Consider the following 70,845-nt stretch of genomic DNA (forward strand, 5'->3'; position numbering starts at 1 on the left):
AAAGGGCTTAGCAAAGGTTGTACACCTGTTCATTGGGTTTCTAATGATGTCTACATTGTGGCTTGCCATTTCTGGTACATAAACACGCAGACGCACACAGTCTATCTTGTTAATTGTTGATAGAAACCTCAAGAGAGTGACGGGCGCAAGCAGACCACACAGCTACGCATGCACGCACGCAAACACAAACTTTAACAGTAACAAAGTGTCAGGTTTCCTTCCAGCAATCCGGCTTCCAGTTTAAAAATAGGGAGGCAGATTTGACCTTTACCCTGTGGAGCATGCCCAAGTGGCAAGTGTCCAAGAACGCCTCGGTAGGATCCGTGTCAGTATACAGTCAAATTGTGTTTTACTTGACTACTTCTGCTTTGAGATTATGAGAAAGAAAAAGGGGAAGGATGCATTAGCAGAAAAAAAAAAAAAATCTATGTTAAGAAGTTGCTTAAAAACGTCCTGAAACATGTAAAAGAAGCAGCCACCACAACCAACACATCAAAGCGAGGCAAAGTTAAGAATGAAGACATGTTTCAAGCAAGCTGCGCAATATTTGCGGGAGCTTGCAATTTTTTATAATTCCCGTGCTTGTTCTGCAAAAAAATGTCATCAGCAGAAGCTGTGCTGAAAGTATTAATGGCATAAAGTAAGTCTTTTCAAACAAAACTCGCTTTATTAACACAAATAACTCCTCATTTACAATTGGCAGCGTACTCCTCCTCTCATCTCCTCACCAAAACAAACTATGTGCGCCGGAGGAAACCGTATCAAGCAGGAAAACCTGAAGTGGCTGGATTCGTGGAAAATGTGGCCTTCACAATAACATTTCCTAACGAAATGCTCATTATCAATATGATTACATATTACTGTATGCTACAGAAAATGTATACACATCAAGTTGTAAGAGACTGCAATTTGTTTTTGTGACTAAAGTAGGCCTGTGTTGAATTAGCATGAAGTAAACAGCATCCAAAGCTTTTATTTTGAAACTAAGGTGGTAGTATTGTATATTACAGTCAGAGACTGAGTGCATTCGACTTAATGACTTAAACTGATGCATACTGGACTAACAACGTTGCATGATGGTTAGAAATTTTGTCCCGACTTTAACTAGGGCTGCAAAACGTCCCAATGTCACATGATATTAAAACCTTGCAGGAGCATTGGCTGCAATTTTCTGAGTCAGGCGCAGCAGCTGCTGTTCTGCGGCTGCACCAGGTCAGAAACTCCTCTGTGACGACACTCCTCTGTCCTGACAGGTTTAAAGTTTCACGAGCATGCGTAACTTTTGTTTTTATTCTAAGATCTTCAGAGCAGTTATCTCATGTATTCATCTTTCCTAATTTATTGGTCTGCTCCTTCTGGAGCTCAGGTTTTACATCTGGACACAGACACAATGTAGTTTTACATCCAGCAAGAAAGCTGTAAAAGAGGTTGTTTCTATTAAACAGCCATCCATCCATTTTCTATACCCGCTTTATCCTGAACAGGGTCACGGGGCTGGAGCCTATCCCAGACCACTTTGGGCGAAGGCAGGGTTCACCCTTGGACAGGTCGCCAGTCCATCACAGTCTATTAAACATACTTAGATTTAATTGTATGTGTCCAACACTGATGTAAACTGTGTCTGGTCTGTACATTTTAGAGAGCAAAATATTTGGGTGTATAAACCGAGTGTCAGCTCATCAGTCTGAAATATTGAGGTTTGCGCTTATACGCTTAAAATGCAAACCACAGAGAAGCTGCCGGTGTTCCACACAGAGATATATGAACAAGCTGCTGCTGGGACACAGCTGGAGAGATTTGTATGTGTTGGCATGTTGCTTATCGATGATGAATTGTTTCATGGTACAAACCTGAACATGACAGGCAGATTAGAATAGACCAATCAGACCGCAGGACAGAATGGACCAATCAGAAAGCAGTGTAGAATAGATCAATGGGAAATCAGGATAGAATAGACCAATCAGATGGAAGGATAGAAAAGACCAATAAGAAAGCAGGATATAACAGACCAATCAGAGGTTCTCCGCCGTTGCAGGAGGCGAGTGGGTCCTCTTCCACGGAGCCACCATGTCACATGCCATGTTTCTACAACAGCTTAGAAGGGACAAACCAAACTCTGACTCTAAAAAGGGTCTTTCAAGATTTTTGTAAGGGGAGTGAGGCGAGGTGGGTTCAGAGTGTTGCAATGTGCAACCTCACCACTAGATGGCACTAAATCTCAGGTGAGCAACATTTCATCCCCAGGGGTTATCCTGACTTGCATAAAGTAAGCCACGGACTAAACATTGGACAACTGAACATGAAACTCATAGTGGTGAATTATACTTGTATTTGGACCCAACTGATTGCTTTTAACCTATTAACCGGCACAGAAGGCCCAAGTCCTTTTTTCAAAAAACAAGATATTCCCTTTAGAAAATATTGACTTTTTTTTTTTTATAGCTGTATGTGTCGATCTAAAATTTTTGAAAAAAGATGACTTGCATAAAACAATCCACTTAGATGCAGTATCAACTTTTAAGTTAGCATACATCTTGCCAGTTTTCTGATATACACAGCTGTTTAAGTCACTGATGAAACATATTGCATTATGTTATAGATGGGGACTCAAGGCAGACTGGATTAGAGTTATACAAATTTAATTTAGCCCAGTTCAGACCGAAGATTTGTGACAAAGTGAAACAGTTTTAGAACATTGCAGTGAAAGGTTGCAGCAGTGTAAACTGGCCCGTTTCAGCTCCACTCAAGCCAGCTGACCGTGTCGCCTGCGTCTCGGCTCCATCCCACCCTGGACACCCTCTGTTCCAGCTCCTCCCCTCTGGTAGGCGCTACAGAGCACTGTGCACCAAGACCACCACAAACAAGAACAGTTTTTATACACGGGCCGTCACTCCGCCAACAACGTAACATCTTCAACATCACTGGACGTTTTGCACCACACCCAACCGCATCAGCACCATTCGCACTAGTTGCAATTGCACCATTGTTTAGGTGTATATATGTATATATTTGTTTCTTAGCTGTATATATGTCTATTTAAGTTTAATACGTCTATTTATGTCCGTCTGTTTTTTTTGTGTTTTTTTTTTTTACACCCTGAGAGAGAAGCTACAACCGGAGTCAAATTCCTTGTATGTGGAAACATACCTGGCCGATACAGCCGATTCTGATTCTGATGAGGCGTCAAAGAGCTGCCGGGGTAGCTATGGAGCTACACGGCAAAGACACACGTGAGCATGAACTCCACGGCCATATTAAAGACCAAATCTTGAATATTACTGTACGGTTTTGAATGGCTTCTTTGTTCCTTGGCTTCCACTGAAAAGACGCAAGAGATCAAAGAGCCAAGTCTTGTTGTTTAAAGGCTTCAGTGTTGTAAAAGAAGCGCTGCTGTGTACAGGACTAACAGGAACAAGAGGGACTGATGATGTTTCGATTTGAGTTTAGGCAAAGAGTACAAAAAGAGCATAATGATTAGAGAACAGACCACACTGATATGGATTATACATGATCAAATCCTACATTAATCAATAATGTCATCTTTGATATAAAGAGAAATAGAAACTGGTCAGTGGCATTGAAAATCTATAGTAGCTAATTCTTTTTCACTGTTGTTAAGAGTTCAGTAATGACGATACTCAAGTAAAGAGGTGAGGAGGCAAGTAGAGAAGCTGTAGTCAGATGATCATAAAAAAAATAAAAATTAAAAAAAAACAGTTCCACCTTTCCACCTTCACCACTCCATTGAGACACAACAGAAGTAGGAGCCAACATGACGAACTCTATTTGGTAACAATAGTGAACTTACTATGCAGTATCAAACAAAACAAACATGTCAAAATGTACCTCAGCAAAAGCTTATAAAATATAATATGAATAAAATAATATAATAATATTCCTTGGTCCATAAAAACTATGTTACCTTTACAAATTTTTCCCTTCCTCTTAACAGTTAAATCGACAGGTTTCTCAGTACAAATATGACCTTGGTAGTAAGAAAGTACAGTGAAAGTAGCTTCCGAACACAGGTGTATAAAAACAAAATGGTTATTTTACAAAATCACGCTGTTGTGAGAGTTAGACGGCACAGTCACCTTCTTTCAGCTGGAAGATCTTGGATATCAAGGTCCTTATGATGTGTCCACAATTATCCACAAAAGGGTGCTAAAGGAAGGCTTCAGTTATCACCGGTATTCCTCGTGATTTCACAGGTGCTCTCTGATAAAGAGCTTCTGAGCTGCTTTGCAGTTCTTCACAGGTCCACGAGCCTCTTTGGAGTACATGCCCACATTTTCCCGCTCAGTCATTCCCAGCACACGCGCTATACAGGTAGTACTATGACAGCACCGACATGGTTGACGCCCCAGACGAAATGCCAGAGTCGCTGCTGCTGTAAGCGCCATGGCCATCCCCGAGCCCGCCCAACGAAGACGACGGGGAAGATGAAGATGCTGGTGATGATGAGGAGGTGCTATGTGACCGCAGAATGGCCCCAGCAGCACTGCAGTGGGGTCGGGGACCCGGTTCCGGGGTGTAGGTGAAGGTTAGGGTGGTGGAGTAGATGATCCCATCGTTGCGGACCAGCGTGACGGGGACCTGAACCGGCTGCCTCACCCAGCGCCACCCCTCCCTGAAGGCCGAGATATCCGGCACCACGCACAGCACGCTCTCCCCACATCTGACAAGAGCAAGTGGGTGAGACGAAACTTGGTACATTTGTGTCGTTACACCGAAACTGCCCACACTTAACACACACACACACACACACACACACACACACACACACACACTCGTACCTGTACATGGTGTCCGCCTCCACGTCTCCGAACCACACTCTGAGGTTGGGGGTGAAGTTCTGTCCCGTCAGCTCCAACATGGCCACATCTCCCCCACCATTTAACTTGACACAAGACACACAAAGGAGGCAGATGGATTTAAAGTTGCTGTAAAGCAAGTTCCCAAGATTTGCTTCTCAGACCATTATATATGTGTGAAAATGAGTCGCTGAAAGCTTGTGCGAAGTTTGAAAACTTTGTCGCACTGAAATGTGGCGTTAGACCGTTTGAACAGTTTCTCATCCGTCTCCAGCGCAGGTTTTCTTAGGCGGGGCTAAAAGCTAGCCGATCTACGTCACAGGGCTACCGCGCACACGGTTTACGTAACCTCCTGCGTGGCTCCTCCTCTCACACGGTGAAACGCTATAAAAGCCTGCGGCTCATTTGCACGAGAGGTCGTCCCACTCGAATTCAGTTGCGACTCCTGCCGTAGTCAAGATTGTTATCGTACGTCAGCTGGCTGCTACAGGACGCCCCCCTCCACCCGCAAGAACCTCCAAAGCAGCGCTGCAGCGCTATTTAAATGTCCTACTGATGAAGAAAGGGAAAAAAAGAGGTGGATTGACTTCGTGAAGAGCCTCGCTGGTGGGAGACTTTAGGATTAACGCCAACAGCCGCCTCTGCAGGGACCATTTCGGGGCGGATTGTTTCACCAACTTCCACCGGAGGCGGGCGGGAGTTCACGGACGCACCGCTCCTCCTGCAGCGCCGAGCCGAACCGAGCGTCGCCCTCCACTCTCTCCGGTCGCACCGGCACCGTCCGCCGCCAGCAGTTCACCACTCAGCGCAAGTTCTGTGTCCTTGTTATAATTATACGAGATAACTTTTCCACAGTAACTCTGTTATATTTAGTCCGCGATGCAAATCACCGACGTGATTTGATTTATTTTGGTGAAATGGTAGCTGGTGTGCTAATTAGCTTCTATTGAGCTCACAGCCGAGCGGAGTTCAGAGGAAAATGCTCCGATAACCACAGATTTTTGCATGCGTCTCAATAGAGCTACGATAAGGAACTATAACGCATGTAACTCTGTATTTTACATGTCGGGGTGATGGTAAACATGGACCAGAGGATATCTTGTCCTCCCGATTAATGAGCGTTGTTGTTTTTGCGCTCCGGTGTAACGTCACAATCACCGACCCTCGGTTACATGTACCGGTACCGGTCCGGATAAACGAGCCCGACTACATGTGCAGGAGGCTGCAGAGAGCAGGTGGAGGAGGAGGAGGAGGAGTTGGACATGGAGGGACATCAGTGGAAGAGAAAGACTTTCAGCTCGACCTGAGCAGGTTCAAAGTTTGAAGTGTTGTGATGTAATGAATAGACATGTGATGTAATGAATAGACATGTGATGTAATGAATAGACGTGTGATGCAATGAATAGACATGTGATGTAATGAATAGACATGTGATGTAATGAATAGACGTGTGATGCAATGAATAGACGTGTGATGTAATGAATAGACGTGTGATGCAATGAATAGACGTGTGATGTAATGAATAGACGTGTGATGCAATGAATAGACGTGTGATGCAATGAATAGACGTGTGATGTAATGAATAGACGTGTGATGCAATGAATAGACGTGTGATGCAATGAATAGACATGTGATGTAATGAATAGACATGTGATGTAATGAATAGACGTGTGATGCAATGAATAGACGTGTGATGTAATGAATAGACGTGTGATGCAATGAATAGACGTGTGATGTAATGAATAGACGTGTGATGTAATGAATAGACGTGTGATGCAATGAATAGACGTGTGATGCAATGAATAGACGTGTGATGTAATGAATAGACGTGTGATGCAATGAATAGACATGTGATGCAATGAATAGACGTGTGATGCAATGAATAGACGTGTGATGTAATGAATAGACGTGTGATGCAATGAATAGACATGTGATGTAATGAATAGACGTGTGATGTAATGAATAGACGTGTGATGCAATGAATAGACATGTGATGCAATGAATAGACGTGTGATGTAATGAATAGACGTGTGATGCAATGAATAGACATGTGATGCAATGAATAGACGTGTGATGTAATGAATAGACGTGTGATGCAATGAATAGACATGTGATGCAATGACATCCATCCTCACCCGAGAGGATGGATGTCAGACGGACCGCTTAGTGGGGAAAAGAACTGCAGCCACAGCTTCAGGCGTCACGCCCCCCCCCCCCCACCAGTCTCAGAGCAGAGAAAACTGCTGATTTTCTCACGATTTCAGACCCTAATTTATCAAACTTGTCAGTGTTTTTTTTTTTTCATTCAACTTTGGATGGGTAGTTAACAACCCATACTTCTGCGGTGTGATGAACTTAAAACTCATTTTAATTTCTGCTTTACAGCATCTTTAAAGATCCTTTACGTCTACGGAAAAACACACTGAAAAACAAATTAAAATGCAGAAACTTATAACTTATTTAGAATAATAGCATCATCATAATAATAATAATAATAATAATAATATAATGATAACAAAATTAAGCTGTTCATTCATTTTTCTGCATTCAAACTGAAAGGTTTACCGGCTGAATTGACAACACATCAGGCACACACCGTCTCCAAGCCAATCAAGTACAGTAACATAGGCATGTCATGCAAAGTTATTAAGTGCACTTGCAAAGTTGCAATGTGAAACCAAAACAAACCAGATCAGATGTTCAGAATATAACAAAAACGTGAGCCTTGGCCTGGACATTCAGGTGTGAAAATGCCTTTAAAGTAGTTGGTAAATAGAATTCTAAGCACATTTTCAACAGAAAAGACAGTACAAGGACTGTATTGTTTGTGTACCTGCAGACTTTCCACCACAGGGACTGGTGTGACTGGTGTGGGGACGGGGCCCATGCCCTCATAAAAGGTGTACTCTGCCTTGTCAGTGCTAATAATAGTCCAGGAAGCACCATCGTTAATGATCTCCTTGTTAGTCTCTTTGGAGCAAGCGGAGGCCTGAAAATAAAAAATAAAAAAAGACATAAAAAACTATTTACAGATTATTTTCACTTCCCACTTTTATGTCTAACTAAGCGGAAAAAAAACCCACACATTTGGGAAAGTTTCCACAGCGTCTGTTAGAAACATGCCAATGACTGGACTCTTTTCTTTTTCCCAGGAATGCTCATTAAAACACATTTTTTTTAGTTTTCTGGTGTGGGGACTAATTTCACAACACACTACTGCAGTAAGAGTACTCTCACCAGATGGCTTCATATTCTGCTGGGACTGACACAGCAACAGTGTTTCAAGTGAATACATTAAGCCACATGTATGTCTTTACTAAAATCTATATTACAAATTCTTACTTCCTTTTTTCAAATGCAAAATAAAAGGTAAGCAAAAATCATAGAACGTATGGACACTTTCATGGTTATTCTATTTAGAACCACCCTTAATGAAAAAAAAAAAAAATCAACAGACAAAATATCACAGAAAGTTGAAACAACAGTTAAAAACAGTTAACAGTTGGCCACAACATAAATCCATAGCAACATAACATCGTCTGGACGAGTCTCATCATGTTTCCGCGGTAAATGGCATAGAGATAACCTTTAAAATATCTCTGAGATGCAAATACAGAGCAGATAACACGAGGACAAGTCGGAACAAAAACACTTCTACAGAAAAAAGCCATAGTTAAGAATTATTGAATGTTTCTTTTAGAGACTGGAACAAAGATTAAAAAAACAACAACAACAAAAAACGGTTCAAAAAGCAGAATTAAAATCACTCCAAATCAACTACTCAAACCTGTGTATATGTGTGTGTGTGTGTGTGTGTGTGTGTGTGTGTGTGTGCGTGTGTGTGGGCTCCCACCTGGTACTGAATAATCCTCTCCTGTGACAGACAGAGATACATCCTGTCTGTATCTTTCAGGTAGAAGGCACACTTGTGAAGCTGGGACACCGGGTCATCTGCATCCATTAAGGCTGTTTGCTTGTCCACTTTGCGAATGACCTGTGAAAAAAGGACAAACACACCCGCCATAAATACACGGAAACAAAAACTGAAAATGAGTGCAAATTAAACACATGGCGAAACGTTGCTACATCTCTACATGTTCATTTGACAAAGTACTTTCTCACAAAACAAACAAAAAAAATGGCTGACACAAGAACCCACACATACCAGTCTGGGCAGGGCCATGCCAGTAACAGAGCAGACCAATTTCACCGTCTGGCCATAGTGAATGTAGCCATCTCTTACAGCAAACTCCTCCCCTTCGGACTCCTCGTCGTCCACTACACAAAGCGACAGAACACAAATATTTCAAGTGTCTACCTTTTAAGAAAAAAAAAAAAGGAAAAATGAAACGGATAAGAAAACATAGTGTGACTCACAGAGGTGGATGTAGAAAGCGCCCCACTGTTGGGAGCTGGCATGAAAGTTTCCCCCCTCCACATGAAGATACCTGGTACTAACTGTCTGGGACCGCAGACGGTTAAACAAGGCCACTTTGGTCCCTGATGCTATACACACTGGGGAAAGAAAAAGAGGAAAGTAAAACCAAAACTCTTTTCAAATCAAAGTTAAACATCAGGGTGTGGTGAAACCATGCAGCTGAGTTTACTTCGTGTGTGTGTGTGTGTGTGTGTGTGTGTGTGTGTGTGTGTGTGTGTGTGTGTGTGTGTGTGTGTGTGTGTGTGTGTGTGTGTGCGCAACATCCTGGTACTCACAATCAGCATTTTTCAAGGACTGTTTCTTCTTGGAGGGCTTGGAGATGACTTTGATCCGCTTGCTGAGGAAGACTCCTATGTTGGAGCTGTTTCCATATAACATCTTCACGGACAGCATGAAGTGCTTCCTTTTATCCGAGTCACTGATATACAGTGTCTTTGCCGTGCAGAAGTGCTAAGACAGAAAAAAAACCCATTACGATTAGGGGAGTTTACGTGAGGCTTTGTGTTTTTGTCCGTCTCCCTTTCACTTCCCTATTTTCATCTTTTTAATTGGGGTACCTGTGCAAAAATAAAACAGAAGGATATGCAAGAATAATAGTTACAGACCGAATACAGATAACAAGATGTTGTTGCAGCTGCAAACAGAGGATATGGGTCAAACTGCAAGCAAAGCAGCTCTGTATTTCACTGCTGTGGTTACTTTTGCATGGTTTGTCAGTGGCGGAGCGCAGCAAAAAAATAAAAGCTCAATATGATGAGTAAATAATTGGAAGCGTATCGTGAACAGATAAGACTTTATTAATCCACAGTGAGAGTTACCCATACCATCACATTGCAATATGTTTAACTCTCAGCACACTTTGTAATTAGAAATTACCACCCACCTTCCCCTCTAGATTGAGTTGCTGCATCTCCTGCTCACTGTTGCCAATCCCAATGAAAGCACATGGCTGGGCCTCCTGCTCTGTGCAGCCCTCCTTCTCCATTTTCTCCAGCTTCTTCTGCCAGCCAGTGCCCATAAGATACACACACGGAGGCGGACAGAAAAACCTATTAGGCATAAGGAGAAGTTTAAAAAACAAACAAAAAAAAAACAAAAAAAAACACACATAAGAGTTCAATTGCATCTATTTTAAACAGAAGATACAGCTTTTAAAAAGTCCAAAACAAACCTTTTTTCATTGCCATATGACTTTTGTGCAACTTTGGCATGTAGTATGAGCACTGTCTGATCATCTTTGTCTTTTAAGTAATTCCTCATAGCCTCTCTGAAACAAAGGGGAAACATGTTAACGCGTTCGCAGCACTCTCCTAAATGTACCACGCATCCACTTTAAATGAAGCTTGCTCCGTTTGTCTCTCTTTACCTTGTCAAACGCTGGGGCTGAGGTTGCTCACCAAACTTCCTGCAAAACAAAAACATCGGGGTGCAAGGTGTTTACACGTGATTATAGTGGAATAGAAATGAAAACAAGCCTGGCTTGAAAGTGAGAAAATGCATATTGTGAGTGACATTTGTAAATGCCAGTGTCAGTGACAGGTGTGCTTCTATTACACTGTTAAGAAGCCAGATAAGCGCAGAAGACCGAAAATCCTCACAAAGAAAAGAGTATGCCACTTTCCTAGGTTATTTTCAACTTTGAACGGAGCTACTGTACAGTATACTATATTTACACGAGGTAAAAGTTTTAACAGAGCAATTAAAAACATATTTGATCTTTTTGAGTAACTTTCTGATAAAAAAAAAAAAAAAAAAGGGGAAATAAATTAAACCAATACGTGTATGTTGAAGAAGGGAACTAATACGTCATATTGTTGCATTTAAAGTAGTTTATGAGTTTATTACATTGTTACTGTTAAAACAGAAACTAAACGGACGTAAAACAAGCGGATAAGCCAAAATGGAAAACTGTTGACTGACAAAAAGTTTCGGAAATAGTTTGAAACTTACTTAATTTCGTGCGACATCTAAAACAGACGGCAGAGAAACCAAGCGATACTACGAAGAATAGTTTTGCACAACTGACCCCGCATCGAGCCACAAGGTAGCACTTCGTGTCGGGGGATCTTACTGAGACCGAGGCGGCGGGGACTAAACACCCAGAACATCACCCGAACACACGGACAGACTGGCAGCGCTTTACCACCAAGAAAACTTAAACCATTTTTAACATTACGCTTTAAATTTCAGCACTTACCCCCTGACTACGGGCGCCATCTTCCGAATAACTCCCCCCCCCCTTCCCTCCCTCCCCCGAAAAGAAAAGTCCAACAATCGCGAGATCCCTCCCCGGGCCCCCCCCCCCCCCCTCAGCAAAGCCAACGACACAACAGAAGAACCAGACTGGAAGCAAAAGAAGGGAGAGAAAAGAGGAGGGAGGGGGAGGTGTGACGGGGCAAAGGGGTGAGAGAGAAGTGGAGGAGGGAGGGAGGGAGGGAGGGGCGACGGGCAGAGGGCAGACGCCAAAACAACAGGCGTGGGAAAGTTACCAAGTCGCGCGAGAACGGAAAAACTCTCACAATAGACATTAATAAGGACGGACCGGTGAAATCGCGAGATGATGAAGCACTCTCACAACTTGCTTTTTTTTTTTTTCTTCCACGGGGCACTCACTGTAACTCGATTCCCACGCCTTATTGAGCAATAAAGCGGCAGACTACACCTTTCTGCACAAAGGAGCTGGAAACACTGCTATAAGATAAATGACATGAACTGCAGCTCTGGAAATTTGTTCTATAAATCCTTCACATGGCCTTAAAAAGATTGGTAATTATCATTATTCTCAAAGAAAATAATAATAATTACAGTTTCCTTGTTTTCACAAGGCTTTAAGTGTGATCAGAAAGATGTGACCATATTAGAGCAAATCACCCTCAAACAACAGCAAAAATATTTTTCAGACAAGTTTTATTAAATAAACTTGTTTTCAAATGGTGAATATATAAAAAAGTTAAATGTACAAAAGTTCGACAAAATCAATGTAATCAAATCACAATCAAATCAATGTAATCAAATTGTGCGAGGCTTGTGTGTGAATGTCCATTACATTCCATCAAATCAAAGGAGCAGTTATTTCAAAATCTCTCGGCGTTTGGATATTCTACAGACTGAAGACATCACTTTTCAAAATATAAAAGGGGGCACATTCATACAATAATGTAGTGGTAATGGCAGCAGATTTGAATGGGGAGAGATGACACCATCAAATTCATACTGTACTTTAAAATCTCAATGAAAATACTGCTTATGTTCAATAAACCCTCCTACTGCTATTTTATTGCTTTCTATTATTCTATTATTATCTTATTGCTTCCTGTATGCTGATGTAGTGAAAAAAAATTCCCCTCGGGGATTAATAAAGTAACTACCTAACCTAACCTAACCTAAACAGTAAAATTGCATTCTGTGAATTTGTGACACATTTCAAACAATTGTGCGAGACTTGTGTGTGAATGTCCATTGCATTCCAGCTCTTTCCAAATTAGCTCACACAAAGGCTGATTAAACTTATCACCACCAGTGAAAATATATCTGTATTTCACAGTATACAGTTTTTAAATCTGGTGACTGGTTACACATTATTGCAATGCATGCTCAATGGGCAGAGCTTTCGCACCAGAGACTTGCACCTGCCACGTGATTTTCGGTTTAAAACACATGCTAACTTGAATAGGGATAAAATAATTGAATACCGCAGCTCTTCTACACTTTCCTAATGTTATCAGGCCAAGTGGATTAAATTCTGATAATAAAATGATTCATTTCAGGGGAGTTGTGACACTCAAAATATTTCACCACTGTTTTACAGTACATAGAACAAAGCATATGGCAAGCATCTGACAATATGGTTGTTGTAAATATGCAATGTCATTGGCATAAGGGGGAAACCAGAAGTTCCACAGAGCAGTTTAACAAACTTTTGTGCTTTAAAAGCCCTATGTACTGTGTAACACTGCATTCTTTATAACCTTTTCGTTTGAGTATACATCATTTACTTTGTCCTCTTGCTCAAGAGTCACAGAAACCCGACTTAAACTTTCAGACTGACACAACAGAACGTGAGATGGCAACAGGGATTCTCCCAAGGGGAAGTCCACAAGGGCTTGTTAAATCACCACCGCAACACGCTGCTGCAGTAGTCGGTCATCTAAGATGAGGAATAAAAACAAGGTGAAAACAAGGGGCACATGACACTAACAATGTCAGTCTTCATAGTTATTAAATGTGCTATTCTTCCTGAGTCAGTGAGGTGTTTTGGCAGGGTTCAGCTGCTTCATAACTGAATAGCTTTGGAATAAGTGTTGAAAATGTTTATGATAATGTTTAGACAGTGAGTGGTGGCAAAAACAAAATAAAAATAAAAAAAAGGTGCTATTTTAAAAAAGAAACCCTTACAAGTTCTGAGACAGAGAATCATTACAGTTTTGACTAAACATATCAGTTTCCTGTTTCCCTGCTCTAAAATGTTTTCAGATATATCTCCAGCAATTATGATGTAAACAATGCCCCTGCTTTTGTCATACCAGGAGCTCCCCTTCTAAATCTTCCAGAAAATCTTCTTTCTGTAAAGCAAGTAAGAGATGAAGACCCAACAGGAAGTGGCCACAAGGTTCTGGATGAGGTGCTCAGTATGGGATTGGCTGTTGGCCATGCGCCAACAGAAGGGAAAATAGTCTTCAAACACTTCGTGGCCCACGTACACAAGGATGGAGTTCATACCTAAAATCAACCACACAAGTGTAAGTATAGCAAACTTTACAATGATTAGACAGAAATTCAAAAATATATTAAAATTGGTAAAGTTCAGAGTCCACAAACCCGGACTTCTGCGCTCACATCACACTCAATTAAAAACAAATCTGGGCAATCAACAGTTGTATTGGTCCAGAATGTCAAAAATTCACTCTTAAAATGGTCGACTAATCCAGCTCCTTCTGTCTGATAATATTGCTCACCAGGGTAGTAGAAAGGAGCCCCAGACCACCACCTCTTCACGTCTACTGTGTAGTAGACCAGCACGAGCAGCACAAAGGCAAAACAGGCCAGTGTTGTCACATAGGACAGAGACCTGCAGGTAAAATAAAAAGACACGCGGCAGCCAATTGAAGCAAATGTCAAGTGACGTGTGACAGTGAAGTCACCCATCGGTTTGTAAATTGGCTTTCTGAGGCAGTTGATCTTGGGAGGAGTGAGGGGTGCATCTGACCGAGAACCACCAGAGAACACTCAGCACATCCACCAATACTGGTAACCTGTATTGATTTATTTCATTTTTTGTGTATACAGTCTGTGTGTGTATTTATTCATTGCTCTTTTTCATATTGTGTGCACCTTTTTGTTCTTTCTATGCTGCTGTGACGACTGAATTTCCCAACTGTGGGATCACTAAAGAAAAAAAATATAAATCTAAAGGCACCCCAGGCATGTCAATCAAACCAGGCACACCCCCCACCTCTCTTTTAGACTTAATATCTAATTAATTATAGCACCATAATGGGTTTTGGAAAAAAATATTGATTGACTTAGTATTTCAAGAGAAATTGATGCTTTCTGAATGGGAGACTATTGGAGCCAGAATTTGTTTTGGAGTGAGCCCCAAGTGGCCCCCGGTGGTATTGCACTTTATGCACCTAATTGTTGGCCTCACTCTTCAGAGCTGGAGACTTCATTCATTTTTATATTGAGTCTTTGTGTTGAAGACATTCTATTGCAAATATTTCTCAGGGACATCCCTGTATATGTATGGACTTCACAAAGCTACTTTCATACAAGTCACAACAACTCCATACTCAAGATTTAAAGCCCATTATTCACAGTCATTTATGCTTAAGCAATGAACTGGTGTAACGGGGAGACCAGCTTGACCCTGTGCTTTAAACTCAAACTTGTTACACTGTTGGGCTGCATGTCATGATGAAATCTTGTTCATTATTTTTGTTTGGGGAGATGGCTGACTAGGAGTGAATGGTAAATGTAGAAAACCTGGACAACAGTGGCATTTTGTGAATTTAAACAAATTAACGTGAAACCAGATACAATGTTTTCTGTGTGTTAAATATTCAAACATTAAAAAACTAAGTGAGAAAAACACCCAAGCATAGTAATTGTTACTGATCTATATATTCAAAACAACAACAACAACAACAACAAAGAATGTATATTCTATGCAACAACTTCACTCAACAGATACCAAAAACAAACCTCAAGCAAGCCTTATCCCATCTGCATACATAAAAGCAAATCTTACCACAGGTTCTTGTTGACAGGAATGAAGCCCTGATCTGTGGAACACTTGGTCAGGACTGCTGATATGACTCCCTGCATGATGCAAGAGATTTTATTATTCAGTCAGGAGAGGAAAACTGCCCTGAAAATACATGTGTTTGGGAAAATTCAAAGACATTGTGACTGAGATACTTTGTAATGTAATGACTAATTTAATTTACAGACAGTGCACACATAGAAGAAGCAAAAATATATAACAGGTCAATTTACTCACCAGTAAGAGTCCCCATATGAGGAACCTTGACATAATACTTGTGTGGAGATCTCTGTTGTGTAAGATTATCTTTCCTGCCTGAGGACAGGTACAAATACAACAGTTAAAACCAATAATTTATTGTCTTTATTGTGTCAATCGTTATTAATGTTGACATCAGAAATATGAACATAAGAAAGACAACAGAGGAAAACAGAACCAAACAAAAACACATTACAAACTTGTAATCCAAGGAAGGCCATGAGGATAGAGTTAATGCTGCCAAGAACACCTTCTGGATCATATGGCATGTGCGTTACATAAATAACCTGAATTAAAATGAAAAAAAAAATGGATTTGAGTAAATATCAACAAATTCTGACTCACTCTTTGCATCACCGGAAACATAATCATGGTTGGGTTAAGACAGTGTGTATGGGCCTCTCACGGAGAGGCCATGTAAATAAGATCAGACTAGACGTTTTGAGGTTAAAGAGGACTAAATTTATCCACTTTTGCTGTGTTTGGGTTGTGTTGGTGGTCACTCACCCGTGATGAGGGAGTCTGGTAGATGTGTTTTTCTCCCAGCAGCCAACGGTCGATGAAACCGGCTGCTCCTCCGGTGCAGTTAGCATAGAGGCCCATGTCCCCAATCCCACCTGGACCCAGGTAGCCTCTGTTCCAAAGAGTGGGGTTGAGTCAGTGTTATTAAATGTAGAATATACATGTAGAATGGGGATTTGGTAACAATTATGTACTTGTTAGGACTAATTTAGTTTTACCGTTTCATCTCTGCTGAATAACTGCTAAACAATCATACTGCAAAAATACATTACATCGAATACATGAAACAAATAATCAAAGTAAAATAAAAGGTAAATAAGTTGAAAAGCTGTGGAACTTCTAGTAGCACTGCTACTTATACACAACAATGAAGCATCAGACTTGTCATTACATTTCACTAATTATAAAAACACACAGTGACAAATATATTTTTCAGATTTGGACAAAACTTTGTTGCTTGGATTTCTCTTACTACATGCACACCAAAATAAGCATATTTAAAGAATGTATAAAAACACGCCATCTTTGACTCACGTCGGGCAATCTGGTACAGGAAGCAGGAAAGTGAGGCAGAGCCAGATGATTTCTAGTAGAAGCACACATAGCCAGGCTGGCCAGTAGAGTAAGATATCAAGGCCAGGGGACCACCAAGCGTCCTGGAATATATACACTCTCCCCAATCAACACTTCTTTTCTTCTTCAAAATACATTTAGTATTTAACAAGAAATTACAATCAGAACACAATAAATGTACAGTTAGATTCTATACAATAGAATAGGTGATTTAAAAAAAAAAATTGTATTGAAAGTTAAAGAATGAGGGTAAAACTGAGCTGTTGGCTGACCATTGGAAGAATGTCAAGGTGAGCTCTTGCCACCAATAAGTCCAGGCAGGCCACAACCAAGTATGACCAGGCGAGGCGCTGCAACACACCTGGGATCCGCAAGTTGTCCCACGACACTGTGGAGCACATGAACACGAGTGTGAGCACAGACGAAGGCAGGAACACAAAGCAAACAAATAAAGAAAAGAAAAAAAGACCACACACAGCCTATTAATCATCTACCTATGTGCCATGGGATATTCTAGTCAACAAAAGATTGTGGAGTTTATGCTTACATGTTCCCTGGCAGTAGTTTGGGTTAATGATGAAGACACCAATCATGAAGAGCTGTATGCTTCTCCACACAGCCTTCCTGAGCAGTGAGCGGCGGGTCCAGCCTGCACGCAGCAGGGAGTTGATAGACAGTGCGATGGATGTGCCCATTATGAACACAAACCTGGTGGAGGAGGGGAACATGGTGTGTGTGAGAAAAGGGGATAAGGATTTTCATTGTAAATTTGAGCAGTGGTTTCACATGTATTAACTAAAGCTGCAAAGACCAAATAAAGTTTATTATTGGGATTTTAGCAAAGGTTGAAGTTTTAGTTTGAAGATCATTTTAAAATCCAGTTGAAACCTTTATTCCCTTTTCGGAACATGTTGGCTGTCAATACCATTTCATAGAAATACTGTTACTGCATATTTAATTTAATGTGCATGTGGAAATAGTAGCATTGTGACACCTGTCCAAATCAAGAGTGTGGTCAACTGTTGTACAGAGACATGCTGAACTGTAAAAATATTTAAATTGAGCTTACCAAGGAAAGACTAGATCTGCAACAGTAAGACCTGTAAAGTAACAAATGGGAAACGCAGGCTGAAACATCATCAACCACAACAACAACAACAACAATGCTGATAACAGGGGAACTTAAAAAAGATCTGTAAATAATGTGAGTAAGTTGTGATATAACTCTAAAAACAAAAAGTGACATCAGGTGGAGCTCACCATTCCAGCTGTCATGTCTGAAGAACCAGTATCTTCCCCCTCCGTAGTTCACAAACACCATGATGACTAAGGAGATACTGACAGGAAGAGAGAAAAATGCAACTTTTAATGAAAAACAAATGAAACAAGCAAAGCTACATTCAAATATTTGTTTCAAACGATGCATCAAAGTGAAAATTGAACAGAAATACAGCTAAAGGGTGCGCTTTAGATAAAAATAGACAACAATGTCAAGGCACTGGTTAATAATATCAGTGGGTCCAGAATAATAAGAGACAGTTCAGCTTCCAAACAGTCACACTGTAATGAGGATCACATGAGACAGTACAATGACAAATCAGACCAAGTGGTACATAAGTTACTGTCTTTCATTGAGCAGGCTGAGCTGGGGTGGCGCATGTGTGTGTGTGTGTGCGTGTGTGTGTGTGTGTGTGTGTGTGTGTGTGTGTGTACCCTCTAAATGTGTCCAGAGATCGAAGCCTCCTGTTGGGGCTGGGTGGGGGAGGTAGGATGTTGTCAGTAACTGGTGCCGCTACCCGAGGGGAGCCCAGTTCCTGGATGGTGAAAGTAAAGCATAGATTGATTGTTTTAAATATTGTAATAATACTTGTGTCATTCACAGTTTATTATTACATCGGTCACATTTGGTCAAGGCTAAATACGCTCCAACACTTCCAGTTATGCTATAAGAATTTCTTACTCAGAAACACTCACAGAGTTGATGAGTCTCTCGGTCTCCATGGACCCGCCGATTCGCAGCACGAGATCCTTTACTGAATCAAGTCTGGACAAGACATAATTAACGAGTTTAGGAGTAATTCTGTAATATTCACAAGTGCACAGTTCACTCTTGAGACACAAGTGGCCGAGTGAGCAAAGTGTGTTCACATTGCTTAATGCCACAACACTGCAAAAATATTTTAGCAGAATTATTTAAAATAACTGTCATATATCGTGTATATTTGGCTTTGTTTGTAGCAGTACACAAGACTGAGTATGTTTTCTAATCTATAAAAAAAAAAAAATCATCACATCTCTACTTTGGTATTTACTGAAGAAACAGACAGTAACAAAACAATAGAATGAGCTTACGCAAATATTCTTCTTCCAATGGCAAACACCAAGGCCAGTCCAGTGAAGATCAAAAAAGCAACCAAGATGGCTGTGTGGAGAGAGTGGGATGTTCTATAAATGTATCATGTCATTTGTATAGCATGGTACGTATGAAAATAAAACACTTGTTATACGGTATGTCAGTGCCATACAAGCTCACAGATGTGTGTGGCACTCACGTATGTAGCTGTTCACCGGGTCTGCATCAGGCACTACAGAGCAGTTGTACACTGAGGAGTCATTCAGATTTTTCACCCACAGAGAGTAGTTCCCATGCTCCCCAAAGTGGAAAGGAACCCTGAGAATAAAAAAAAAAATGATATGCCAGCAGCCAATGAAACAAACTGCACAAAGCCATTCCACTGATTTTCAATATGATTGATGTACATTGTCATTCATAATGTTTTTGTAAGAGGATAGTTGTGCAAAACAACACTAACCTTGACAAAATATGCTGTAAAATTCCAATGTATGAGATACGTGTAAATTTTGTCAAGTTAAATTCTACATTGTCTCTATTATAGGCTGATTAATTAGCCAATTGGCACTCTTTTTTAAAGATATCTTATCTCTGTGAGCTTGAACTGTGTCAGATTGTGAAGACCCTCAAATATTAAATTCATTAATTTTGTTAAGTCCATCTAATTGTCATCATGTTAATGAGGATCTGATGCCATAAAGTACTTTTTAGAGCTCAGAAGAGAATTTTTCCACTTTTTATGTGGAAGTTCATTCAGTGTTGATAGTAAATGCAGTCAGTTGAAACAATACATTCCTCTGAGTGGGCTACATTGACAGAGAAAGTTTCGTTTTGCTGCTTATGGACCCGTGCTGGCAGTGCCTACATGTTCCAGGATACATTGCGCACAAGCGTCTGATGCCCAGCTGATATAAATACAAACAATACAATGTGTTGAGAGAACCATTTTTCCAACATTGCTGTGCATCACCACCCTATGGCTATTACTTTTCTATTACTTTGTTGGCCAAAACATAGTGTGAGGTGAAAAAAAATACTCAAAAGTAATTTGCCCTCTCAGACCTTCTGATTTTGGTTCTCTTTTGCAGGTTATCGTCAGTATCCAGAAGAAGGGCTCCAGCACAACCATGTCCACGTTAAAAGTAAACTTCCATTCATTGTAACGGCTTTCTCGGTCGAAAAATGGCGAAAGTATCCAGTAAAAACTTCTCCGATGAAATTCACTGCACATAATGATTCTGTTTCTTGAGCAAAGGCTCCAGCAGTCGCAGTTTGCTCTGAGCAGCTGCGTTTCTGGATGGCCCCTGCCAGCCATATCCTCTTTCACTGCTAATGCAGCCGCAGCATCTCTCCACTGAATTTCTGTCAGCCGTATACTCTGGCTCGAATAAATACAGCTGAATATCCGAGTCAAACAAAACACTGTGAACTGTATCCTTGTCCATAACATCCTCTGCACTCATACTTTGGGATACCATTTTCACTGCTGGAAACATATCTAGTCACAGTAAGAGAGAACGAGGTTTTTGTTCCAGAGCACGACCTGCTGACTACACAGAGGCAGGGACTGAAAATCAATATGTTCAGTTAGCCGTTAGTTTTTCCAGCCATCAACAGCAACGTAATACGTCACATCATTCGACATGATGGTACTCGTGCCAGAAGAACACAACATTCACAGAACAGATCAGAAGAACAGAAAATGTAATGAAGAAATTATTGCTTCGACTGACAACATTTACCATCAACACAGATTGGACATTCCTATAAAAACTGGTGAATTTTTCCTTTGAAATATATGTATGGGCACAACTGGGCTGAGACAAAATAGCACTTTCTTTTCACTTGACTTGTAAATGGAATCTTTATTCTTGAAAGAATGTGTATAATTTCGGTCAGATTTGTTCAGCTGTCAGAGACAATCCACACTCACTTACACCTCAAATATGAAACGTAAACAATACCAACACATTGACTTTTAGGGTGATATCATCAAATATTTGTACAGAAAATGCCCTCATAAAAGACTCAATTCTGATGCATGCAAACTATGCATGACAATACTTGTAAACTTACTTGCACAGCTCCACGTTGGCAAAAGTGCTGTTGATCTGCAGTGTTATTTCATGCTGTGTGCTTACAACAAAGTCTGCTGACCTGGGCTGGCCAGGGCCCAGCTCAGCGGGTACCACCCCCAGCTGCTGGTACAAGCACTAACACGGAGGGAAACACAGGTTCAGATCAGAACATTTCCGTCATCCTCGTCTGAAACGAGTCACAAAGCCCCAAGATCAACTGGAGGAGAATATTTGGCAGGGCTGCGCTTTTAAATGTACCTGGTAGCAGCGCTCCGACATCCAGGACACCTGCACCTCAGCCGTCAGCTCATTGTTGACCGTCAGTAGGGCCTCATCCATCTTCAGAGCTGCGTGTTTATGAGGATGGATGTGAGCTGGAGTAAGAAACGAATAGTGCAGATCAGTTAAAAATCCATTAACGACTCCATTTTCTGTCAGTACAGACACACAACGCGCATAAGACGCTGCAGCCTTGTTCTCGGTGGCTGACCCCACCCAAGCCACAGTCCCCTGAACATCCTCTTATTACATCATTTAAATCATCAGAAACCCATCACACAATGTTTGCTGCCACACTTCGTTATTTATTTGAAGCGGGTGCACATGCGCAAAATAACCCCAGCGTCCCTGGCTGCATTGGTTCCACGACAAAATGACGATAACCGCATTGTAAAAGCCTATAAAAAAAATTAAATAAATTAAAAAAAAAAGGCTGCAGCAGTGCAAACAGCTTTCAGTACCTTACCTCAAATTTATCTGCGACGAGAAACGTATTTCATACCAGCGTATCTGCTACCCAGTTTTAAGAGCAAGCTACTGGTCGCCAGCTGACCGTGCGGAGGAGGAAAGCATGTGAGAGGGCTGACGTTATGGCTGCAGACTTTGGCGGTCACATGCTAAATTAATCCGTGAAATACCCCCAGGGAGGGAAGTTCAAACAACCGTATCTCACTCTTGGCCTGTCAGCTGTGTCCTCCAGTTTCATCTACAATTAGCCCCGAGCTAACACACACACACACGCACCTTAAAATAGTTTAAATACCGAAACAACACGCCGAAATGTGGTGGAACTGAAGGTAAATAAAGTCACACTAATTGCTGTGTCATCTAATTGAAATAAATACAGAGGTTGACCTAATATTTTGTCGGACATGGGAAAAACAGCTGTTCTTCTGTACTTACACATGTCCGCTGTCAGTGGGACCACGCACACCGCCACGACCAAAGCAATTACAGCGAGGGTGAACATGTTGTTGTCCTCTGGTTGTTTCACTTCTTTCTGTCTTGTCGGTTTCAATTCCACATCTGAAAATGTCTGTTTCGTGTTTGTCTTAAGTTTCCTTTTAGTCATAGTCGATGCCGCTTCCGATTTTCTTGTTTTGACATTGTAGTGGGAGCGAGAAGGGACAAACGTGTGCTTCTTTTTATCGATAACTGTACCTGTAAGGATCGATACACTTGTTATCACGTGTTAGGTCAAAGAGCTTTAAAGCTTGTGTTACATTTCTGAAAGGGTTAAAACATTGTGAAGCCTGTTAATACAGGGCTGTACCAAAAAGAAAAAAAAGACATGTCCCAAGTGTCTTCACTGTGTGTGACACCAGGTGTCGCCTGTTTGTCCAGAAAGACGAGACGTTTAGTCCGGATTATATCAAAATATCAAAACGCACGTTGTATCTGACATTCCCGTGTAGTTTGTACTGTTTCATTTTGTTCTTTGAAGATTATAGAAGTTCTTTTAATGAGCTGAATCCCATTTCTGTTATTGCTGACCAGACCGGAAGGAGCTGTCATTTTTTTTTTTTTTTTTTTTTTTTTTTTTGATAAGCGCATGCGCAAACGCACAAAAAAAATAAATAAATAGCGAGGATTCTGAATCGATGACCGAGTGAATCAACGTCGCCTCCCATCCGACTCCATCTATCACAATGGCAGACAAACAAAATTCCCAGAAAAGGTACTGTAAATAGTTGTCTGGAGATGACTTGTAATAGTTTACTTCAATTTGAATATCATAACAAACATGACTGAATAGCTAAAGTGAAGTAATCATGTAGTAAGACAGTTTAGCGAAGTTGCTAGCTAGCAACGTTAGCTAACAGTTTTTAACATTTTTATTTTTCTCTCACTGTCCTTTTTTTTTTTCTTTTTCAGTGTCAAAATAGCCGCTGGGGCCGTAGTTTGTGTCGAAAGCGAAATCAGAGGAGATGTTACCATCGGTAAGATGTTCTACATGTGTTAACTTTCCGCTGATGGGTTAAAGAGAACCTGCATTTTTATTTTTATTATTATTTTTTTTTTTAAATACCTCAAAGCTAATCAGCCCCGCTGACAGGATTTTGCAGATTTCCTTAAAGTGTGCGTGATTTAACGACACCAACCAAATCCTTATTGTCTCAGGCCCCAGGACAGTCGTCCATCCTAAAGCTCGCATCATTGCAGAGGCAGGACCCATCGTGATCGGAGAAGGCAATTTGATTGAGGAGCAAGCTCTGATCATTAACAGGTGAGTTGAGGAATCTCTGGACCTGTTTCCACGTGTCTCTGCTCAGAAACCAGCCTGACATCATTACTACCTGCAAACTTGTTTGTTCTTCCCCACAGTTACCCTGAAAATATCACACCCGATTCCGAGGTGGAACCAAAGACAATGACCATCGGTATCAACAATGTATTTGAAGTTGGCTGCGGTATCCTTTTGACTCGTCCAGTCCCTTTTTTTTTTTGTTTTTTTTTTTCATAAGTGATTTCAAATTGTAACCATTGGATGAATCTTTGCTGCCGAAACCCTGTTTTTTCCCCCTAACAGACAACAAACAGTATCACAAGCCCTGAAAATTGGCGACAACAACGTGATAGAATCTAAAGGTGAGGTGTTCACGTCATCGTTTGCCTGTCAAGTGTTTGATCGTGGAGAGATGTGCATCTACAGAGAGGGACAGATTGTGTAGATGAAGTTACTAACCCCGTATCAAATATCCTCCGTGTTGTTGTTGTTGTTGTCCTCAGCTGACGTCGGCAGGAACGTGATCCTCACCAGTGGCTGCATCATCGGAGCTTTCTGCCAGGTCAACACCTGCGAGGTCATACCCGAGAACACGGTCATCTACGGCTCCGGATGTATGAGGCGGGTTCAGACGGAGAGACCGCAGGTATGGACATGAATGATTGGCAGCATGTGAAGTGTAGCCAAGTTCCCTGGCTTGCGGTGGGCATTATGAATTATATATCTTGTGCTTTCAAGTGGACAAATTAAATGTAGGTTTTTACCGTAGAGACTCTTGTCAGAGAGGTGTCCCCCTGTCACGGTAACTGGATACTGTAGTTGGAAAGAGGACGTTTTGGTACTGCAAAGTAGTTGTACAGGTTTTCGAGCTACTGGATCCACTTCTTCTTCTTCATAAAAACATAATATCCATGACATAGTTCTGTGCATTTTATGCATCTGCCGAGACGTGCTATAAACATGGTACCGTGTGTGAGCTATGCTTTTATGTTTCCAAACTAGACCCAATAGATTTTGGTATTGGTATCAACCAATTCAGATACATTTTAGACCGTATGTAATGATTTTTAAATTATTACTTACAGCCTTGACAGATGAGCGCTACAGGATTAACACTGTTTTTGGCAGCGTCACTTCAGTACTGCAATATTTCTTTACCTTTGTCAGCAATGCTTTAATGTCTGAAAAGCTCCTACTTATAAAAGTATGAAAATAAATTGTCCATTTTGCCACGCTGTAAGCAAAATGACAATTATTCTTTTATGAATTGATCTGCTGATTATTTTCTTAGTTAATCAACCAGCTGTTGGATCTTTTTAAAATGTCAACCAGTGTGTACCAAAGCCCAATGTGCAGCCTAAAATGTCTGGTTTTGTCCTTACAGACAGTTCACAGCCAGTTGATATTCAATTTAGGATCATGTAGGACAAAAGGAACCAGAAAATATTGAGTTACGAAGCTGGTATCAGAATTTTTTTTTTCATTTAAAAAAAACAAAAAACTAAAGACAACTATCCGATTTACAAAATAGCTTTCCAGTATTTTCTATTAACCGAGTCAAGTAATCGTTGAAGCTCTAGTGTGAAATGCATAAACGGAACCTCAAACATGAGGCCTCGTGTTTTTTTTGAATGTTCCCCTTTACTACACTTATAGTAATAAGCAATACAACTTGATCTGCATTATGCAACTATGATTTAACAGACTGATATTCGTCACAATACTGCATTTTTTCCCCCCCAGTAAAATAATATAGAGGTATTTCAGGTATAAAGTAGTTTTAAGTAGGTGCAGGATTTTCATGTGTCCAACTGCCCAATGTTTAGGTTTGAAAGCCCTAAATTATACTTCTTTTTGTGTATTTTCCCTCATTAACATGTCTGTTTTATTCTTACAGCCACAGACTCTTCAGCTGGACTTTCTTATGAAGATTTTGCCGAACTACCACCATTTGAAGAAAACTGTTAAAGCAGGCCAAACAGCTAGCTAAAACTTTACTTTTTGAATTGTAAATGGCTCACAAACCTAGGTTTAAATGGCTCCTTCTGGAAAATAAAAAAACATGAATGTATATAATTATATAATATGTACCTAGCCTGTCAGTAATTGTTTCTCACTTACTGATATTTTATATTACTCCAACATCAGATTAAGATTCATCCTTATCTTGCTGAGCTGATGTACTCTTTTCTATGATTAATTAAATAATTAATTATTCGGTGTCCCGAATGTACTAATTTATAATCATAGCAGTTACGAGTACTTTTTTCAACAGGCTTTAAATAGTGTAAATAATAAGAATACACAGGAATTAGTAGGATGTTTTCAGTCAACGTTCACATTATAAAAATAGGAGAATATAACAATGTTAAATGAATTATTTTAAGTATTTGCATTGATTCTAGATTTGAATTTTATATACAACAAATACTTCATGTTGGCAATTAAAATGGCAACGAATTGATCTAATAGAATTGAGGCAGTGTTGTGTAACAATGTACTTTATTAAAATAAGTTGAAAAATTTAAATATTTGAAACCACTATGCCATGGTGCTGCAAAGTAAAAGCATTTGAAATGAGGATGTTTTGTGCTGGATGAGACTTAGAAGTGATGCGCTGCACAACAAGCTGCTGTTTGTGACTCCTATAAAGAAGATGGATGGTGGCTTCAAATAAAACCGTCGACGCACCTCTTTGCGAAATAGTAAATTAAATGATGACAAAAGTATTTACACATTTAAGCCTCATTTACATTTCAACAGTATGGTTGTGTTGCCTCCTTTAAGAGTGGTAGTTTTTTTTTTTTTTTTAAAAGGGCCATTCAGTGACATCAATGATCTCAGTACTCTCTTCTTCCAGAGTCCTTCAGTTATGACTGATCAATAAACAAACTGAGAGGGATTCCACGTTACAGTTTCTATTCACTGCATGTAATGCAGGACCACTGATCACTGGGAGGAAATGGAAAGAAAGGAAAAGGAAAGCTGGTTTCTTGGATATTACACAGCCATGAGAAGTTTTTGTATCGTAGTGAGGTCAGGGTCTCTTATCTCCATCTCCAGCCATTTCTGAGTTACAGACTAGTGAGTGAAAAGATCTCACTTCTTCACAGGCACGCCTTCTGAATAGTCCTCCAGTACTCCTGCCAAATGGTTGTTGTGGGTCTTAAAGTGTCTCTTCCTCTGCCCACCTTGCTTCTTTCTCTTTTGAACTGGTAACTGCAGGGAGAACACAATTAGCTCGGACCAAGATGCTCGAGAAGGTACAAATGCCACTATTGAATATTAATGCCTTTATTTCCAGTGAAATAAATCAGGGCATGTTTATTTAGATTTGTTAGAATGGAAATCAGGTGGATGCGGGACAAGAAGGCACTGACCACTTTCTTTGGTCCGGTTTCTTGCATGGAGGAGATGCCTTGTTTCTTCAGGTACTCATCAATCTTCTCTTCATCCATGGAGTCGACTGGAACACTCCTCCACAGCTTCTGAAATTCTACAAATGAGAGCGAAGAGTCGGAACGAGAAGTACACGAGAGCTGGACACCAAATTAACACCAAACATACAAAGTAACACAAAGCAACCAGCACAAATGGAAGAAAATCTAAATGTACTTAGGAATGGGTTTTTCCACATATCTAAATAACTGCATTCAACATAAAAGTATGGTGAATCACAGCAACATAACTAAATGAACACCAGTGAAATCAGGAAAACAATCCAGGTCAAAATGCATGAAGGGTTTTGCTAACTCATTTGATTTTCAGTACTTTAGTATTATAAAGACATTGACGTTAATGGAAGTGACAATTCAGGGTTGAGGGCTGAGTGCATTCGCAGAAATCAGTACGACCGTCTTTTAAGTTTTGATGCAAGTCCTATGGTGCAATAACGCCGAAATTTGCTTCTCATTTATTTGTATGCAGAAAGACACAAGACACACTTGCATGCCGTCGACCTGCCTCCAAATTGAACCAAACCAAGAAGCTTATTTTGTTAAATTAGAGAAACTATTTACGAAAAATACATTTATTTTACAATATGAAATGGTAAAAAGGCTCATTTAAACACAAGTCTATGTTACAGTTGAATGTTTTGTATTTTTAAATGACAACTTCAACAATTTATTTGCCAGATCTTTTAAATTAAGAGAGCCTGACAGACACAAAGTCCACACAGAGATCAACACACGGAAAGAAAGAGCGAGTCATTTCTCAACCGGCAGACGAAGCTGCCTGATGCTCACCTTCATCCACAGCAAACTGGCAATGTTTGTCGTTGTAGAATAGGATCTTTTTCTTATCTGGTTTTGTTACAAAGATGATCTGATCTCCCAAAGCCTGTGAACAAGCACACGACAGGTCATTTCTCTGTCCAAATTACTCATCACGTGGGTGGCGAATAGCATCAATTATATTTGTGACCTTGATGGCTTTGGCTGAGTTGGGCAGTCCCTCCTCTACGTCATCCAGCAGCACTCCTCCCAGGCCCAGCTGGTCGTGTTTGTCCAGCAGCCTCAGTAAGGCTTTCTTGTCTTTCAGGTTGTACTTGGGCTTGAAGCCATACGTCCCATCCCGGACATCAATTTTTGGGTTGTTGACCAGGGCCTGAGATTGGCAGATAGAAGCAAAGTAGATTCCGTTAGTCGTATGTGATGTGCAGAACTATTCTACATTTCCCCCCATTAAAAATAAACAACGTAGGATAAAAACCTACATCTTGTGTTGTAATTATCTTTTTAAAAAAATTAAGAAATAAAAGTTTTCAGCTTCAGTAGTGCCAATTTTTTTCTTCACTAACAGTTTTCCATTTGAACAAGAATATTATAACCATGGTATTTAATGTTGCATGAAGTGTGTTATCACCCAGCTGCTACTCAGTGCTTCCTTTGTTTGCTACATACAGGATCTATGTGGATGAGAATAATTGATGCAAGTATCCAACGTCAGCTTACAGATGAAACAAGTACTGTTTAGACTTCAGGTGAGGAAGAGTCGAGTGAAACGGCGGAGCACTCCAGACCATAAATTATAAAAGTGTGGTATTCAAAAAGGCAGGAACACACCTCAGTCATGAGCCATTGTTTCTGTTTCATGCTGATGTCAAGAAGTTTGGTCTCATCCAGAATCTCATCAAGGGTCAGGAAGTGCGTGTCACCATTCTGATGCCTTGTCTGAGAGGTACGGACAGAAAAGCACACAGGTTTACATTAAAAAAAAAAAACTACACAGAGTCAGCAACAAGCAACAGGATTACATTTGATATAGTTCTTATTTTATGGGAGAGGTTCTTTGTCCTCTGCCACTGACCGGGTTTTAGCCAAATGTCCACAACATTTTAGTGTCTTACACGCAACAGTCAGGGTATTTCACACATTTTAAAACTGAGCATTCAACAGATGGCACGAGAAATGCACACATTCAAGGAAAATCTGTCAAGTTGAGTGCGAGTTCAGTAGAAAGGGATGAGTCAGACAGCTAGTGTGACAGGGCCTGGCTGCCTCTCTGCAGAGCAACAGCATGATAAACAAGTTGTTTACATACAAAAAGAAAGACTGGGGACCAAATGTCACAGCGGACACAACTGACTCACTCGGCTATCACAAAAGACAACAACTTTTAAAGAGCTGTGATGGAGAGGACGACAGGCTTCACATCTAGCAATTGAGTCGATGCTGTTGCGAGTAGTTGACAATTACTTGTCAACCAAATAATTGTGATAAATAATTTGTCTTTTTTTGTTTATTTTATGCCACTGTTACCGTACTAGCTTAATCATAGTGTAATGCTACACATGCATATTCTGAAGAAGAGGCATTTATTGACACTGAACAATGAAGTTTAGAAGTGAAAATATGTTTGACATTAATAACTTTGTTATGCAAAAGCCTATTACTGAAATATACAAAGAAATTACAAGCAATGACAGGTACCAATAATCAAAAGAAACACTGTTCTATATTGGAGTTAACGCTCCACTCGTGCAAATAAACTGCAGAAGAAGAAAGGGGCACAATGAAATGTCATTAAAAGAGCTCCAGTCAAACCTCAAACGGTGGAAAAGGTTCTGGAAATAGTGACAGAAATGTGATATTTGTTAGCTTCATCCAGCTGTTTTTATATAAATGAATGTAAACAGTTCTAAAGATTATGCAAAACTATTTCGGTCAGCTCAAATAAATTCAATCAGGTGATTATCCAATTGTTTGGGACATTCAAACCAGTTGCCATCATGGATGCTAAGACTTAAAAGCTTAATACGATCACACCTAAACGGCTAAGACAACATTCCCTTCCTAAAAACCTAAACATCGCCACACAGTTACCTTCATATAATTGACTATCTTGGCCAGGCAGCCAAACTTGTACCCGGAGCTCGTCTTGATGTTGAAGTTGCCATTACTAGATTCTGTGGAGAAAAAGAGAAAAATGTTTAAGGCCGACAACCAGGGGACTCACTGATCTTTGTTTATTCAGGTTACAAATTTTAATTTAGTTGCATGCATTTTGTGACATTTTCTTATCGACAAACAATCCAGTGAAAAACAAAACAAACTGCATTGTTTTGCTCACTCTTTAGTTTTTCCCATCAATACCTTTTGTTGCTGTAATTCTTTAAAATAGATTTTATTTATTTTTTTGAAGGGAAAGTAATTACCTAAAGCAGTGTTTCACTGTACCTCGATGCAAACTTAACTCAAACAGGAATAAATTGTGTATTTTGTTGTGGACTGCTCCCAGCTGCCATTAACACACATTCATCAAGCTGGTGAATATATATGGCAGCAGGACATGAAAATTAACTCAAAATAATCTACAGTGGCCATGTTGATGTGTTCATGGTAACGAAGGGGCATGTCAAGCGGTACAACAATGTGGCTGACCGAGGTGATTGTACTAATAAAGTACGACAGCGTTCGTATACATGAGAGCAGTGTGATGATAGTGATTTGAAGTACAGCCAGCTGCTCGTTTTCTCCGCTGGAGTCCAATAATGCTGCTCTGCACTGGAGGCTGTCTGAGGTCTGGGCTCAAGCACTCGCCAATCACGGCTGAAAACACACTGATTCATGAATGATTCACGGTGTGGGCGGGAGCTTCTGTCGCTGCGAGCTGCACAGGGGGCAGGACGCCGAAATTGTGACAGGCCGGTTAACGAATGGTGCAGAGGCAGGGCTAAGAGGAGAGAGCCAATGACGAAGAGCAGCCCGTGCCGTTGAGCCGAGACATGTAGAGCTGCAAGGAGTGGCGGAGGAAGAGATCGAGTGCACGAGCGACCGCTGAAGTGTGCATGAAAGTGCTCGGGAGGAAAACAGGTCGAGGAGTGAACGTGGAGGAGGGAGAAAGTGGAAACCCGGAGGGATAGGTGGAGCACCAAAAAAACAGGGGAGAGCATCCCTTGACTTGCATCCTCTAAAGCCTGAGCCAGACACAGGTGAGTCTGCATCTTTTTCAGAAACGCATACCCTGAATAATGTTTAAGTGTTGTGCCATCAACAGATCATATTAATCCACAGCATGAATTCAAGCTACAGGCTGTAGGCTGCTCTTGGTCTCGCTGTGAAGCTACGACTATGTGAGTGCTCCAGCATTTACAGGGTGAATCATACATCTTTAAACGCAGCTTATCTATTCATGATGCCAAATCCTTCTGCAATGAAGAAATCCCAGATTAAAAACCACCACATCTAGCAACTATTCATGGGAAATTTGATTTGTTCTGTAACAAGACAAAGCCACGATCTTTAGGTGGAAACTGTAATATTGAGGCCAAGACTGTACAAGCACACAGTGGATTAAATAAACATGGATCTGTCTGTCTGTGCTCTTTCCACTTGAATACCAACTCTTGTGTTTCTGTGCTCGTGCACTCATGAGCACCGTGTCAGTGTTTGTGGAAATGCTTGACTCGGTGCAAAATGAAGTGCTCGAGACAAATCAATGAGGGCTTGACAGCTGTGAGGAGTCAGCCAGAGGCTTTAGGAGTGTGTGTGTGTGTGTGTGTGTGTGTGTGTGTGTGTGTGTGTGTGTGTGTGTGTGTGTGTGTGTGTGTGTGGGGAGAGAGGGGGGGGAGAGAGCGAGAGAAGCATCTAGTCCTACAACACCTTTACAGCCTGGCTGGGCCGGGGTGGGGCTCATTTAGGGGGGAGATAACAGATGCTGCAGGGAGCCAATCTGCCCCTATCTGTGTGACTACTCTGACAAAAGAAAGGAGGAGAGAGACCACGGGGGAGGGAGGAGAGGGGAGAGTGGGAGTTTAGGCGAGACAAATTAGTGAAAGAGGTTGTTGTCATGGCAATGAGTTGAAGTGAAATTGATGTTACGAGCTGGGTCAGCAATAAGACAATGCAAGCATGGTACAGGGAGTTAGGTTGCATCAACTGAAAAGAAAATATCACAGAACACTTAACACACTGTAAACACGTGCTTCAGTCTGTAACCATAAACCAATTACCTGCTCACAGTAAAAGCAGTCAACTCTGGGACTCATCCATAATCGTTTTGTGTGTCTTATCTTGTCTGATTTAAATCAATCCATAACAGTGTAGTTTAAATATGTTGTAAGCAAGTGGGGACAATTTGTATCTCGCAAAATCCAATGCTGCTGGCAGACCCCCATTAAAAATTCATCAATGCAACATAAGTGTTCAGAAGCGCGCCTGTCATACGCTGTCCATTTTCTTATAAAAAAAAACCAACAACAACAACCACAAAATAAACTGAAAGGAAACCATCTCTTAAAAAGTCCCCGTCCAGCACACTGACCCATAGAACTGCAATTTATAGCTGCACTCTTACAAGATTTAGGCTACAGCCATAGACTGTAGGTTACAACATAATATGATCATTTCAGATACCAATACAAGACTATAAATTACACATGTTGATCCTGAGGTGAAAATGTGGGACCTCTTGAGACAACTGCAGCCACCACAAACTTGGGTTCTCACCATGTGGAGCCTCGTGAGCTGCAGGTTGGGAATCACTGGTCTGATGTAAAGACAAGCACTTGTGCTCCTCTTCCTCAACTTCTTTCTGCACTCGACTCAAGTAACCCAGGTGAGCTGCCTTGGTTTCAGAATGTGATTGTGTGCATACATACGTGCGTGTTAAGAGCATGTATGTGGGCAGAGAAACTGGTGAGCTGTTCCCTGAGGATGTAAAAATGGGAGGATTTGGCTGGAAATGTGAAAGGATAGATGAGGAGGGACAAATGGTACGACACTGTGCACAGTGAGTGATGAACATCCTTTAAATTCATTATTAGATTTCAGCTCCTTCACTTCAACATTTGTGTCAGACGTTATGGCTGAAGAGTCGCAAAAGAGAGTCACAAGAAGTGTAGCCGCTCCATTTCATGGTGCAGCTCTCCTTTCTAAAAGGCTTTTAAATCTATTTTTGTTTGGAGCAGATGGTCTCAGTAGGGTTTCTGCTCTTTTGCAGTATAACATTTTGCTCCAATAACACACTGTCTTCTCATTCAACTAAAGATGCTTTCTGTGGTGACAGATAAACCTGGGGACTTTTTGAGCAAATATCAACACTGCACTTGATCTTTTTACATGATACCCTGCATGACTGATCATGATGTATTAGTACACTAATCACGTAACAGCAATTTACCTGTGAAGCTCTGATTGTTTTATGAGGAGGAAATGGGTTTTCCTTTGTGCCTTCTGTTTAATATTTATAATTATTAGGAGCAAATGATTCTAAAGGTCTGGCACAACAGAGCCTGCAACATCCAGTTGAAGTTTTTGTGTCACATTTAAAAGTCAGAGAATCCTAACTGGTGTGCCCTGAAGGGCAATTCTTCCATTACTTTCAGTTATTAATCACTCTCCCACCAAGAAAACAACTATTACAACCATCACCTTCACTTTCTAATTTGTTCTGCAGTGAAAAACCAAAACCAAACACTGTCACAGACATTAACAAACTGTCTTTCTTCATGTTTTTGTTGTTTCCAAGCAGAAATCATGGCCAACATCACAACCACTATACACCCAAGTAATCTCCCTGAGGCCGTCCTTCTGTCCCACATCTCCTCTCAGATCCAAGAAGTCTACCCATTCCATGATGGCTGGAATGTGGCCTGCTTCATCATCCTTCTGCTTTTCATCCTCACTGTCCTATCCCTGGCTGCCTTGGCTGTGCTTTATGAGCTACTGGACTGTGGGTGCTGTGCCAAAGGGAAAACACACCACCAGCTACAGGAGGAAGGGCCGGGGAGCTGCAGCAGGCTCATGACCGGTATTTGCAAGGAGCCGGACTCCCACACTGAGGTGGTATAGGGGCGGCGAGGATGAAGAAAAATGAAAAGCTGGAATTTAGGTATATTGCTGAATTGACCGATACCACAGCGACGAACCATTCCCTGAGAAAAAAAAAAAGACCTCAAACTGTCAAAAAGTGATTCATTTTCTCACAAATTAGGGGGATACTGAGGAAAGATACAAAATATGGAATGAGAGCAATCTAAACAAGAAAGGGGGACACTGGTTTGGAGCGAGTCTCAACTTTTCCTTTCAGTTCAGAGGGAATCTTCACATATTTACAGCAGACACTGAAAGCCATAATTTACACCAGAAATACTGCTAGAAGAAAGAAATCGCACCTGGATAGAGATAGTACTATAAAACACAAGTTTGAGATACTTAACAATGAAGGCTGAGCCAGAAAATGTTATGTTACGAGGGCCTGTTCTTGCTTTGTTTTCTGTTTTTTTAATGGAGTATAAATTTGAGTGGCCAAAACATGGGTAACATTAAAATCACAAATAAGACCCAAAATCAGCGAGTAAAAACAACAACAACTGCCCTGTGAGTATTTCACATACTTGTGACCTGCTGGATGCAAATGAACTTCTATAAGTATAAGTGTATAAAAATGATGTCCAAAACCGAGAACTCAAATATCCTGGTTTAATATGAATCAAGCTAAGTTGGATATGATCGTTGCTTTGGATGAAGCCTATATTTCTCTGTTCTTCAGTAAATTGTATGCCGGTGGTGTTTACATGTTTGGCACTAAAACATTATCTCATGACAAGTTTGGTTGCTGCACAGTGATGTACTTTTATCAAGTCATATTGAGCACACTGTATGATTTCATATGCCTTACCACACCATGCCTAATAAATTGTCACTGTATTATGTTTGTTTTTTTTCTGCTCCAAGTAACTGGTTCTTGGTAAATATACTGAAGTTTCAAGCTTGCATGGGAAGACAACAGGCCACTGCTCAAAATCCAAATCTGAAATGTTGTATTACGATACAACTCCATGCTGCAGTGCTCCCAGCAGTATTAGGGTTTTGTAATAAGTAACCTACTGTATAAAGAAGTAAATCACATTTGGAAAGGCTTCTCATATTTGAAAATCATGTTATAGCTTTCTAGAGAAACTAGCACCATTTGTGAGTGTTATTAGCTCACGCAGCATAATGACATAATGAAACACTCTGTAGCAGCTATATAAATAGGTAGTATAAAGTAACTACCTAACCTAACCTAAATACTGATGTATGTGGAAGTACACTGACAACAAAGGATTTGACAAAAAGTAATTCGGAGTTCTACACACTGCAAGTCAGGGCACGGATTTCTGAGAGCAGAATTAGATTTGTGCACAAGGGGGAACCGATTCATTCATTCAAAGTACAACAAATGACTTGAACATACGAGACAAATTGTGTAACTACATTTGAGTGAGCAGAGCGTCACCTGTTCAATTAGACCCGGTGGTAAAGGGTCATGCTGTTAGATTCTTCCTTCTACTTTTAAAATAAAAGCTGGGGCAGTGGCCTTTTTTTAAAATCCTCAGCGTCAGACCGCATTACTGTATTTGGTGTCTGTATCATCTTACAAATCAAAAAGCACGGACATTAAAATGTGAAAATCACATTCTATTAATCTAGTTTTTAAGCCTGTCTGTCACAGTCATTTTAAACCTGTAGTGCAGGTTGTCTCCTGCTTCTGCCAGTGAGAGTGATAATAAAAACCTTGTTGACATGAGCTTATGTCGCAGTTATAAAAACTGTGGATGAATGAAATAAAAAGAGTCACAATCCACACAAAATGATTTGTTTCACTCTCAGAATTTGAGCCATTCGGTACAATGACATTTCGAAAGTTTAGAAAAGCCATGCATTTGAACTTTTTTGGCCCCATTCAAGTTAACGTGGGGCTGAACCAGAAGTTAGCCAGCTCAGCCGGCGGAGGTCTCAGGTGCACATGCTCTGCCCCTAGATCATGGCCAATATGCGCCCAAAGCACAAATGTTTCACCAGACACCAGATTTAGAAACTCTGTATACTGTGAAATACAGAGAGATTTACCTGGCGGTACTAGGTTTAATTGCCATTATGGGAATTTGATTTGCCAAATGGCTTGAATGAAATAATGTAATCCATTTGAAGAAAATATGCTTCACCTACCGGTGCTGTGTTTGGACCCGGAGGAGCTCTCCTTGTCGAATTTGGGTTTCTTCTTCTTGTGTGATCCAGAGTCTGATGCAGCCTGTCTCTTCTCTACAGCTGGAGTAGAAAGTGCTCTTTTCTTGAACAGCTCACGCTCCCTCAGTAGAGCTGGATCCATCCCGGCTGCCAGCACCCAAAATATATTAAAAAAACCAAAACAGACACAATCTGACAAAGATGAAACCCAAAACAATTTAACACATTACAAGATATTTGTGCAGTTTTAACTTTTCAAGATATTACTTTTCAGTTCTTACCAACACTCGCCAAACAAAGCCCAGTTGTTAAGGCAGACATTTCGAAATAAACCAAATACGTTTAAATGAGTAAAGAGGAGATGGGCAAGGATTCATGTGTTTTCATACCGTCACAGATGCAGGCGCTGCAAAAATATTTGGATTACCCACTTTAGGGTGCTAGAAATGATCTTCTGAGTCCAGAGGGACAATATACAGAGGTAACTGTGTGTCTATGTTTTCTGTTGCTTCAATTGTAGGCAAATACATGACACACAGCAGACATGGGCAGCTTCCTGCACAAAGCCAAAGACCAACCAGTTTGACTACAAGCACCTGATAAATAAATAGCCTGACGCTGGGGCTTTTTTTTTTTTTTGAGACAATGAAAACACCAAGACTGACTTGCGTTGTCTAATTTACTTAATGTCACTGACTGTTTTGCATCAGTTTTAGATGAAAGCAAACGTAACGACCCAGTCTGACACTGGCTCGTAGTTAGCCTAGCACTAGCATGTCCAACGTTATTTTACTGAACGATACCTGAGAGGAGGTGACGGATTAGTCCCAAGAGGCCTGACTAATGACGGAGAATATCAAGCAGGCGGCTTCCTTCCTGCAAATCGTCGTTTTTCTCGTTCCTTTAAATGATAATATAAGTTAAGGTAAGCTAACAAACTTCACACACATCATTTCTCATGCTGCACTTCCGTTTTCTTGTTCGACTTGTCGGATACCGATAGATAATCCTTGGATGACGTCATTACGTGCTTTAATAATAAAACTCGCAGGTTGCTTCGTTGTCTTTTTGAACTGGATTTTAAATCCTCAAAATCCAGTTCAAAAAGACAACAAACAGCCTTTGCGTTATACCACTGCAGCAGGAAAAAGGAAACGCTATTATCAAAAATAAATAACTAAAAAATAGAATCGAGAATATATATGATGAGATATACAATGTATGCAAACGTTACCCCAGGGCAGATCACATGGCCTATTTGGGTGATATTTGAAGTGAAAATATGTAGTTTACCTACAAACCCTGCTGCAAAAAGACATTGTATATTAGTATCTTTCAAATTTCACTGCACTGCTGATATGTATGTAGATACGACTGTATTTTACCCACTGAATATAACCATAATGGCTAAAACCCTAAAGAAACTAAATAAAGCCTAAAGGGAGGCAGATTTCGGCCAAACGGTCTGATTCCATGGCAGCCAGCCACAACAACTGTTGAATATTATTTTTACAAAACAAAAATAACTTGTAGTCCAAATTATAAGGGATTTCATTTGCAAGGACAGCTCATTCAGAATATAAAAAAAATTGGCTACTTCAGCTTTAGTGATAAAGGAAAATAAATATAACGTCATCTTATTCTTTTAATATATTTTTGAGAGGTATCATTCAGAATATATTTTCTCAGTGGTTATGCTGAGCATAGTTCTTTAATCACTGCACTTGTCCATGAAAAAAGGGTTGGAGTCGTCTCCAAAGAATAAGTGGCTCAACATTGCCGCCTAGTGGTTCACTTAAGCTACTGCCTCAATACAGACATTTCTCGTTATTTCCAGTGCATACATATCAGCAGTGCAGTGAAATCTGATGGATCTTCTCACATATTTAAGGTAAGGATTAGTAGTACCGCAAATGTTCTCTTGCTTTCAAGATGAATCATTCAACAGTTTTGCATCAATGCAGCGACATTAAAGAAAAAAAAAACATCTCAGACAGACATAATGCAAGAAAGAGGGTAACAAACAAAAATAAAGCATTGATGTGCTGCACCACCGATCAAGTTTTCAATTCAAGGTAAAAAAAAAAAAAAAAGAAGTGCCGCAAAGTCCCATTTTCAAATGTTACAAGTACAGTTTTTTCAGAATCCGAGTGCAATACTTATAAAACCTTAGACAAAAAAACAGGCAAAGACATCTCAAGTGTATAGGTGCATCAAAACCTAGATGCAACAAAAGATGTATTTGAAATAAAGTACCAACATGTCATCAACAGTGTGACCCTGTGAAAAATTGCAATGATGTAAACCCTGGCATCCACTGAGCTTGAGCAAATACGGTGGCCAGGAGTTCAGAGATCAAGCCCATATAGTACATGGAGCGTATTGGTGTCCTCTGGTGTCTTTTCAAGACAAACTTCTTGAAAAGAAAAACAAAAATCCACTCTCTAAAGGACATGACTATTATAATGTGCCTACACTGCACTGTTGACCATCACTAAGCTATAGTCTCTCTTACAGATTGATCAATATACATGATCTAGCCTTACTTGTCACTACTCATTGCATCTGTAGATTTGCTGTATGGGAGACTTCAGTTTAAAAAGGCCAAACACTGCAGACATGTTTTTATGAAACAGAATACATCATTTCATCTAGCTGAAGCTGGACTTTGCTGACTGAGGAGGGAAGGCCATTCCACTACTGGGTAATCAGTTGAGAAAGGAAGCGAGATAAGGCTGCAGTCCAGCCAGGTCACCGAAGAAAATAAGAGCTAAGCACTCAGGAGTAACAGAGGGTGGAATATAAACCACAGAACAGAGCTGGACCTTAGCATTCAACTCAGGGTGAAGGAACAGAATAGAAGACAGTTTTTCCAAATTAGTACTGAACTGGCTCACATGCATAAGCTTTTGTACAATGACAAAATGCCTCAGGGTTTAAAATAAAGGATGTCTCCTTGTTTTATTCAAGAAGTAGGCAAAAACTTGTTTCAATTTCAAAGCTCCTTAGATGTTAACAGAGTGTTTCATAGCTTTCTTTTTTAGTTTGATTGGCTTGAACATCCTGTCAGTGTTTCCTTTGTGAATTCAGTTGCTTTGTTAGGCAAAGTACATCAAACTTTTATTCAACAGTATTTCTGTGTTGTCATGTTTGTTAGTCTGTCAGATTAAAGCCTGTGAAAACTTGGTTTCAGATCTAAGGTATTTATTCACACTTTATTGATTTATTTAAAAAAAAACAAAAAAAACAGCTTATCCACTGCATCAGGACTGTGTGGGTGGTTCAGTAAGATTTGATTGAAACACACTTTGGAAGAGAAACACTGATTAAAAAAAGAAATAGAGAAATATCTCATGAAATAAGCAACACTGCTGTAAATATGATCACCAACTGTATAGTAAAAGCCGATGGTCGGATTTAAAGGCCTCTGATGGGCACTTTTACAAATGTGAGCTTTTCACCATAAAACACAATCACTGACCTGCAAGTCTATTTGAACACATAACTCTGCTTATGGAATATGCAGAATGAGTAAAATCAAATCAAAATCAACTGACAAAAATTTTTAAAAGTGAAAAATCTTAGTTAAATAAAAAAATTACAGTAAATTATCTTTTCATATATTGCACACAGAGATACTGCACATGCTCACTGTTGTGGTTTTTAAAACCCCACAGTGACAGAAAAATTACCCCTCATGCATTTGTCACACAGCTCTCTTGTAATTTTGTCAGATTGAGTTTTTGATGTATATTTTACACTCTCTTTTAGAAGCCCAGAGTTTTTTATAATGTGCACAACACACTGATATTCTGTGTATTGCTAGCAACTCTATATGAAAATGTAATTAGGACTGCCTGTGCATGTTTGTGTACATAAGATAGACATGTTCAGTCAAAAACCTATTGTCTCATCATCCAACCTGTACCTTAATATGAAAAGCCAGAGATGTTGATATTAAAAAAGTCTTAGCATATGATCTCCAGAGCATTTGAGTGAGTGAGTGAGTGAGTGAGTGAGTGAGTGAGTGAGTGAGTGAGTGTGTGTGTGTGTGTGTGTGTGTGTGTGTGTGTGTGTGTGTGTGTGTGTGTGTGTGTGTGTGTGTGTGTGCGTGCGAATCGATGCCCTTGGTTCGGTCTATTATTATAAAAATTATTCTCAGTCCTTGACAAATAACACAAATAACAGTGCAGAAAACTACATGCAGGCACAGTTCATCCAACTTTTCAGATGTTAATGCAGATCACAGAACAAATTAGCATTTCCAAAAATCCTAATTAATGTTTTAGTGGGCTAGTCAAAGAAGGCAGTCCACATGAATGATTAAATATGTGCTAACCTAATTTAGGCCCTAATCCATAGTTAATGAATTACACTGTTTAGTCATAGCAGAGATAGAATGGAAGAGAATGACAGATACAATTTAGACATCATAGACTAATAAGACCTAATGTCACAGGAAAAAAAATGATTTTGTTTCAGATGGCTCGGCCGCTCACTTATTTCAACTATATTTACTTTCAAGCCACAACATCCTGGGCAAGTCAAGGTGCAACGATGTCCAATTACACAGATGCTGTCAGTCTGCAGTAAACTGAGATTGACAATGAATTAGATTCATTTTAGGAGGCAACGTGCTTTCTTTATTGATCTAGTTCAGTAATTTGTTGTTTTTCACAGTTGAAATTGTGAGAAATTTAGTAGTAGGTGTGTGTAGTGTGTGTAGTGGTCAGGTACAGGGGAGGGGGGGGGGGTTATGTTCTACAGTAACGGAGAGAGAGGAGAGAGGAGAGAGAGAGAGAGAGAGAGAGAGAGAGAGAGTAGAGGTGAGGTGAGGAGTAATATCAAAGAGACGAGACGACTGAAGTCCAGGAGCCACTGCCGAGTGCAAATCCCTGTGGAGGAGAAAATCTCAAAGTGACAGCTTTCAATTACAACAGTATGAGAAAGTGTGTGTGTGTGTGTGTACTATCTGTCAGCACTTCTGGGCTTCACTGACAGTTCGATGTCACAGCTTCTGAATTGTAAGTACCTCATGTACACACAAGAAAGCCCACTCACTCACAACTCACACATAGACAAACACATACACATACACATTCACACACACACACACACACACACACACACACACACACACACACACACACACACACACACACACACACACACACACACACACACACACACATAAACACACACTGTTTCACACTCGTTTTCTTTTCCTCTTTTTGTCATTCTCACATTTGTCTGTGCTGTATTCTCAGGTGTCTGGGTCGAACTGTTGTTGGACTCTGAAAAAGCCAGAGGAAGAGGAGGCAGCTACTGCACACTGGAACTCGGTGTACTACTGTCAATTGTGTGTAGGTGTATGTAGTCTGTGCCCATGACCGTTACCGTAGGCTATGTGAGATATAGATATAATGTTAGATCGATGGTGTTTTGAAGCCTTTACTTAGGGTAGCAACTACGAGGGGGGATTATGATATATTTATGTATTTAATAGGAACAATGCAGTAAAAGAAATATGACTTAGAAAATAAATTCAATAGATATGCATTATAGGTCATCTAGCCAATGCTAGTGTGAAGCCCTTTTTGCTGGTTAGGCATGCAGTTGAACAGGTAGTGATGGAGGAAATCGTTACCAAATACTAACCTGAGTATCTTACCATAAAATAAACTACACGGCCAAAAGTACATGGACACCTGAACAAATTATGTGGACACACAAACATTAAACCCACATGTGACTCATTCCAAAACGATGAGTTTAAATACAGTACATTGCTCCAACAGCCTGCACTCTTCTTGGGAGCTTTTCTCATACCTGGATGCTCCCAGAGCAGAGCCATTAGTGAGGTCTTAGACAGATGCTGGATGATAAGGCCTGGCCTGAAATCAGCGTTCCACACTTCATCTCATAGGTGTTGGGTGGGGCAGAGGTCAGGGCTCTGTGCAAGCCACCCAACGTCTTCCCCTCTGAGTGTAAGTCAGCCCTGAACTGGAGGCACATTGAAATATTATTGTATGTTCCAACACTAAGATTAACCTTAACCGCAACTATAGTTTTAACCATGAAAAAAAAAGAGATATATGTCCACAGTGTGTACGCTAATAAAATGTCTGGATCATTTTCATTTAAAAGTAAAGGTAATAAAACATTAGGTCTATGTAATATTATAAGGAAGTTGATACTATCGGCTACATTTATAGTGGCAGCTAATTTATAGTGGTGCCTGTTAGAAAACATTTTACCTTTGAAAAAAGTGTTACATACTGTTTCACTGTCATGAGATCACTTTCTGGGAAGAAAGAGAGATTTGGGTATCAAATGCTACAATTACAACAACCACAAGGTGGCAGTATAACAGCGTTATTTCCTGCTGCAGCAAAGCGAGTGACTCATCGAGGCAGAGGAGCTGCAGCCTCTTAGCCAGCCAGGGGAGATAAAAACAACCAAACCTGCTGTATCGACCCCAGTCTCTGAGATATAGCTCATCCACTAACCTCTCAGAATGAAGAGCACACCATGGCTGCAGAGGCATCCAGATTTCCTTGTTAAATATAAATAGAGGAGATCAAGGGACACAGCATCTTTAATGGAGGAGACATAGAGGTCTGACATGCTGTCATGCTCTAAACCAGGCCAGTAGTCTGTGGCTTTGTTCAGATACTTTCTACCTTGGCCTTTCTTCAGACCTTGCATCAGAGAAATCAATGATATAGTTTTGACTGACTGGTGAGAAGTGTACTGGTCAAGCCAGACAACCCTTTGCTAAATCTGACAATTTAACAGACGGAGGAGATGCCTCTTAACGATTTTGAACAAGCTCACTTTTTGTGAGGTGGCTGGTGAGGCATCGTTATGTAAGACTGCACAGACACTCAAGGATGGAGCAGAATTTTGTTGCAGAGGCAGTTTTTCAACTATTCTGTACTTTGTAGCAGAAATAGTATCCCAGAATGAGTCTAATAGGCTTTTAAATGTCAAATGAAGAACAGCGTCATTCTGCTGTGTTTATTAACCAGAAAGGGGGTTTGTGATGAATATACACCATGGGTTAAAGACTCTATTTCCCCTTTTCTCTGTAAAGAACACATGTCTTCATTACTTTACTGGTGAGGACTTTCAGTGAGTATTCACTCCCTTGTTGCTGAGGCAGTTTTTATATGAACCTTCATCAGCAAATACCAAACAACTCTCTATCCATTAACGTGCACATACTGTACATCTGTGTGTGTGCTACTAGCAGATCCATGTGTGTGTTAGCGTGGCATGTGGTTGTGTGGGTGGCACCGGAGGGCTGTAGGACAGCCAGGTGAAACGAGTGTGTGCTGTCCAAAACCTGCAGGGGAAAACTAATCCTGATTCCTGATGTTAATCTGAGTATTGAGCTTCTACATAGGGGGGCGATGCTGACACCTGATGGTGTGCAGGTCAAAGATGTGTGTGTATGTGTGTGTGTGTGTGTGTGTGTGTGTGTGTGTGTGTGTGTGTGTGTGTGTGTGAGTGATGCTCCTCTTGCCCTTTCCAAATGTCACAGAAGGGCCAACTCCTGAGGAGCGGGCCCGTAATGTGTGCCCACACATTATGTGTGTGTGTGTGTGTTTGTGTGTGCGTGCCATGATAATCTCCACTATTAAGCCCTTCAAACGAATCGCTTCCACTGATGTTTGCACATGTGCGCAGACAAGAAAGCGTGCGTGCTGTTTGTGTGTAACTCTCTCTTCTGTATGATCACATTCTCTATTCTCTTATTGCATCTTTAATACCCGTCGTCCGCAGTGCAGTGTATTTCACAAACAAAGTCTTCAAAACAACCTCTGCCTACCACAAAATTTCAAAATATATTTTCATATATCATCCCCAAGTGGTTCATAGTTAAGTCTTGATTTATATTCATAAACAGCTCCTAAAGTTAGAAACAAGTCATAACACTATTGTGTCTGGCAATATAAAGTTTTACATCGTTAAATGAATGGAGGCCCAGTTTTTGTATTATTGCTGTGTTACACTAATTACATTTTGCAAGGTTGGGAGGGAGAAGTGACCCTGCTATGAAATAATTAGATGTCGCATATATATGACTGTCTGATTCATCAACAATCTACAAATCTGCAAGGCTCAGCTTCATGAATTCCCCTTTTATGTCTCAACGCAAATTTCCTTCTTACCAGTGCGACTAATATTGGAGAAAACAAAGTTGAGTGCTCCACGGTGCTGGAGCTAGGCAAGCATTGTCTGCCTACAGACTTCCATCAGTCTGTCCTATTTTATTCCTCATGCCATTAAAAAAAATAAACAATTAGCAGAGCCACGTCCTGCTTGAGAATTGTTGACCACCAATGAGAACATATCTGTAAAGCATTGCTTTATGATGCTAATGTTTGTTCTTGGACTTCTCAGCAGCACACCAATTTTTTGCCAGCTGAGAGTGTGAAAAACATACGACAATGAACAAGTGTAAACAAGCGATGTTTGATGTATTCCTTCTCCGCTCCTCACTGCTTCTCTCATTTTTGTTTTCTTCTCTTGCTTTTTTGTTGTTGATTTGTATCTGAGACACAGTTGTTTGTGTTACAAACATTCATTAAGCTGTCCAGAATTTCAGGTATAATACAAGATTGATTTTCCCTTCAGTCCCAACATTAAAATGCAGCTTTCACTAAATGTTGGCCTGAATAACAGAATGATTGGAGTTACACAGCACATTAAACTCTGTCTCAAACTGAGATGCAAAAGGTGTTTTTTTTAACGTATAATTTGAAAAACATTATGGAAAACAACTCAAATGTCTCTGAGAGTAATATTTCAGTAATACATATTGATAAAACAGCATATTTTCATGTTAATCAAACTCTGTGGGGGACTGGGAGTGGCGCTGCTGATGGTAGGGGGTCGCACAAATAAAGCCAAAGGGACGTTTATGAAACCGTTTCTATGACAACCAGAACACAGCGGGTTCCCTTACTTTCCTTACTAGTAAAATGCTTTTAGAGTTATTTTGTTTCACAATCAAAGAGCTCATGTAGCACTAATGACTTGTACGAGGGTGGATCAATAAGTTCCGAGACGCCTACGGAACTGGAGGAAAATATCTCCATCATTAGTTAGTGTTACACATTGCGTGACGCATGTTTTTGTGAGCGCTGGTCCATTGTGTCCACGATTTCTCTGTGGACATGACAAGAGGGCACAAATACAATTTTGTGCCATACTTTGAAGATCGGCAACACACCCTTGAAATGCTTCAGTTCCCTTATGAAAATGAAAATGAATCAATGAGCCTTTTGAGTGACAGTTGTGTTTCCAAGGGGCAGCATAGCACTGTCCAAGACCGAAAAACGCGCATCAGGTTGGGCACACAAGAACGTGGGTTTTCTTTGACATTTGTGGGATTGCGACTGTAAATCCGTGCTCCAGGGTCAGACTGTCAACACTGAGTTCTACTGTGATGTTCTGAGCCATCCGAGCGAAAACATTCAGTGCAAATGACCCAAACTGTGGCACGATGGCACTTTGGTTCTCCAACAGTAACAGTTACTTGTTTTTGTTCCCCAAAAATTTCACACAAACTTTGATGTGCATTCTCTACTCAAGTTTCAGGTGCGTAAAACATTGCAGACACACCCGGGCCACTGCTCAGAAAAGCATGGGTATCTCTGGTGCTGATTTTGATCAAGTGTAGCGGATTAGATTTATATTCGAGGCACCACTTTCTGTGTAGCAAAAAGAATCAAGATTTATTTTTAATAGGCTGTATAGGACTATATAAAAGTGATCAGTCATCATAGTCTGAACCGTGACTTCTGCATTCAGGGATTTCTTTCAATATCTTCCAGGAAATACGCAAAAACAAGTATTTGGTCAAAAAGGATATTTATTGAACAATATTTACACCAAGAATAAACTATATGAATATATATTGCAGTGTATGGACCATGGATGTCATGAACAGGATTTTGGAGCTATAGTGGAGTGATAGTGGGAACTAATAATAGATAGGTTATTAAAAACTGAGCTAGTTCCTGACGTAAATGAGAGATTAGGAATTTAGAATTGGATAAATCAGCTATCAGACATCAACCCAATGGATCAAAGTACTCAGAAAGATTATGCCTACTGGAGGGTGGTGCTAGTCACCCCGACAAGCCTCTTTCTTGCGGACCACCGTGCAGATATCAAGGGACTGGAGTTTGGCGTCGTGCTGCGGGTGTTCGCTCCCACAGCTGGCGGCCCCATCCAGGCTTTGTCTGCTGGTACCGTCGGATCTTCTGATTATCAAAAATACTTCTTATAAGCGGAGCAGAGAGAGAGAATAAAACAACGGCATTGTCGGTTGCAGCCAATAATTAAACTCAATTAAACTTAATCAAAAGTATGCGTTCTTCTCGGATTAAAGTTTACTTGGCGTAAATAAAAGTATAGAGCGTGGTAACTCTAAAACGATCGGAAAGTGTGAGATTGACAGAGAGGGCCTAATGATCAATATTAAGGCTGATCAGAAGAAGAGAAAAAGCCCGCTTCAGTCTGAGGTTCACAGTTTTTATGAATGGTCAGGCTGGAGGTGGGGTCAAGTGTCAGATGACCACTCTCTGAGCCCGCTCTGAAAAGAGGGAGAATGCTTCCTTTAAGAAAAGGGCTGATTATTATTTTTGACATGGCTAAGAATAAAAGTTAATTTTCCACCATGACTAAAGTTAAGCAGTTACACAAATACTTAATACAAGTTTATATTGTTAGCCAATATGAGTAACTAAAGACAGCAAGGCTTATAAATGTCATTGATATGTACAAGACTTATTAATTGGCTTGAGAAACAAACACAGAATAAAACATTATATGTGCATTATAGTTTCAGCTTCAATACTGAGTTTGTCATTGTGGAGTTGTAACTATGTTCAACCATAGGGCAGCAGACATTAGTGGTCTGGATAGTTTCACCGTATGGGGCTGACAGGGGCTGACAGAGGTCAGCTGGTTCACAGCATCAGACAGAGTCAAAACCAAGTTTGAAAGGAGATTTTAGATTTGTTTATTCGGCCCGGTGAGTTTTATGACGTGAAAGCTTTTGGGAGTTTATCTGAAGATCTGTGATTTTCTTTAGCTGCTTCAGTTTCAGGGTCCTTGTAATGTGTCAACTGGCTCACTGTCAAAGCAGGGCTAACAGTACGGCGACACTAAGAAAACTCAAAATGTCTGTCCCAAACTACTAGGGACATCTTTGCATTGGGTGACATGTTCTTTCATTACAATAAACAGTGAACATGTAGTTTATTTTTAGCTAACCTTGTAGATAGCTCATCAAAAGTGTTTTAAGGCTTAAAATATTCCCCAACAAAACACCTGTGTTACTCTGGTTTGAATAACCTTTCTAAAAACTACACTCAGTGCCCAACTGTTGTTTATTAATGAAACAATATATTTGTGACCAGCAGTTTTATAGATTTTTATCTTCAGTGTAGGAATTAATGGGCTTGGAGCTGCGTGCCACAAAGTTGGTTTTGCTGTTTTCATTGGATTTGATGACTATTGGGAGAATATATAGAAATTCTCCACCCCCCCTAGTTTGGAATGACAAAATTAGGTATTTAATAAGTTAAGAATGATGGAGTCATCGATGGTATGACTAATTATCACCTATTATCACCACTAAAAGCCCTGTTAATCACAGGTTAATAAAAAAAAAAACGGCACAGTTTCATGAAAGCCACTCATATCCACTTCTATTTCTGTTGTTGGCCAAATCACAACCATGTTTTAGTGAATTCCTCTTGTGTTCTAGGGTGGATCATTGTGGCTTTTCTACTCAACCAACTGGACTCTGTTGTAACAGATGTCGTGGGAACACTGAGGGTCAGCCATTTGTGTGTGTGCGCACGTTAGTGTGTGCTTCCATCTATGTACATGCATATCTGTGTGTGTGTGTTTGTGTGCTTAATTTGTTGAGGAATTCCCCGGATATCAGTTGGCACACATTACTTTCCCAGCCTCTCACATAATCCTCCTCCCTTTTCATAAGTGTTTCCCAGACCAAAATGGAAAAAAACAATTGAATGATGAAGTATAATCTGATACAATACTTCACATATTTCCGCTTTTATTATCACCACTAATCAGACAAACAGGATGGCTTAGCAAGCTGTTTAGGCTGGACATTAGGGCTAAAAAAAGGCCACCCCTTCAGAAAACTGTGGAGGAGATAGATTCATATTCTCTGCAGTATCTCTGTGTTTGTGTAATCGGTAACAGCACAAAACGAGTATAACTTACACTGATCAGTCCAAACATTAAACCCACTGACAGGTGAAGCATACGGTCTAACACAACAGGCCAGCAACAAATCCTCCCTTCATAAGGATTACAATGTTCAGTTATTATTCAATCTGATTGATGGAAGTGTGGATTAGGTCGTTTTGGAGACTATAATTTGTGGTGTTGTTGAACTGCACTGGGTTATACTGTGAGGTGTTCCTAATATTTTTGTGCCATTTAAATGAAACAGGACGACAAAATCTGTATCTAGAAATTTCACTGCCAGTCCCTTTATCCACCAGAAAAACACCACAATTGTTTGCATTCTTTGTGTTTTTTTTTGTTTTGGAGTATGAAACAAGAAAAACACATTTTATTTATTGCCACTGTTTTGGTTTACTGCACACACATTTCTATCATCAGTTGCAGATCACCAGAAGCTTAGCTAAATAATAAGAGCCTTTTCTCATATGATGCACTGAATGTAGTAGATCTGGTGTACGGTGGACTAAATATTGCTCAATCAATGCTCAGTGCCAACTAAGGTATTCCTTCTCAGGGTACATTATACAACTTGTCTTGTCTGCTGTCCTGTTGTTGTGTTGTTGTCTGCCCGCTTTTGTTGACCACAAAGTAAAGAGTCATAGATTACTTATTGTACTTTTATAGCATCATTCATTGATTTCCTTGGGCTAAATTGGCTATTGTCTTATAGCATGCTCTTGACATTAACGTTCATTTGGAGAGATTTTTCGGGCCACCTGATTAATGTAAGTCTTAGCAGGTTAGCTGTTTTCCTCAATTACTGAGAAAAACATACTAAACCTGTATGTCGCTTTAGCTTGTCAAATGCTCTCCTAACTTGTTGCTATCTTTTGCTGCCTGACACGGTATATATATATATATATATATATATATATATATATATACAAGTGTTTTTATCAAAGCTTGTTTTGGTGAAGACAAGTGCTCGTTGCTGCTGGAAACGAGGTTGATAAGAGTTTGTGGGCAGGAATCCTTAACAATTAGCTTAAGGAGGCTAAAAAAAGGAGGCTAAAAAAGGAGGTGTGAAACTGCGTTGGGTCATAATCATTTGTGACTTTGTCAATATAAATGGCAACCTTCCTCTTACAAATTGGTAATAATCATTTGTTCTATTGCAATAAAAGTAACTAAACTAACAGCCCATTCAGCCATTCAGTTTGCATGGCTAAAAATATTGATTGAGTGGAACTTTAAGTTATTTATATCCAGTAGCAATATCAATTCCAAAATAGGGAAAGAGACTTCTAAAGCCTGAAATATTTAGATTAGTAGGAGGATGGTGATAGGAACTGTGCATGCTGTTGCATAATTAAGACAATCATCATGAAGTTGGTGTTCTGGCCTGGGAGGCTAAATGTTGAGGATCAAGCTCTCTGCCATTTTGGGTGAGATTTACTCGTTATTATGGGGAGATGATTGCCTCCGTCCAGCACCCTCCCCTCTCCTACACTCCCCTTCATCTCTCTTTATTGGAGCTGCTGCAGCACGTCGAGTGCATGCAGCCGCAGATCCTTCAGAAGACGCTGCAATAACTACTCATTCACTGCTGTGTATTAGATCTCCAAATCACAATCTGTGCATGTATATATACATACAGTATGTAGGCTGGAAGTGCATGTGTGTGTGAGCGTATCAAACACACACATAGAAAAACACATATACACACACATGTACACGCAGGGTCTGAAATATCAATCCAGCTAAATCCCCGCAATCACCAAGCACTTTGCCGTCAATGGATGGGTGTATTGAGGGGAACATGAAAGTGGTGTGTGTGTGTGTGTGTGTGTGTGTGTGTGTGTGTGTGTTTATGAGAGAGAGCGAGAGAAAGAGAAAGGTAGCACAAAATAAAACTGAAAGAAAGTTTTCTTTTTTTCTGTGAATCTCTTGGATTCCCAAAATGGAATCAATACAGCATAACATTAAGTAGAGAAATAAAATCATTAAAACAAATGACGATACTAATTTTGACCTTATTCCTTGTGTTCTTATACTTTTCTCATCCGCTCAATAATCCCTCCTCTTGTCTGTTCCAGAGTTAAAACCACAGAAGCTATTCTCCCTCTCTCCCTATCTCCCTCTCCCTCTCGCTCTCTCGCTCTCTTGCTCTCTCTCTGTGTGTCTTGTGTGTGGTGTCGGCAGGAGTGATTTCTCAGTTGTTGGTATTACTATTAGTCTGTGAGGAGTGCAAAGTAAGTCACACCAATATCAGACAGGTAGGTGAAATCAGCTGTGACACATGGGCAGTTATTCATACATAAGGCTCTTGTTACACCCAAAATATTTACTTTTTTGGAGTCAGCATGCAAAAATACATAGAAAACAGTTATTTTTGTATGGGACAAAGTAAATAAGAATGTTTTAGTTTGGGTAAATGACACAATAGTTGGGTCAAAACTCATCCGCATTTACAGTTGCTGACAAATGCACTTGTATCTGCTCAAAAATACATTATTGGATGTTATAAGCCTTAAATTAAGTGTTTGAATACAGCATATAAATGTTATTATGGAGATCTTCATAGCAACTGTAGCAGGGTAATAAGGTGTTGTTTTTTGGGGTTTTTTTTTTTTTTGGGGGGGGGGGGGGGGGGTTTCAGTGATTGCATATCCTTTGTTTGCCCATTTCAAATCAACATAGAAAAATCTTTAAATTGAATTGAAGATAAAAATGATGAATGAATCAATTAAAACTAAGTCCTAAAAAAGTCTGTAATTATTTCACAGTTAAAGCTTCTTACAAATTGCTCCCGAGGGACATTAAAGATATATTAGATTGTACTGAATGGAATCAACCTCGGCTATATGACACACTGATGTCAGCTGTAATGCCGGGAGACATCAGGTCTATTATTGAGTCTCTCTCACAACATGTAGCAAGAATTTTAAATTTAGACAGCTTGTATCATATTTAATGTCACCTGCTATCATAATGTTTATTTAATGGACAGTAAAGCTGAATCATTAAGTAGCAGTTGCCTGTGTTACTGCATAATTCTGCAGTATGTTGTCTGATATTTAATTGTTAAAACCTACTTATGTTGTTTGTATTCATGGCTGCTTGAATAAAAAACAAGTACATTGGACATTTCTAAACCAATGAAATTATAATGTGGGTGATCAATCATAGCAATGATTTTTTTTTTTAAAGTTTTTACTTTTCCTGCAAATTCATAGATTGCCAAAGCAACGTTTGAACCCAGTTGACCTGAGCACAGTTGCCATACTTCAGACATGTCAAATTCCCAGCTTCTTACACCCAACCTCCACTCATTTTCCCCTTTTAACTCCTGCTTTTTAATATCACTTTCACTTTCGCTATCTTCACGCATCTCTTAACGCAACCATCTCTCTCACTCTTGCACTCTCACTGTCTCATTTCCTCACACACCCAGCAATCTTTTCAAAATCACTTCCTTGATTCACATCTTTGCCCTCCCCATTTATGAGCACTTTAGTGAGAAGCAGAGAGGTGGCAGAAAAACAGACATAATTGCCTGGGGTGGTAAGTTATTGGAAAATGGATGAATTGCTTTCTTCAGGGAAGAGCTGTGAGGGTGTCAGGAATAGAAAAAGCTCCTTAATAACACTGAAGGTCAGGTGCAGGGATGTTGTGAGTATTGGTTGTGAATACACACAGCATTTTCTCTCTTGTGTTTTGCTTTAGCAGTTTATCAGTGTGTGTTTTTGGGGTATGTGTGTTTGTGTGGAGTACAAGGGTTTGGATGGGTTGAGGGACTGGAACAGCTGATATTGTTATTCTTTGCCAGCTGGACTCCTTTTGATGGGGTCAATGAAGTTTATCTCCATGGTTACAATCAGACACCCACAAGGTGGTTCAGTTGCAATAAGTGAGGATGGATTTTGAAAACAAAAGAATCCTGCTGAGAGAGACATATATAGTCTGCCTATTAAAATTATCATTCTATTTTTTTTATTTTATGTTATTTTTTAAAGTTTTTATCGTGTGTGTGTGCGTGTGTGTGGGATGTGTCTTTTGTGTCCTTTTTTGGTGTCATTTTCATTGTCTCTTTTCCAATTAAATCAAACCTAGTTTTAGAGTTTGGGAAAGTACATCACAAAGATGAGAGAAGCTCCTTTAGAGAACTGCGTCTTTATCGAGAAGTGTCAGGTTGTTTATAAGGTTTCTGGTATTAGGATGGTTTTAATGAAGCAGCTTCCTCTGCAGTCATTGCCAGTTTTACATTTTGATGGTGCCTACAACTGCAGAGAAAAAGGTTTTCCTTTTTCCATTGTTGTTGTTTGATTTGTTTTATTTGCCTTTACATCCAATGAATCCTGCCTTTTGCCTTTTGATAACACATACCTGTGGTGATGTAGCGAGTCTGTGGTCACATCATTGTCAAGGTGGCAGCAAATACTGATAAAAACTGTGAGAAAAAAATAATATTAATCTCAAAAATGTATTTCTGAACCAGGCTGGCTAACATAAGGTAAACAGTATTACCAACCATAGCAAGGATCAAATATTTGTCCTTGTCTGCTTCTGACAAACCAACTCTATACTGTTATTGGTTGATTAAAAAAATCAACAACAATAGGTAACACAGGTAACGGCTCAATAAACTTGAGCAAAGGGATCTACTGAGTAACTGTTTGGAAGCAATAGATGCATATGCAAAAACAGACAATAAAAAAAATAAATAAACCCACTTCAACCAATCACGTTGCAGTTTGCATCCATGTCTGTCCAGATTCTGATGATATACTATACTGTATCGAATGAAGACTGTGAAAGAATCTCAGAAATGCCTTAAGGGACTTTCTTCAAATTAGGCACAGAGGTCCACATCGACTAAAAAATGAAGTGACAACAATTTGGGGGATCAGATGTCAAGGTTTTTGTGACCTCACAAAACATGCTTGTGACCAAAACTTAAGAATTCATACAGTAATTTATGCAAAAACTTCTCTCAAATGTCTGATAGGATGTAATGGTGAAGTAATAACATTTTACAAGCAAAAGTTCAACTTCTCTGTGTAATCTTCTTGTTCTGAATAACACTTTTCTGGCCATAATTCAACACAATTACTCAGGAACAGACAAGGATATTGTCACCATATTCCACATTTGGCCAGATAATGTATTGGTGATGAATCTTGGGTGTCCACCATGAAACTGTACTGATTGTATAGATCTTCTTTGCCATCGGGATTAAAATGTGTGTGAAGCATCCACTTTTAAGAATCTGTAGATTCTTTGCAGCAACATCCACATTAGAAGCACTGTCTTCACTACATGCATTATATGAATATTGAAAAAGGTGTATATACAGTGCATCCGGAAAGTATTCACAGCGCTTCACTTTTTACACATTTTGTTATGTTACAGTCTTATTCCAAAATGGATTAAATTAATTTTGTTCCTCAAAATTCTACACGCAATATCCCATAATGACAAAGTGAAAATAGTTTGTTTAAAATTTTTGCAAATCTATTAAAAATAAAGAACGAAAATATAACACGTACATAAGTATTCACAGCCTTTGCTCAATACTTTGTTGAAGCACCTTTGGCAGCAATTACAGCCTCAAGTCTTTTTGAGTATGATGCTATAAGCTTGGCACACCTATTCTTGGGCAGTTTCTCCCATTCTTCTTTGCAGGACCTCTGAAGCTCCATCAGGTTGGATGGGGAGCGTCGGTGCACAGCCATTTTCAGATCTCTCCAGAGATGTTCAATCGGGTTCAAGTCTGGGCTCTGCCTGGGCCTCTCAAAGACATTCACAGAGTTGTCCCAAAGCCATTCCTTTGTTATCTTGGCTGTGTGCTTCGGGTCGTTGTCCTGTTGGAAGATGAACCTTCACCCCAGTCTGAGGTCCAGAGCGCTCTGGAGAAGGTTTTCATCAAGGATGTCTCTGTACATTGCTGCATTCATCTTTCCCTCCATCCTGACAAGTCTCCCAGTTCCTGCCGCTGAAAAACATCCCCACAGCATGATGCTACCACCACCATGCTTCACCGTAGAGATGGTATTGGCCAGGTGATGAGCGGTGCCTGGTTTCCTCCAAACATGACGCTTGGCATTCAGGCCAAAGAGTTCAATCTTTGTTTCATCAGACCAGATAATTTAGTTTCTCATGGTCTGACAGTCCTTCAGGTGCCTTTTGGTAAACTCCAGGTGGGCTGTCATGTGCCTTTTCCTGAGGAGTGGCTTCCGTCTGGCCACACTACCATACAGGCCTGCTTGGTGGAGTGCTGCAGAGATGGTTGTCCTTCTGGAAGGTTCTCCTCTCTTCACAGAGCAACGCTGGAGCTCTGTCAGAGTGACCATCGGGTTCTTGGTCACCTCCCTGACTAAGGCCCTTCTCCCCCGATCGCTCAGTTTGGCCGGGCGGCCGACTCTAGGAAGAGTCCTGGTGGTTCCAAACTTCTTCCATTGATGGATGATGGAGGCCACTGTGCTCATTGGGACCTTCAATGCTGCAGAAATGTTTCTGTACCCTTCCCCAGATCTGTGCCTCGATACAATCCTGTCTCAGAGGTCTACAGACAATTCTTTGGACTTCATGGTTTGGTTTGTGCTCTGACATGCACTGTCAACTGTGGGACCTTATATAGACGGTGTGTGTCTTTCCAAATCATGTCCAATCAACTGAATTTACCACAGGTGGACTCCAATCAAGTTGTAGAAACACCTCAAGGATGATCAGTGGAAACAGGATGCACCTAAGCTCAATTTTGAGTGTAATGGCAAAGGCTGTGAATACTTATGTACATGTGATTTATTTGGTTTTTGATTTTTAATAGATTTGCAAAAATTTCCAAAAAAAATATTTCACGTTGTCATTATGGGGTATTGTGTCTAGAATTTTGAGGGAAAAAAATGAATTTAATCCATTTTGGAATAAGGCTGTAATATAACAAAATGTGGAAAAAGTGAAGCGCTGTGAATACTTTCCAGATGCACTGTATACTGCAACTTGACTGGTTGAAGGAGGCAAACAACAAGGTGGTAATTCTAGATTTTTTAAAGTGTTTTCTATAAGAACCAATCACCAGTGTTCATGCGCTCACAAATTAAGATGCAGGGATAATGATGATGTAGTTAGTGTTTTCCACAAAATCACATGGGACCTTCTCCAAGAACTTGACTGTATGCTGCCTTAAAGCCTTGATAACCAAAATTAAATGTAGCTGAGGCAACAGACAACTTGCTGATTCCTGCCTGATTGTTCATTATTTTGAACAAATGTTTACACATTGTTAACGCTATTAAAATCACAGTGTGCTCAAAACTAAATTAGATTTGATGCGATGACACAGGCAAAATACTAGGCTTTCTGCATTTGTTTTTTCTTGCCTAAGTATTCACAGTTGGATGGTTTAATATCATGCTGTAAACAACTCTCTTTACCAAATCATAATGACAAAGCAGTTGCACAAATGATTGATAAATCATCGAGGTTTCACTCTATCCTCTGAATACTGACTTTCATTTTATGCCCTCAAACACGATACAGAGTCCTCCTTCCATAGTAAAATCAATTTTGAGAAATACTTGTCCACTGTCCACATCAGTTGACTTGCAGAGATGGCAATCCTTTTTGAGCCCGTGTAACTTTACTTGTTAAATTGGATTTGAATTATTTTTTAACTATTTTTGCCTTTACATTTGACATAGCAGTAGCAAAGAATCAAATCGTAGTAATCATTGTTTTTGTGATGTTTAATGTATTGGAGATTAATTGTGCAGGATAAAGATTCATTTATATTTCTTGGCAAAAAAATTAGACTACAAAGTTGTCTTTGAAATGATATGCAGACATTAAAATGTGCGCGCAACCTAACACAAAAACATACAGACAACATGCCCCCTACCCTAATCTAAACCATCACAACTGACCTCCACGCTTACCCTAACCTAAACCTAAATTTAACCTTAATCCTAAATCCAAATCTTAACCCATCATATGTCCCTTTAAAGTTGTGAGGACCAGGCTAATTGTCCTCACATGTTTGTCTTCAACATATTTAACCAAAATTGGTCCACATAACCAGAGAAAAGAGATGTACACACATATACCTGCTTGTACAGCTATTTTTGTGAGGACATTCCTTGACATAATGCATTCCTTAACCCCTAACCCTAAAATAAGTTTAACCATCAATGCTATGTGCTTAACCCCAACCCCCGCCCTAACCCTAATTTAAAGCAAATCTTAACCTTAACCCCAAAACAAGTCCCAACCTTCAAACAGCCCTTAGAAAGGGTGCGAGAAAGCAAGGACCAGCTAAAATGTCCTCACTTTATTAACATGTGCTATTTGCTAAATTTGTACTGTTTTACTCTGATAGGCTAAAATGAAAATGTATCCTCTCAAAGATAGTTTTACAAGTACAGACATACATAAACAGACGCACACACATTTCCCAGCACATTCCACTCGAGTTTTTCAGTGGGAAACTGGGACAAACTGTTCTGGCAGGGGAAAATGTCTATGCTCAGAGAGCAGATCTAACTGTTTGGCAGCCAACAAAGCGAACGGCCGGGCTAGTATGTGCGCTGGAGTGGCTACACATACACACGTACGTATTATAAAGTAGCAGGCCACGATGTTAGATGCAAAATGGATGACATCTCACTGTAGCAAAGTTCTCTCTGTGTGTTCATGTTGTTCCTGTTATCCTGAGAAACTGAGGGAGAAATGGCTAAATTTGGCATGAGCTCTCAAGATCCAGAGGTAAACAAATTCTCTGCCATGAAGGAATGTGATATTATTGCCCGAAGACAAATACCAACCCAATATATGGAGGATGAGCAAGAGGAGGTAAGTTGGAAAGGCAACAAGAAGAGATGAGAATAGGATGTTCGGGGATAAAAAAGACAAGATATGAAAGCAGAAAGAAACAAAGGCAAATGGGAATGGTGGGGAGGAAAAGAGGAGAGAGAAGGAGGAAAAAACAGAAGAGGAAGTGGAAAAGGAAAGAAAAGAGACACAGTGGAGCAGAGGTTTTTTTTGTGGTCTCATTTTCAATCAATCTATCTTTCTACTTCTCTCCGCCACTGCTGCTCTCATGGGATCTAAGTTCTGAGTTGCTTGAGTTGTTTGGTTTACCAGTTTGTGTGTGTACACCGATGCATACGTGTGTGGGAGGTGGTAAACTGAGCAGGTGTATCAGGAACAAAAGAGCAGGGACGATCAGTGAGTCAACTACCACCATGCGGTGTGTGTTTGAGCGCATTTGTAGTGCATGCATTTGTGTGTGTGCATGAGAGAAAGTAAACGAGCAGGAGTGTAATAAAACTGTCGACCTGGGGGATTTGTCAGGGGAAACAACACACGGTGAATTAATGTGCAAGTGAATACACACTTTTTGAGAGACACTCATGCAAACACACTCACTCATGTACAAACACAGCACTGGATTATGTTGATTTTTGTAAATTCCAGAAGGCACTCAGTGATGCAAGTACGCTTCACGTTGTCTCCTGGTTTGAGGTGAAAAAGTGGCTCTTGACAAATTGAAAGCCATCCAATCCTTCGTTTGTATTTTTTGAACTACAGCCTTTATAAACTGGCACTGTTGTTTACATGAACACACACAATACATGACAACCTCTGTGCACACCACTGTACTAAATGACATAATTTGATGACATGCTGAGCGTTCATTCATTGTGCATAACAACGTGTCTTTTACAATATACATATCCTATCCAAATTCAATAACCTGAACACGAGTGAGTCAACAATATTATTCAGTGCTGTTGTCATGGAAAAACGTGAGCCACAGGTTATACCAAGCAGGAGCTTCATCTATTTGTGGGGGAGGAAGCCATTTACGCCAAAATGGCTTCTTTGCCATATATCAGACGTGAATAAACAGATACAGAATTTGAATATATTTCCTTTTCTTATACCCTCTAATTTCTTTCTTTCAGAATTTTAATGAGCTGTGGCGTGGGTGCTGCTTCTCTTTATCTCTGTGGTGTTCCACCAGTCCAGTTAAACTGCCTCCACTTTGGAACAGGGTCACACACACACACACACACACACACACACACACACACACACACACACACACACACACACACACACACACACACACACACACACACACACACACACACACACACACACACAGAGCGAGAGAGAGAGATTTGTGATGAGTTGCTTATTTATAAAAGCTCAAAGATGCAACTCTTGACATTAACTTGTATGTAAATATTTTAGATGTGTATGCATTGCCAGCCTATATGTGTGATCCTATGCCTATGTTTGTTTTTTAAGTGATATTTGAGATGGAGAATACACACTCTGCTGTGGAAGGGTTGTATGGCAGGTGATGTATGATGAGCTGGGTCATGGAGGTGTCGTGCTGCCACAGTCAAGAAAAACAATGTACACAGAGAAGATACAGACAGCAAGGATTTTTTTTTAAAAGGGTAAATTATTATTATTACTACCATCTACTTCTTTCCCACTCTGGTTGACTTGCTGACACTCCAAACAATCACGAGAGGATGACGTTTACTTTTTTCAGTTAAAAAAAAAGAGAAAGAACATAATGTGGTTTATTTGAAATAAACTTCCAAAAAGAAGAATCGTGGAATTGATGTTTTCTAAATGTTTTTGGTACCATATAATATGTTTTCTTTGGTTATGGATTTTGGTTTGTTGGTGCATATTCGTTGGTGTTTTTTTTAAAATGTATTTTGTATTATATTTCCATTTAAATTTGATTTGTGTTTTGTTTTAGGTGTCCTGGTTATTTGTAATACTTCTAACATTGTGTGGATTTTTAAGACTGAATATCACATTTTAGAGGGTTGCTGTGGGAGAATTTCTTTTAGTGTCTGTTTGCATTTTTATTTATCACCTACCTGTTCACTGGGAATGAGTCCATTTTCAGCATGTTCTTTTGGGATTTCTGGAGGCGGGGTACATCACAAGATCATCCTCATCACTAACACAAAACAGAGAGAAAAAGAAGACAAGATTACCAAATGGCAATAAATTTACACACTATTAACAACATTTCTTCCCATTTCAGACCAGCTGGGTAAACTTGAGTATTTTGGGGTTCAAACCTTTGTCCCTACAGTATTCAAGCAGCCTCTGAAAGCAGATAACACTGCTTGTATTTATCTGTACAGATAAAATACAGACTATAGGATTAAACTAATATCATGTGCTTGAGTCCAGCTGTACTGGTCTTTCATGAATTCATATTTTTATAATGTTGAATATTTTGCCCTTTCTTTATAATTAAAATACTTTCTGACTATATGCAAAGGCTGAAGTACCTTACATAAACTAAATAAAAGAGGAATGAAATATTTTGTTTTTTAAAGTGAGTGCTGTGACAGTAAAGGCATGCGCTTTTATTTTCAAACTGTTAATGTGTATGCTTGTGTGAGTGTGTCTGAGTGTGTGTGGTCACAGTGTAAGGAAAGTTTCCCTTCAAAGGATTATGAAAATTGTCATATCAAGTGAAAAATGTCATTATCGGTGTAAGGTTTCCATGTGACAGATGGGATGTGGGTGTCAATATCTCAGCCTGTGCCGGTTCCTTTCTGTATGCATGTGCTGTAGGCGTTCTTACCTGCACACTCTCTCTCTTTCTTTAACTATGCAGTAAATTTATATGGTGTAGTACAGATAACTCACGGTAGGAGGGAGAGTGTGGCACTCTGTGGGTGTTGCATAGAAAAGAAGGAGCGAGATGGAAGGAGAGGTAGAAATCAAGTGAGAAACAGAAGCAGGAGGGAAGGATGGTGTGAGAGTGAGACTGATTTGCAGATAGCCATCTGTGTAGGTCATACTGAATTTTACATGTGACTGCATGTTTCCTCTTTATAATGGTGCATTGTGTATGCTGCGTTACACATAAATTTAGATATTTATAGCACAGGGAGTCTTAAAACAATGGGATAATGTGTGGTATCATGTTCACCCCAGTTTTCACATAATCATGTAAATTTGAGATTTGAGCATATTTGTGCTCTATTTTAATTTAATGTTCTTGTAAAACATGTGGTGATGGCAGCTAGTGAACAAAAAGCTGTTCCCATACACAATTATTACAAAAAGAGCATGGTGAATGGAAGTCGCTATTTTACATAAACACCCCAAAATGACTCTTTGTGTTGTCAGAATTTGATCCATTAAGTCTCCAAGAGCAGGATGTCATGTCATTAATATGTGTGGAAAATCAGCAGGGAGTCAGACACCAAAAAAAAAAAAAAAAGAATGATTTCTAATATACATGCTCTTCGATTTGGAACAAAAATGCAAAAGTCATGATGTGTTTTAAATTGAATGGCACAATGTCTTGAAATGTTGTAATATTGTTTTTTTTAATCCATGACAGTAAATTCACACTTATTCAGGAGAAGTATGAACTGTCTCATAAGCGGCAACTATTATTTTTGGAGCAGTTTACAGTGCACTACAGCAAAGAGGTTAGACCTGCAGTGCAGAGTTTCTGTCCACCTGTTTCTGCCAGTGAGAGTAAATACAAAAATGTCAACATGTGCTTACCTCATAGGCTCCATTGTCACCGATTCCAAACTAAGGCTATAAAATGGTTAAAAAAATGTAATAAAAGGAATCCTAACCCCCACAAAATGACTCATTTAACTGTTCAAATTTGATCCATCTACATTACCAATAACATTTGGAAAGTCTAAAGGAGAGACATTATTGAATTAAAACTGCAAGCATTGATATGCGGGCCCTCGCACGCTGCACGTCGAGGATCCAGCGGTCGGGGCCGCTGGCTCCCTAAAAGTGTCTCAGAATTATTGTTTGGAAATTTTCCTAAACCTAATATTTTTTAAATTATTTGTGATGGTTTTCCAAGGCACAGACAAATAAAAATAACCTGCTAATAGGGTCATCTCCTACGTATCGTTCTAGAGGGCATGGAGAAATTGACACAGCATTTTGTCGTTTCATTTGGAGAACTTGTTGGTTTGTTTTTGGTGCCAGTAAAACAGAATGAACCCTCATCACTAGTATTTATACTGAGAACAGCAGGTGGCAGTAGTGAAGCTTAGCTTGCTTCCTAAACATTAAACTTGAAGTTTTTAAACTGCACATGTGCCTGCTGGGATCCATGGTGTCCGTAGGAGTGACTTTTTCAGACCTGAGGTGTTGTTTTGTATATGTTGGTGGGCTCTCCAACTTAAAGTGTGACATAGAATGAATATGTGGGCAGACAACAGTGTCTGGTGTTGGCAAAAGCCTGAATTCAAATGCTATTTTGTATTGTAATGGCCACCTGGGCTGTTAGCATTCGTAAGTTATATTTGGCAAAGAATGAGCAAAAGGTTTGCTTTCATTGAGGTGGTTGTCTTCAGCTTTTTGGGTAAAGTTGGCTAATGTAAATTTTACAATTAGGTCTCAGGTTTTGAACAAGATATAGCCTACATACAATGCAATATATTTTGTCCAAAATGTTACACATACTGTCCATATTCTAACCAGAAAATTACTGACAGAAATGTGCACTGCATACGGGAGGAGGAAGTGGTCAGAGAGACTGGTTAGTTGGGAACGATATCCCCTCAGGCATGTGGTACCAGCGACAAATTAAGCTTGCCAGTTTTAGCTTGGCATGCCTTCTATTGGAGGCTCTGCCATCCAAGGTCAAATCATTTATGTAGAAGTATTAAAATACGAAGTGGAACATTCCAATATAGTGGGTTGAGGTCAGTGGAAGCAAGATTGAGAGACAACACAAAGCCAGGAATATAGAGTGCAGGTGAAATAAGTCCTTGACTTTAAATGTATTATATGTGGTAGGATGAGTCTAGTTTTTTAGATGAGGAAGGACTTAGCCAGATGACTGGTGACCAGATGGACACTGGAGTACTCAAGGCTCAAAGTAGCTCAAAGCTACTGCCAAACTCCATGTGATTTCCAAACTGTGAGTTGATTTTCAAATGACTTTCCCAACATGTTGTGTTCAAGTTAAAGCAAAAGGAAACACAGAATCTTGAGTCACAGTCACGCTAGTGGCGGTGGCCTTGCCATCAACAAAAAATGTCACCGGCTTCCATTTTTGGTCAGGTCCAATATCACTTTTGGTCCCATAATGTGCTGTACTTAGCATCCACATTGCACTTGGCACTTCCTAATGCGTCTTTTCTACATCATGGCAGTAAATTATAAGCAAAGCATGGTGCTTATTTACAAAGTTCTCACAAGCAACACTTTGAGCTTCTTTAGAATTTACATGTTACATACACACAACTAAAAATGTTCTTTATCATTGACATTCAGTTTTACATATGGACATGTTTAAAACTAAGATATTTCAATACGATTCATACATGCCATTTATAAAGAATTACTTAAAGATTCAATATTACTAGAGGTTCTTATTTGAAATAGTGAAAAATGCTGAAAATGACTTTGGCAGCATTTACAATGAAATAGCTCTTTGACAGTACACTCCAAGAAATCCTTTTAATATTCATAGAGAATTTGGAGCTATTAAAGTAAATTCACAGCTTCTTATTTTCAATTTGTTCGGTCACCTGCTCTCTGTAATTCCTGAAGCAGTTTGGATTTTTAATGCCATGTCCCAATCTCTTTTTCTCTGTGGCTTTAATAAAGAAATATGTCTCTGTATGGAGGCTCATGGGCGAGGCGGAGATAGAGAAGAGTAGAGAGGACATGAGGGACAGGGCTGGATAAAGTAATGACGAGGAGATCTGTGATTATGGTAAAAAGGGAGGGGAGATGGGATGACAAGATGGGGAATCCTGTGGTGTGAGGGGGCAGACGATGAGAGAAATGGGCTGGAGACTGAAGGGTTTTCTGCACGTCTCATGCTGCATGTGTGCTAATGCATGTCAGGGAACTTATGTATGTCCGATCACTGCACATCACTGCAGTAATCTGACATACAAATGGGTGATAAAAGACACGTCAAATACATTGAACAATTTCAAACCCAGCTGGTTGTAAGTTAAAGGTGGAATGTTTAATATTTGTCTGTGAAAGAAATAACCTATTTTAATATATGTTTTTTTTGTCCTTCATACAGGTATATATCAATATGAATGTTGGTCATCGATTTATTTTGCTAATATTTCTTTCCTGTGTTTCTATGAGGGTGAAACCAGAGGTTAATGAACAGTTTATTTAATGTTTCCTCCACCCCTGTGAACATACACAGGAGTGTATGTACATACACTGGGGTGTACTGTAAGTACATTATTATTATTAAAGGGAGGGTATGAAGACAAAAAATAATAAAGTAAATACATGGCTAATCAATAAAGAACAAAAGAAAACTAATAATATTTGGCACAGAAAAGTTGACAAGTCTTGGAAATTTATGTAAATGTAAATAATTCCAGTCAAGTCAGATTTATTCATATACCACATTTAAAAACAAGAAAGTTTGACCAAAGTGCTGAACATTAATAAAACAATAGAAAAAAATAGAAAAATCAAATAAAAATCGAATATAATTCATCATAAGAATAAAAACAATTAAATTAAAAGCAAGGTTAAGCCAGCGTGAAGCACATACAAAATTAAATAGTGATAAATGTGGAAAAGCCAGTAAAGCCAGTGGATTTTGAACGCTGGTTTAATTTTGAATTGAATTGACTTGAAAGTGTTCAGGGTTGAGGTTTTAGATCAGACTGTTAGGGAAATGACTTTCTACTTAAATGTGTCCAATATACGACATATACTTCTCCTATTTCTTACAATAAAAACAATTGGTCATGTGGTGAAGTTTAAATTATGTTTTCATTATGTAACAGTGCCCGTCATGAGGCTTGTGCTCAGTTTAAAGTTTGGTCTGTAACCAAAAGAAAAATCATGAGACAGGCTTTGTTCCCTTTGCCCGTTTTTGCCAGATTTTATTTTTCAAATCTTTTAAATGCACTTTAGCCACATTTCCTAAACACTAATTCTCCTGTATAAACACATTTTCTTGCCGCCCCAAGTTAAAACTTACAATATCAAAAATATCTCCACACTCCTTGTGATGTCTTTTTCTGAGAGACTAAAAAAACATCAATCTGTTTTTTACGGGTTTAATAACTGTACAAGGACATATGTGGAATACTTTGGTTGGTAAGCTGCTCATTGGCTTGTGAAATACTGGCAGAAAGGGAAAGAGTCTTTATGTTCTTAAAACTAATCCAACTGAATGTACATATAAACAAAATTTACAAGCGCACACTGACAAATAGTTTCTGACATGCCAAAAAAATAGTTAAAAAAATGACTAAAATACACATGGACACTGATGGCACATTGGGTGGTCTAAGCTCGCAAGCACTGCTCTAGCTGTAACAGACTGACCACATTGAACTGTCACATTCAAAGCAAACAGAAGTTATTTTTGAAAAATGTTTGATGTTTTCTAACCTGACTTGTAAACAATCAACAATCATGAGACAGACAACAGTGGTCTGTTTCCTTCCCTCATTTCAGCCAGACTGAGAGAGAGGCCTGGCTGCAGGCCACACCAAACTGTCTCACCAGGGAGACAGAGGCTGGTTTTGGCAAAAGAGTATATCTAACTCACAACAAACTAAACAGAATACACTCCATGAATCTGTTTTATAATTGAATATGACATACATATATACCCACACAATGTGACCACTCTTTGTGAGTCACATATAAGCAAACAAAGTAAAAGAAGCCAATGACTTCAAGTTGGTGTTTGGTTACATTTCTAATGTAAAACTCATGTTCAGTCCTAATTAGAAACTGTTTCCAACCATTCATCATCAAACTTATACAATAGATCATCAATAAATAAAACAGGTAATACAGAGTATTCTTGGATTATACAAACAAGTTATGCAGAACAGGTAAGTATTTCTGTAAAACATGTTTTGAATTACTTTTTACCACAATAATTTAAGTGGTGGGGTATCTGGAAATAATTCAACAACCAGTTAGAACCTGCATGTCCCTAACCAACATGAATAATTATATGAGGAAATCTGTTGTTTCAGGGTTTGCAGTGGAATCAAATACTCAATCAAATTATTACGCGTTTTCATTTTATTATCCTTATAAAAATCACCAACGAACTTTGCAGCCAATCTTGTCACAAAAGGACAGAAAAGTAGTTCTGAGATCCACCATACAGCAATGCACGTTTCTGTATTTTTTTGTACATCTAGATGTGATGCACATGTCCACCGAATTTCATGCATGTAGGTGAATGTAGCCGCCGGGGCATTTGTTTAGGGGACACTAGCGAGCCATTTGGCCACGCCCTCTTGCCGGGACTGACCCGTGTGGCAACTTTCATGAGTTTTTGAGTATGTTAAAGCAGCCAAAAAGGCAATTTATTTGTAAGAAAAAGCGGAATAATAATTCCTTAAAAAACAATAGGACTTTCCACCATTTGGTGCTCGGGCCCTAATTAGCAATAATTTGGATCAGAGTGAAACTACATGGTTCATTTACATTCTGAATCAAAGCCAAAAAAGTTGATGCACTATTGCGGTCCATTACAGTTTTCCAGAAAAAAAACAACAACATCTTGATCTGTAAAACAATTGAGTACGTTTTTATAGAAAATTCAAACATACAGCACATCAGCAGCTTTAGACTTTAACCTTAATAACCAGATGAATGTGATGGCAGAGGCTGACATAACCACACACACGCACACGCACACACGCACACACACACACACACACACACACACACACACACACACACACACACACACACACACACACACACACGACAGCAGGGTCACTGGGTCAATGAACATGTGGCAGGAGATGAGAGACCACAAGAGTGCATGATAAATATTTTAAGCTTAGCGCAGCTGATCTGTGAGACATCAATCAATCTGTAATTTCCATGGTGATACTGTGTGTTTGTGTGTGTTAATGTTGTGGGCACATGTGGTTGTGTGCATGTAAATGTTTGTATGTGCCTGCAAATCTATGTCTTTATGTCTTTGTGCAGTTTACTTCTGTAAGTGTGAGAGCTGGTGGTGTGCCATTCATTGATGGCAAATTTAGGCTCAATATAACTTTTCTTACTGCTTTTCTTTTTTAAAGCGTGAATAGAAAAACATTCTAGACAACTTAGAATATTTGTGTCCTAATACTAGCTGAGTAATCTCTATGAAAAATGCCACTCTGTGGATTTATACATTTTCAAAGATAGGTCAACAATGGCACGAGGCTAACAGGTCATGCAGCTCGATCGCTGTGCTGTATTGGCTGTTTTTGTGAGATGTTCTCTTAAGGCTATTGTCCACCTACGCCAGCTCATTAAAAACACAAGCAGAGAGGTGATTCACATTCATGGTTGTAATGGTTAGACTTCGCACGTTGCAACAGAATGTTTTTTTGGATCTATCACCATCTGAAAGTCCAGTCAGGTTCAGTTTGTATAGCCTAATATCATGTTCAATACTTCAGCAGGCTTAATACACCCACGCTACTGAGGTTTCCCCCTCTGCTTTCTGAGAAGACAAGAAAAACCTCAGAAATAAGATATCACACGTGAGGAACACGAGGGCTAATAAAACATATTAACATATCACATGGAACATTTGACAAAGCAAAAAGATTGAAGGCCAGGTTATGTAGGTAGACGTTGGTTTGTATAAAGTTTAATCTGACCATGCCAGTCAAAAGTTTTGAACAGTCACTCTGGAAGGCAGAACAAAAATCTGACCATCACAGAACAAATATATAGTGTAACAACAAAAGTGACAGAAATGGTTGTGTAAAGAAAGAAAGAGTAGCGCTTAAGGCCCAGGACACACAGGCTGCGTGGCGTATGCGTTACCTCTCCCACGCTGCACAGCTGCGGCTCGCCCGCAGCATGTCTCCAGTGCGCTGCTGCTGCCAGTCCTATCATTGAATCATTGACTTTCCCTTTGATAATGGTCATCTGTATTGAATGTTTGAGATATGAAAAGTGATGAGTTGTAACCAAAAAGCCGGCACGTGGTTTTGATTTAACCTTGTTCAAAGCGAGACACAATGACACAGATGAGAGAGAGAGAGAGAGAGAGAGAGAGAGCGAGACAGAGAGAGAGATGGAGAGCAGCGTGAAGACATCACCCTTCACCTGTAAAATGATGATTTAATTAGAGGCTAAGGCTGCCCTTCTGCACACAGGTGTTCTTCAGCTATTTGACCATCCAACAAGCAGGTCTGATGAAATATACTGGTTCTGGACGAGTGTCTCGGTGAGGCTGTAATTAAGCACAGCACTGCTTTGAGCCAAATGAGATAACTAGAGCTTGTTTGCATGCTAACATCTGCCTCAGCACAATACACAAAGTACAGCAGAGGCTGAAGTGACCTTTGACCTCTGGCCACTAAATGCTAATCAGTTCATCATGGACTGTAAGTGAACTTCAGTGCCAAATTTTAAGAAATATCCTCATGGCATTACCAAGATATCACGTTCACGAGAATGGGAGGTATGTAGGCCTACAGGTGAGCTGGAGAAAAAGACAGGCGGCCCAATGGATACCCAAGTTCATGGCAGTCCAGCCAATAGCTGCCAAGACATTTTACAGAAACAAAACAAAAAAACAAATGGCACTGTAGGAAAAGTTAGAGAATCAGAAAAGTCAGCTGGCTTTATCATCTTGGGACCATGGATATCACTTTCATTTAAATAAAATATCTGTTGATTCAGTCTGGACCACAATGGTGGACTGACTAATCAACTTGATTGACATACTGCCACCGATCATCATGTATCAACTTGATCAACATGTATCCACATGTATCAACTTGATTGGCATACTGCAGATTAATTTCAAAGTACCCGTGCTCAAGAGGCATTTCAAAGAGAGACATACTCTTCCCCCTACTGAAAAGTGGTTTTAGGTAGTACACTATAAATTAGACATTATGATGAAGTTCTAACAGTACAAAGGAACAAGGAGAGAACACAAGAGCAGCATTTACCTATAATCAATCAGCCTAAAATACTTTATAGTGTAGGTAAATTTACTCGGCATCTGTTAAACCTAGAAACAGGACACAGCTATATCAAAAGACTTGTTTCCTTCTTGTCATTCAGTCCAATCTAGTGAGAGGGAATATATCGGGATGTCTATTGGCATTCTGTCCAGCAGTCCGAAATCAGGGTATCGATACTCAACCCAGCAGTCTGCTACCCCTGATCTGATGAGCTGAGATGGCTGTCTATCCACATGAAAGCTGGGATCATTTGGGTTGGATTTGTTCTGATGATGGTGCAATCGCTAGATTGTCATCCTATGCCAGGCCCTATGATTGGATAAGTAAGCATGGATGAGGGACTGAGTGTGCGCGTGGTTTGAGTGTTCTCCAGTGAGCATGTGTGCGTTTATGACTTGAAAGTAAAAAACTTTGACTGTCGCATTTCTCTAGCTGTTTCAGCCTGTTTTTCTTCCTTTTTTGTCTTTTCTAAAATAATAGACAATAATTTTAATTCTATGATCTAAAAATCACATTCAGAACAGAATATTGTGCAGTCATTGGTAAATTTTGATTTAAGTTGACATTATAAGAAGAAGTTAAAACTACAGGGGAAGGAATCAATAAATAGTCAACACATAATGAAAACCTATTTGAGCAAGATTTAATATATGCTGCATTATCAGATATAGAGATTAAGCTAATTAATTTAAAACAGGACAAATGATTTCCTTATTCTTTTAGTGGTTTAGTCAACGCTAGATGAAAAAACTATATACAAATTCCAATCCAGTAAATATTGTGTATCTCAAAGTTTTTACATAGAATTTATTATTAATTCCAAATGGTTATTCAGTTAGACTTGGCAGAACAAAAACTCTGCTTTTTATTAACCTGAGCAGCAACAAGAATTCTGCCAAGAAAACGAATCCCCCCCACCAAACACAAGAATATAGAATCATGTTCACATAAACATGAGCTTATCAAGATGATAAAAAGGCTTCAATGAAATGGGCAGGAGTTGGGGTGGTGGAGGAAGTTGCATAAAATTTTCACTCTAAACCTTGAAAATGAATGAAATTTCCTGTGATGCCTTTTCAAGTAAGGCAGCTCATTAGCTTATATAAAAAAAGAAACAGGGATTAGTTTTATAATTCATATTCACCATGGCTTCATTATAACAGCAAACTATGATCTGCTTTCTAGACCCGATGTCCCCATAACATGCATGCTACCACTATGGGGTAATCCACAAACCACTGATTTTTAAATTCCAAATACAATGATGGGAGTCCTTTTGAAAGCTTTTGAAAAAAAAAAAGGGCCAATTTGCAGGGCTGAAAAATCAAGTGATTGCAGAGATGCCAAAAATGGAGTTCCTCAAATTGCCACTTGGCTGGCTGGTGAGTCCAAGAGCAAGTCAATCCCTGTAGACACCATGTTAAAATGCGTAACTTGACGTCGGAAATAAACATGTTTAAAGCCTGGTACAATAAAATGGCATTGGTCTCGATAATTAATTCTGGGGTTTACAACAACTGCATGGAAAATGAACATACTTAGCATAGTTACAGGCAGGCCTGCTTTGAATGACAGGTGGGTGCTGCCACACTTTGCCAGCCGGTGTCTGCAGATTTTGGTCACTGCCATACAGAAGGAGACCCCCCTCAGTGCTCGTCACTGTCACCAGCCATCCAATCACAGTGAAGGCGGGGCGGGACAAACACAGTTATCCACCAACACTGGTCGCTAATTGTTCTGCCCTTCAGAGTGGCGACACAAACGCTAATATGAGCCAAGTTCCCAGACTGTTATCATAGTGAAGAAAAACTGACACTTTGAGCCACAGTTGGCGCAGCCAGGCTATCCATTCAGCCTGCCTCAGCTGCATCGATCCTCCACCTCACTGCCCACTTTTGGATTATCTAGGTGTTAGGCTCTGTCAGGCAGTGTAAAAATAGCAACAATCAGAGCTACCACCCTGAGCTTCAAAACTGCTCCTGGAGATGTTGGGGAATGGGCCACTTATGAAGCCTCTTCTACTTCTGGTTTGTTTGTCTGCAACGTCAAACTCTTTGAATGCAGACTAAAGAATGTTGCACACAAAATCCTGCCAGAAAACCCGTAAACTAAACCACAAAGTAAATAGTTTACAAAGCAACAATTTGGGTGCTTTTCTAAAGCCTTAAAAAGTTTAGAAATTATGACAGGAGTAGTTGGTTTTATTTAATTATTGCTGAACAAGCTATGAGGCAAGGACACACAGACTTGGGGTGGTTATCCCCACAGCAGCTACAAGTGTGCAAGTATTTGTGATTAGAACATTTACACACATTTCTATTAAAGTAATTTCTCATCAGGATTGTCTTGGTCACCCTG

General features: G+C 39.8%; 5 protein-coding genes across 12 annotated transcripts; 2 read left to right on the forward strand and 3 right to left on the reverse strand.

Moving 5' to 3' along the window:
* Positions 1–2,622: 2,622 nt before the first annotated feature.
* On the reverse strand, positions 2,623–13,814 carry rbpja (recombination signal binding protein for immunoglobulin kappa J region a). Of its 3 annotated transcripts, none has more exons than XM_069168421.1 (11): positions 13,776–13,814; positions 10,619–10,657; positions 10,424–10,519; positions 10,136–10,301; positions 9,528–9,702; positions 9,192–9,329; positions 8,980–9,092; positions 8,668–8,808; positions 7,648–7,803; positions 4,797–4,900; positions 2,623–4,678 (listed from the first exon to the last, which is right to left on the reverse strand). In XM_069168421.1, exons 3-11 carry the CDS (start codon positions 10,510–10,512, stop codon positions 4,336–4,338), a joined length of 1,425 nt encoding a protein of 474 aa, XP_069024522.1. In that variant the 5' UTR covers positions 10,513–10,519; positions 10,619–10,657; positions 13,776–13,814; the 3' UTR covers positions 2,623–4,335. The 3 variants fall into 3 exon arrangements, with proteins under 3 accessions (XP_069024522.1, XP_069024519.1, XP_069024521.1); XM_069168418.1 differs by lacking the exon at positions 13,776–13,814 and adding an exon at positions 11,450–11,475; XM_069168420.1 differs by lacking the exon at positions 13,776–13,814 and adding an exon at positions 11,203–11,437.
* Positions 10,505–22,886, reverse strand: hgsnat (heparan-alpha-glucosaminide N-acetyltransferase). 5 transcript variants are annotated; one of them, XR_011179180.1, is made up of 20 exons: positions 22,481–22,886; positions 21,557–21,672; positions 21,297–21,433; positions 19,420–19,538; positions 19,220–19,289; positions 18,842–18,911; positions 18,581–18,681; positions 18,128–18,204; positions 17,937–17,967; positions 17,415–17,575; positions 17,140–17,255; positions 16,829–16,950; positions 16,280–16,406; positions 15,973–16,059; positions 15,752–15,829; positions 15,500–15,570; positions 14,208–14,320; positions 13,776–13,971; positions 10,619–10,657; positions 10,505–10,519 (listed from the first exon to the last, which is right to left on the reverse strand). XR_011179180.1 is itself a non-coding variant. In XM_069168415.1 (19 exons), exons 1-18 carry the CDS (start codon positions 22,647–22,649, stop codon positions 13,790–13,792), a joined length of 1,947 nt encoding a protein of 648 aa, XP_069024516.1. In that variant the 5' UTR covers positions 22,650–22,886; the 3' UTR covers positions 12,143–13,399; positions 13,776–13,789. The 5 variants fall into 5 exon arrangements, 4 of the variants coding, with proteins under 4 accessions (XP_069024516.1, XP_069024515.1, XP_069024518.1 ...); XM_069168415.1 differs by lacking the exons at positions 10,505–10,519; positions 10,619–10,657 and adding an exon at positions 12,143–13,399; XM_069168414.1 differs by lacking the exons at positions 10,505–10,519; positions 10,619–10,657 and having other exon boundaries at positions 12,143–13,971; positions 22,481–22,885.
* Positions 22,887–23,150: 264 nt separating this feature from the next.
* On the forward strand, positions 23,151–26,021 carry LOC138209259 (dynactin subunit 6-like). Its single transcript, XM_069167711.1, has 7 exons — positions 23,151–23,255; positions 23,453–23,517; positions 23,699–23,804; positions 23,903–23,988; positions 24,119–24,166; positions 24,308–24,450; positions 25,702–26,021. The coding sequence occupies exons 1-7, from the start codon at positions 23,227–23,229 to the stop codon at positions 25,792–25,794; spliced, it is 570 nt and encodes a 189-aa protein (XP_069023812.1). The 5' UTR covers positions 23,151–23,226; the 3' UTR covers positions 25,795–26,021.
* Positions 26,022–26,498: 477 nt separating this feature from the next.
* On the reverse strand, positions 26,499–37,239 carry gtf2e2 (general transcription factor IIE, polypeptide 2, beta). The gene is made up of 8 exons (XM_069167710.1): positions 37,063–37,239; positions 36,242–36,406; positions 30,131–30,213; positions 28,871–28,978; positions 28,230–28,412; positions 28,052–28,145; positions 27,185–27,300; positions 26,499–27,023 (listed from the first exon to the last, which is right to left on the reverse strand). The coding sequence occupies exons 2-8, from the start codon at positions 36,399–36,401 to the stop codon at positions 26,904–26,906; spliced, it is 864 nt and encodes a 287-aa protein (XP_069023811.1). The 5' UTR covers positions 36,402–36,406; positions 37,063–37,239; the 3' UTR covers positions 26,499–26,903.
* Positions 30,991–34,958, forward strand: smim18 (small integral membrane protein 18). 2 transcript variants are annotated; one of them, XM_069167904.1, is made up of 2 exons: positions 30,991–31,239; positions 33,777–34,958. In XM_069167904.1, the coding sequence occupies exon 2, from the start codon at positions 33,785–33,787 to the stop codon at positions 34,097–34,099; it is 315 nt and encodes a 104-aa protein (XP_069024005.1). In that variant the 5' UTR covers positions 30,991–31,239; positions 33,777–33,784; the 3' UTR covers positions 34,100–34,958. The 2 variants fall into 2 exon arrangements, with proteins under 2 accessions (XP_069024005.1, XP_069024004.1); XM_069167903.1 differs by having other exon boundaries at positions 30,996–31,239; positions 33,780–34,958.
* Positions 37,240–70,845: the final 33,606 nt, after the last annotated feature.

This window comes from Embiotoca jacksoni, unplaced genomic scaffold (assembly GCF_022577435.1).
Source record: "Embiotoca jacksoni isolate LCO1_2020_lvr unplaced genomic scaffold, fEmbJac1.0.p SCAF_4, whole genome shotgun sequence".
Taxonomy (NCBI): domain Eukaryota; kingdom Metazoa; phylum Chordata; class Actinopteri; family Embiotocidae; genus Embiotoca; species Embiotoca jacksoni.

What these genes read in the sequence shown, in the direction of transcription:
- rbpja (XM_069168418.1), bottom strand. Translation starts at nt 11,469, where the DNA reads ATGGCGCCCGTAGTCAGGGG. An exon ending in CGCTTTCTACATCCACCTCT is followed by an intron (nt 9,093 to 9,191) that starts GTGAGTCACACT and finishes CGCTTTGTGTAG; the next exon opens with TGGACGACGAGGAGTCCGAA. An exon ending in GCATGGCCCTGCCCAGACTG is followed by an intron (nt 8,809 to 8,979) that starts GTATGTGTGGGT and finishes CTTTTTTCACAG; the next exon opens with GTCATTCGCAAAGTGGACAA.
- LOC138209259 (XM_069167711.1), top strand. Translation starts at nt 23,227, where the DNA reads ATGGCAGACAAACAAAATTCCCAGAAAAG. An exon ending in TGTATTTGAAGTTGGCTGCG is followed by an intron (nt 23,989 to 24,118) that starts GTATCCTTTTGA and finishes GACAACAAACAG; the next exon opens with TATCACAAGCCCTGAAAATT. An exon ending in TTCAGACGGAGAGACCGCAG is followed by an intron (nt 24,451 to 25,701) that starts GTATGGACATGA and finishes TTATTCTTACAG; the next exon opens with CCACAGACTCTTCAGCTGGA.
- hgsnat (XM_069168415.1), bottom strand. Translation starts at nt 22,649, where the DNA reads ATGACTAAAAGGAAACTTAAGACAAACACGAAACAGACATTTTCAGAT. An exon ending in CAGACATGACAGCTGGAATG is followed by an intron (nt 17,968 to 18,127) that starts GTGAGCTCCACC and finishes GTTACTTTACAG; the next exon opens with GTCTTACTGTTGCAGATCTA. An exon ending in ACCAGACTCCCTCATCACGG is followed by an intron (nt 16,060 to 16,279) that starts GTGAGTGACCAC and finishes ATTTTAATTCAG; the next exon opens with GTTATTTATGTAACGCACAT.
- smim18 (XM_069167904.1), top strand. Translation starts at nt 33,785, where the DNA reads ATGGCCAACATCACAACCACTATACACCCAAGTAATCTCCCTGAGGCC.
- gtf2e2 (XM_069167710.1), bottom strand. Translation starts at nt 36,401, where the DNA reads ATGGATCCAGCTCTACTGAGGGAGCGTGAGCTGTTCAAGAAAAGAGCA. An exon ending in AGATAGTCAATTATATGAAG is followed by an intron (nt 28,979 to 30,130) that starts GTAACTGTGTGG and finishes CGTACCTCTCAG; the next exon opens with ACAAGGCATCAGAATGGTGA. An exon ending in CCAGTTTGCTGTGGATGAAG is followed by an intron (nt 27,301 to 28,051) that starts GTGAGCATCAGG and finishes TCTCATTTGTAG; the next exon opens with AATTTCAGAAGCTGTGGAGG.